The sequence below is a fragment of the Nicotiana sylvestris genome, chromosome 8 (genome assembly GCF_000393655.2).
Source record: "Nicotiana sylvestris chromosome 8, ASM39365v2, whole genome shotgun sequence".
NCBI lineage: Eukaryota > Viridiplantae > Streptophyta > Magnoliopsida > Solanales > Solanaceae > Nicotiana > Nicotiana sylvestris.
This window is the reverse complement of record NC_091064.1, coordinates 94316867-94388955: the sequence shown is the minus strand read 5'-3', so window position 1 is coordinate 94388955 and position 72089 is coordinate 94316867. Positions and strand designations below refer to the sequence as shown.

Below are 72089 nucleotides of genomic sequence, written 5' to 3'. Positions count from 1 at the left end.
GGACTCAACAGTCGTGACATCTTCTTTCTTCTTTTTCCCAAGTACACCCCCAGTGCCGCTTTGTATGGCCTGAGTGGTTGCCTTGATTGCTGAATAACTCATGCTTTTGTTGGACTTAAGCCCCTCCTCGACCATGTCTCCCATTTTTACAACCTCATTAAAAGACTTGCCAATTGCGGACACCAAATGACCAAAGTAAGTTGGCTCCAAAGCTTGTAAAAAGTAATCAACCATCTCGCTTTCTTTCATTGGGGGATCTACCCTTGTTTCTTGCTCCCTCCATCGGAAACCATATTCTCTAAAGCTTTCACTGTGCTTCTTCTCTAGTTTAGTCAAAGATAGTCGGTCTGGAATGATCTCAAGATTATACTGAAAGTGACAAGTGAATGCTTGTGCCAAATCATCCCATGTGTACCATCTTCCATGATCTTGGTGGGTGTACCACTCCAATGCTGATCCGCTCAAACTCTGACTGAAGTAGGCCATTAGCAATTCATCCTTTCCTCCGGCTCCCCTCATCTTACTTCAAAAACCTCTCAAATGAGCCACCGGATCACCGTGTCGATTGTACAAGTCAAATTTGGGCATTTTGAACCCTACCGGTAGTTGTACATTTGGGAATAAACACAGGTCTTTGTAAGCCACGCTTACCTGACCTCCTAGCCCTCTCATATCCCTTGAGGATTGTGCTATGCTTTTCATTTTTCTGCACATCTCCTCATGTTCGGAATTTTTGGCTGGTCTCTTAGCTTCTCTCGGGAGATCAGAACGTGGATCATAGGGGTAGGTTTCGGAAGCTTTGAAGGTGGGCTCTAGGGGATAATACTGGTTGTCCTGAGTTTGGAACACAGGTTCACTCGGGGATCTATGGAGTGCAGCTGGTAGAGATGCCACAAAGACATGGGTGACTGGCGGAGGAGGTTATGAAATTGATTTTGGTGGTGGAGCTTGTGGCATATGAGAAGTAGTGCCATGGTAGTGTTTATAAATGGGAAAACTTAGATCGGTGGCGGGATGATCCTGAGACTGAGCTAATGGTGGGGTAAAAGCCGGGTTGGCTGGGTAAGACGGCGGTGATTGCCCTTTGGACCAGTCTTGGTACATTTAGGTCATCTGTTGCTTAATTTTGAGCATCTCCTCTTTCATTTTATTGACGTCCAACTCCTCTACCTCAACACTAGTGTCGACATCCGGGATAGACATGATTTCTGGTATTGGTCCCTTTGATCTGGTTTGGTAATGATAATGTGCTAGTATCCTCTAAATAAACTAACTGCTTTAATTCTCTGGAAAACAACAAACTTGTTAGTTCTTAGAGTTTAACACATATGCAATTACGCGTTGGGATGCAATGCACCTAGGAAATTAACCATTTTCTATCATGCATTTGCTTCGGTTGCGTGCGTCATTCCGGCCTCTCATAATTGTGCCCCTTCTTTTAAGCTTCTTTTATTCTATCCTTCTTTATTTCCCCTTTTTCTTTTTAGTGGTGATCGAATCCTATAGAGATTGCCTACGTATCATGTCCCCGCATGAATCAGATCGCGCGTAGTTCTATCAGATAAGTGTGAAAGTAAATAAAATATTTTTGGGATTTTCAGCTTTTATAAAAACAGATGCTTTGATCACAAAGACTCAATACTAACAAATTTCAAAAGACTAACAGACTCTGATGCAAAGACAAAATACAGACTCTGAAATTAAGCTATCATACTTTAAAGAAATATAGACTTAAAATAGAGAGAAAATATAAACCCAACATGCCTTACAGACTCTGACAGAAAAGGAAATACAGACTCAAACTAAAAATCATGAGTACATCAATGCTCCTGGTGTCCATGGGACATCATTCGGTCTCGCCACGGGCCTATGTGCAAGATCCCTTTGAAGTCGGTCCAAGCTGTACATTATTTGTTTAACAAAGGTCATCACCGCTGCAAAGAATGTAGTGCGAGTCATATCCTCACAAATGTGGCACTTCATAATGATGTAGTCAGCGATGTTTCTAATTCTCTCTCTTATGACGCCCTTTTCTTGTAACAAACGCCCAATCTGTTGGGCCCTGGCCTCCAAAATTTGCTTGGCTGCATAGTTTTGTTCCTGAAGTTGTTGCAAGTCTATTTCTAACTGCGCCAATGTCGTGTAACAGTGTTCCCTTTCAACCTTGAAGTCTTTTGCCTGCTTGATCATTTTGTTTCTCGTGGCGATGACCCTTTTCTTCAACCCCGCGACCTCATCGTCGTACCTTTCTCTCAACTGCTTAACCAGGCATACCCGTTCATCTGCAATTTTAGCCAATTGTTTTTTATCCCCGACTAGTTCACTTTCTGCTTTGTTCAAATAGAAACTATAGTTACTCACTTTCTACCTTAAGTTAGCTACGAGCTTTTCATCTCTGTTACTTTGGACTAGATTTTCTGCTGCTACTTTTAGTTTCTGAATTTGGGCTCGAAGGGCCTCATTTTCTTTGGCTAGACTTTTCTTTTCACCCTCATCCGTCGCTGCTTGTAAGCCATTCTCAAATTGAAGGTCTTTGACTTGCTTCTCCAGCTTTCCTATCGCGGCCCTGTACTCGTTTTCTTTGGCCAACCAAGCCCATGGTTCTTGCGATTCCTCGACGAATTCCTGAATGTGCGGTTTTTTGGCCGATCTTTCTGATTCGGCCCTTGAAGTATTCTTCTTTCTATACCAGGCAAGGTAGGCGGGTGAGACCTCTCTTTTATATAGGTTCCGCACTCGGGTGCTTGCCGTCAAATATTGGCACTCATTCCAAATAGAACGAATTGTTTCATCGTGAAATTGGCCGTCGGAGCTAATCTCAACTACGTGGATACTGAGATCTTCATCTGGATGCATCACCTGACACCTTCCTAATTGTCTTATCACTCGGTAGGGAGCGTAAGGCTGAATACCTCGAAGACCCATTAGGAGGAAGTAAGGACATGTGGCGGGTATATACACAATTTCTTCAACAGGAAGCCAACCTAGTGTCCATTCTATTTGTCCCGTAGTGATGACGCGAAGGCGGGCTGTCCATTTTCCAAACCCCTCCGGTAACTTGAACCCTGAAACCTTTGTGTTGAATTCTTCAATGCATCTTTTCTCTGCGGATCTATAACTCATATACTGAGGGTGGTGGCACAAGTGTTCGATCATCCACATTTGTAGTAGCAAATTGCATCCCTCGAAGAAGTCTGCCCCAACTTTACAAGCTGTGAGAGCTCGGTATATCTCAGACACTATCATAGGGGCGAGAGTGCTTTTGGTGTTGGTAACCAGGACCTTGATGACTCCAGCCACCCGCAAATCGATATTCCCGTCTTTTCGGGGAAACACCACAAGGCCTAAGAATGCTACCATGAAAGCGAAACACCTATGCTCGTCCCATTTTGTTTGGTTCCCTTTACTGCAAACCCCGCTTTCCGGATCATTGAACCCTCCTACATGCCCGTCCTTCTGGTATATAAAACGTAGAGTGGAAAAACCCCCTTCCAACTCGGAATATAGGATTCCCTTGTTTATCTTTAGCAAATCCATGAATTTGTGAGAGTTAACGGCCCTTGGAGCGATCAGATACTTATGCCTCAAACCTGCAGTACTTTTCATATAACCTGCTATCTCTTCCAAGGTCGGGGTGAGTTCAAAATCCGAGAAGTAAAATACGTTATGGGCCGGGTCCCAGAACGTAACCAAAGCCTTTATGATGTCTCCTCTAGGTCTGATCTTTAATAACCCGGTGAGACCCCCCAAATGTAGATTGACCTTATCTTGCTCTGACTTGCCCAGATCTTCCCACCACATACGCAACTCCAAAGGGATCTTGCTAATAACTGCTATCGGCAAACTTTGACTTGTGCTCATTCTGCACATTTATTAGGGTGATTAAGCAAAAATCAAGACTCATTTGACTCGAAGACAAAATTGACACACTTTTTCTTTTCCCTTTTTTCCAAAAAATAAAATCCGGTTTTGCAAATACAGCCTTTCAGCACCTCGAAGACAGATTTTAAGGTTGTGTTTGCTAATCAGTGAAAACCTTGAAAAATGATCATAGGCAGTTGTTTTTTGTAAAAACAACCTTCCGGCGCCCTTTTAGGGCCATTCGGCTATTTCTGACAAGAATGGAATCACCCTAACTATTTTCAAATAAAAAGTAAAATTTTTGTTCTTTTGGATTATTTTTGCAAAAAGAAGTTGGACCCGATGGGGGTTGCCTACGTATCTCACACCCTGTGAAAATCAAACTAGCGTAGTTCGCGCAGATAAAACAAAACTATTTTTGAAAAACAAGCCCCTTTTTTTCTTCGTTTTTCATTTCATAAAACAAACTATTTTTGAGATCAAACCCCCCCTCCTTTTTCAAAAATTCGGCAGAGTTTTGGCACTATTTGGACATTCAGAATAGGCGATTAACTCTCTTTAACCCTCATACGGCTATTTCTCTTTCCAAACTCTTTTCTTTTATTCAAAAGCCGGTCAACATGCAAATCCGAAGCAAATAAATGCACAAGTAGCAAGTAAGATGAATCAGGATGGTCTTTTCACTTTTTATACACCTGTCCTAGACAGACCCAACCCCTGTGTTGAGTCTCCAAAGTCAAAATGCACGTGATGCAGACAAACATTCCTACTAGGGATCCGGCATGAGGTCTTGTTATACTAGGTTAAAAACCTGGGTTTATTTGTTCTAGACCTGGCTTACCCGAGCGGAAAAAAGATCTTTTGGCTTACCGATAACCAAAAGATCATCCGGCTTTGCAACTTGTCCGAACCTCATTCTATTTGGGATATGACACTAACAGAAAAAAGTCACGACCAGCGTGCACTCCTCGGGAGAGAGAAGAGAGGGGTTTCGTAGCCGTTTTATATATACAGTTCAGACAATATCAAAGCGGTAAAAAGCAACATTTAGCACATTAGGCTCAAACATGTAATAAAATCAAATAACAGATAAAACCAAATATAACAATTCATCTAAGCTCGAATTCTTGAACCCTGAACCAGAGATTCTGGGTTCGGTCCCCAGCAGAGTCACAAGAGCTGTCACAACCCCTTTTTACCTACACCCCCGGAAGGAGGGTATAAGGGAGTTTATCCAATTAAAGGACAATCGAAATAGGATTATTATTAAAGATTCAAAGTCGCTACTTGGGAGATTTATGGTGTCCCAAGACACCGGTTGAATCCCCAAACGAGGAAAATATTGACTCCGTTTAACAGTCCGCGAACCAAAAGTCTGGGTAAGGAATTCTGTTAACCCGGGAGAAGGTGTTAGGCATTCCTGGGTTCCGTGGTTCTAGTGCGGTCACTCAACTGTTATATTCGGCTTTAATTATCTGATTTTAAATAATTATGAACCTATGTGCAAATTTTAACTTTAACCGCTTTTATTCATTTTTAAGAGAATTGCAACGCCATCAAAACACGTCTCGAACCACGTCATATAAATGCACCTGTGATTCTTGACGTATTTCAACATCATTGAGATCTTGATTTGGGTCACATAAATGCGCACCCGAGTTTAGGAAAGTAATATTATTAAATGGCGTGCCTAAAGCAACTACGCATTTTTTAACTTTGCGAGGGCTGTGGAAATTTAACTAAATGGCATGCCTTGGTTTCTAAGGATTAAAATTAATTACACAAGGTCCATGGATTATTTAATAAAAATGGCGCACTTCAAGTTTTCTATAAAAAAAACTAACTAGCTTTGCGAGGGCCATTGATTATGGAAGGTCAATATGGATAAATGTATAAAGATTAGTTTTTGACATGTACATCAAATGGATTCTACCAACATGGATCCTGAATTCCAAAAATCCTTATACACTTTGTATTTTTTTTAAATCAAAATAAAAAGAAACTGATGATATCATGAAACAATTGTATAGCAATATTACATGAGCCAGAATATACAAATAACTTGTACAAGAACTAATACCCAATTCAACATTTGTTAGGTGCGTGAATAGTCGACTTAAATGATTATACTGCCAATTCACGCAATACACTTTCAATGCTTGAAATTAAAAAAAACTCATGTGCTATTGACACATACAACTTCAATTGACTTTTCGCTAGAATTCCAATTTTTATACACTACCTACCAGTTATACGAGAACTCATGTAAATCTTTGAATACAAAGGAGATCGCAGATAATCATGAGAAGCCTATCAAACATTCGTACATGGAAACAAGAATAGGAAAACAAACCATCGGACAATTTGAATCACTTAGCATGAGTACATGCTTGTCAATTTACAACTGTGACCAACTAGTGATTACAACTGCTAAATGATCAGTCCCCTGCAATGACTAAACTCCACAATGCCATACAAATACACTTCTATTCTGATTAGCATGACTCAATTTTAAAGAATTAACTGACAGCAGGATTCAATGAACTAAGATTCAATTCCAGCATCAAAACAAACCATATCATCATAAAAGTCCATACATTTCAGAAACTCATACGAGAGTAGGAAGCAAAATACTTATTTCCTTCGATAAATAAACCTTGGAACAATCTTAACTAGTACATATTTATCAATCCAAAAGATCCTGAGTTAGCTATATTCAACCAGGCTCAAATCCAGACATTAAATCAAAAACAAGCAACCAACCGGATATAATTAAAAAGGCTTCAACTAAAAGAGATACCCATCAAAACTATCATGTAATCTACAATATTCAGAAAGTTATTCTCTTGATCACATATTCAGGGGTGGAGGGGTGACGATCAAAACTACCTAAATGAAACAGAAACAAACAAGTAAACTAACACAACAAAAATCTTATTCAAAGCTCCATAAATCCATCTTTTATATATTCCAAGCCAAGCTTTACATTAGGTGAAAATAGAAGCGAATACCTAGAAAAGAGGGTAAACAATGAAGAAATGAGATTCAACAAGCTCAAACAATCAGCAGTACAACAGATAACCTCAGATTCAAACCAACAGGTGTCGAGATCGACCCCAGAAACCCGTATAGTATCTACTTGTTCAACCAACTTCACATCCCACTCAAAACGAAATCCATTCTACTTTAAACACTCGAATGAACTAAACTAGACTGGACATATTGAAAATTTGAGAAAGAAAAATCGAAACAAGAGAGATTAATGAAACAGTGAACTAGGATTCATTTCAGGAATTCGAAATCTAAGAAATTACAAAGATAACTTAATGAAACAATAGTTTTCTACAGCTGCCTGGTATTTTCAGAATTTCTCCTCTCAGTATTTTTAGAGTATCCGGATCTCCCTCCCTCCTATTTTAGAATATCCAATTGTTGTGTATATCTTAATGCTTATCTCTCTCTATCTCTGCCTCTCTCTCCTCCAATGTTCTCCTTTTCCTATAAAGTCAGTCCTTGCTTCTTATATATCAGTGAGTATCCCCCTTTTAAGGTGTATTCTATCCTTTTTCTTATGTTCCCCTCCCTTTCCAGACTGTATCCCCTTTTACACCTGTATTTCTAGTCTTTAATGATATCCCCCATGTTCTCTGATTCCCAGCTCCTACAAGGGCATTAAGCCAGCCACTTCCAGTCCCCTTTTCATTCTCAATTCATTCCACTACTTAGTGCTTATAATTAATTAAGTAGTGCATTTCCTAGACCCTACCACTATTGAGAAGCCCTCTAATTAATTATTGACAGGTTTCCCTGCCTTAATTACTCTCAAGGCTTCTGTTATTCATACCCCCTAAGTTCCAAAGTACTACAATTATAGTAAACAAAAGACTAAAACCTTTAACTAGATTGAAAAATCAAAATCGCTATTAAATTACTTAACGACATACATGAATATGCATCAAAGGTAATCGAATGGATAATTCACAATTTTAAACCTAATTCAAACCTAAGAAGAGAAGAAGACGGGGCAGAAGTGGAATAATAACAAGAAAAGAAAAGAAGTAGTGTTAGATACTCACCAACTAAACTCGAAGTTAGAATCTTATAACTTGATTCATACAAAACTAATACCAATTGCTTTTTTTCTGTCGAGAAAGAGCGAATGGCATCAATTTTGTAACGAATCAGCCTTCCCGAGTCGATGCATGCCACCAGTTTTGACAGTATCGAGTTGTGAGTTTTTAGAGCTTAAATTTGGATCTAATATTCGAGGAGTTCTAGAAAGATTCGAAGGAAACCATTCTGGGATTTGTAAAGAGGGGGTCAAGGTGGTCATATGGTATTAGTTTGGGGTTGATTGGGTAACCTAGGGTTCGGGTCCGATCTTCGATCTGAAATTCGAGGGATTTAACTAAGATTTGAAGGCAATGGTTCGGGGATTTGAGGTGATGGGGTGAAGGAGAATCAGTGGTGTTAATTTGGGGTTGTTTGGGCCACCGGAATCGCCGTGAGGCGATTTCCGGTGGGCGGAGGGCGGTGGTGTGAGGCGGTGAGAGACATGGGTGTCTCTGAAGAGACGAAGGAGACTGGGTAGGGGCTTTAGGGGGGGTGTTACACATATATATACAGGTTGTGGAATTGAATCCAAACCGTTGGATCAATTGAGATCAACGACGTGGATCAATCCACTTATGTAAAACGGAGTCATTTTGGCCGGTTGGGGGATTGGGTCGGTTAGTGGGGTGGACGGGTCGGGTTGCAAGGATAATACTGGACCGTTCGATCGAATGAAATAAATGGTTCAGATCAACAAACATGAAACAACGTCGTTTAATCGATGCTAGAGACAGACCGGGTTTGGGCTGGTTTTGGGCTGGATTGAGGTGGGTTTCCAGTGCATTTTATTTGGGCCACTTGAATTAAATTGAATTTGGCCCAAATTTGACTTCCTTCTCTTTCATTAATTCTTTTTCTTTTCTTTTCTTCTTTTTCTTTCAAAAATTAAACTTAAAAATCCTAAATTAAACTATAGAAGACCTAAATTAGCTTTAAAATATTAATTAACTTTAAATAACACCTATCACAAATAATTAAACACTTAAATTAAAAGAAAATCACACAATTTGACCAAAATACAAAAATATGTTTGTATTTTTTTTTTGAATTTTCATTTTTGTAAAACACCTAATTATTAATTAATTCTAAAAAATATAAAAATCAAATCTTAAATGCAAATGCTATATTTTTGTATTTTTGATGCATTAATAAAATTAAACATGGACACAAATACATGCGAACAATTAGGAAAATCACACAATAATTCCTAAATTAATACATAATCAAAGCCAAAACCTAATTTTGGGAATTATTTTGGAGTAATTCGTATGAGGCAAAAATCACGTGCTCACAATTATCTGTATATGGTCGAAATCAGGTATGCCTGATTTTTCGAGCTCGAGGGGTCGCCTTAAGCCCGAATTCAGGATAGATCGAGTTTGAGCTTGATGGACCAGGTTCGAGCTCGATGATAGAGTACAAGACTCGAAGAATTAAGTGTTCGAGGAATGTCAGGGCCTAATATGACTGGCCTCGAGATAATGCCGTTATGGATTTGTAATAGAATGAACAAGATTCCTGCCACGTCCCCAAGATCATAACGTAAATCTCGGAATAGATTTGTACGAATACTAGGCGGTTACAAAGCTGTCCCAATAAGATTCTTTACTGTAAATAGAAATGTACCTTATTTACGGTTCCCCTATTATATAAAGGGGACCCCAATCATTTGTAGACATTGTCCTTTTTTTTTAGCAAACAGGAATAATATATATTAATAACTAGTTGTTGCGTACATAGCCTTCATAATTTATGTCATTAAGTACACTTTGATTTCCTAAGCTTGCTAGGATATTACAAGCATCATAAGATAAAGACTTAATACAAACATATAGTTCTTTTTTGTCACTTTCTACTAGAGAGTTTACATAGCATGGTGGTAATACAAAAACTTGTTTTCCTTTCTGCCTTGCCTTCTTTGCCAAGTGATGTTCAATCCTATTCCCTTGCCTGAAGGTGTGCTGGACGATCACCTTCTGTTGGTGCATGAACAACCTGCATTTATCAATAATGTTATTATATAGCCTGTTCCCTTGATGTAGTTAATGAATAACCTCCATGAAGTCCGTCTCTATTTCCAACGGGAGCATTCCCCATCTTGTGCTGTTTTTAACCCCTCCATGAGTGCTTTTATTTCTGCATGTAGTGATCCATAAGCTAGGCTTAGCAAATCCAACTATCAAATTCCCATAGGTATCTCTGATTATTCCTCCAATGCCAGTTCTATCATTGTGATTTTTAAAACTAGCATCGATATTTAGTTTAAACCACCCTCTAGGTGGCTTGTTCCATTTAATCTGAATGGGAATTTTTGTACGAGTGTTAGGGCCTTTTTTAGTGAGGAAAATAAATTCAATTGCTTTTTGGATGATGTGGTTAATATTGATAGGAAAGTCTGTGTTATTTTGATTGTTATTATTTCTATTGATCCAAATCTGCCAAATGGCAAAAGGGAAAAAGAAATTCCAGTTTAGAAAGTTATTGGAGAGGGTGAAGGCTAAGCTTTTTATTTGAAGGAGCCAATGCTTAGTGGACTTATTTTCCAAATCATCCCACCCTAGTTTTTCCCAAAAATATTTAACCGCTTGACAGTGAAGAAAAATGTGGCTTATAGTCTCTTCTTCGGGCACTTACAGATAGGGCACAAAGGGTCAATATTCATGCCAATTTGTGAGAGGTATTTCCGGCATGGAAGTCTATTATGGAGACATTTCCACATGAAGAATTTAATTTTATTAGGGCAATTTAGGTTCCAGATCCATGAGAAATCAAGTTCATTGGGTAAAGGAGGTTCTATTAAGGCATAACACGATTTAGAGGTGAAAAAACCTTTTGTGGTTAAGGACATATGGGGATATCTTTGTTAGGTCCTTTCTTACGAATTTTTGTATTAAAGATATTATCTTTGATATTGTTAGGAAGGTCTAGGCTTATCTTATCAAAATACCAAGATTTTTTGTCCCAAATATCTCTTATTTTTATTGAAAGATCAATTGTGGATAGAGGATACGTTACTTCCCTTCTAAGGTTTCCCATATTAGTAATCCAGTTAGTTTCCCAAATATTCATGTTGTTGAGATAGTGAGGGGACCAAGTGATACCTTTAGAGCATATATCCCAGCCTTTTGGATACTTTTCCAGATGAAGGATTTTATATTATTGGTTTTGTTTAGACAGTAGGAGGATATGATTAGTCGGGCCCAAGGGGTTATAGAATTTGTTAGAAGTCTCCATGAAAGACTTGCTAATGTACATAAATTCTTTGATCTGGCACTGTGAATGCCTAAGCCGCCATTATTTTTTAGGTTGACACACAGTAGACCAATTTATAAGGTGAATTTTTATTTTTTTTCAATCGTGCTACCCCATATAAAGTCCCTCTGAGTTTTGTCAATCTTATTGAGGGTAATTTTTGGGAGAAGGGTGTACTGCATATAATGATTGGGAATAGAGTTAAGGCACGAGTTAGCTAGGGCAGCTCTGCCTGCCATACTAATGAATTTTAATTTCCACGAAGCTGGCTTAGATCTTATTTTGTCAATAATAAATTGGAAATCTCTAGGTCTTGGACAATTATTAAGAATTGGGAAACCTAGGTAAGTACCGAAATTATCACAAATCTTCATTCCTAGTGTATTAGTAGTAGATTTGATAAGGGAAGGGGTGCAACTTTTAGAAAAGACAATTTTTGATTTGGTGTTGTTACTACATTGCCCAGAAAGGCTACAAAAAAGGTCTAGGCCATTTTTAACAGCATGACATGATTTGTTATTTACCTTGGCCATTAGAGTAAGATCGTCAACAAAAAAAGGTGTGAAAACTTGGGTTGTTCTTCCCTAAGGTAATTGGATCCCAATTTCTAATGTCAACTTGGTGATTGATATATCTAGTTAGCACTTCTAGGCATAGAATGAAAATATAAGGTGAAATGGGATCACCTTGCCTGATGCCACTACTAGGCTCAAAGAACCTTGTGATAGATCCATTTATTAGAATAGATATACTACTTGTTGAGATGCAATTAAGTAAAATCTTAAAGAATTTAGGAGGGAAGTTGAAATATTTCAGAGTGTGGTGAACAAATGACCATTCCAAACGGTCAAAGGCCTTTTCTATGTCAATTTTTAGAATCATTTGGCCTTGTTTCCCCTTTATTTTTTTAAATTTTGAAACTATTTCTTGTATGATGACTGCATTATCATCAGCTCTTCTATTTTTCATAAAGCTAGCTTGGTAGGGGCTTATTAAAAGATCCAGGAAAGGCTTTAGTCTATTAGAAAGAACTTTTGTAAGAATTTTGTAGATGGTGTTACATAGACCAATTGGTCGAAAATTCCTAATATTATTGGCATTAGGAATTTTTGGTATAAGGCATAGGTAGGTCTTGTTGATCTCTTTTGGGACTACTTGTGTATTTAATATGTTGTGACAAAAATTTGTTATAGAGTGCCCTACGATTTTCCAATATTTCTGAAAAAAGAATGGATGTAGACCATCCGGTCCTGAGGCCTTAAAAGGTTTGAAAGTGTATATAGCCCTTTGTATTTCAATATCTAGTAAGGGTGCATCTAAGGATATAAGGTCTATCTTTGGATATGAGAAAGTGCTACCTAGAGGGGCATTCCACTTATTAGAAGAGTGAGAGGTTGTGAAGGAATTTGTAAAGTAGTTAAGGACATGAGACATAATATGGTCGTGATCATTAATCCAGTTTCTATTTTCATCTTTAAAGAAATTAATCTTGTTTCTTTTTTTTTTCTATTAGTAGAAGTGATATGGAAAAATCTAGTGTTTGCATCACCTTTGTTTAGCCATAAATCCTAGACCTTAATTTCCAGTAGTCTTCCTCGATTTTTAGGATATCATTATACTCCCTTTTTAAGTCTGGTTTTAATTGTTGAAGAAAAATACTAGTAGTTTAATTGATGAAATTTTGGATCCCTTGAAGTCTAGCCAGTAATTTTCTTTTTTTCCCCATTATGTTGCCAAAAGTACTATTCTTCCAAGGCTTGATTTTGTCTATAAAATTTTGACTGCCTTTCAAATAGTCATTCCTTAGCCAATTGTTTTCTACAATAGTTTGAAATTCTGGATGCTTGCACCAGAACGTTTCCAATCTAAAGGGTGCATTATGGTGTAACCTATTTTTAGGAATTAATTCAAGAAGTAAGGGGTTATGGTCCGAGTGTATTTTGGGTAGATGAATTATAGAGCTTTTTGGGAATAAATCTATCCAGTCTTCATTTCCTAAAATTTTGTCTAAACGTTCTATGATGAGACCCTTGTTTCTATGCCTAAGGTTCGACCATGTATACGTACACCCTTTGAAACCTAAATCTATTAGATTACAAGAATTTATTTTAGACCAAATAAAATTAGCTCTACTATCTTTGATAGGTCTACCACCAAATTTCTCATTAGAAGCTAAGATATCATTGAAGTCACCTCCAATTATCCAAGGTCCTTTGTAAGTTTTGCTAATGTGCTCTAAGTTATCCCACATCAAATTTCTATTATGAACATTAGTGCTAGCATAAATTGAAGAAAAGAGCCACTTTTCTCGGATAGGAATTACCTCTATTGTTGCATGGATTTCCTGGTTTCTACGAACTGCATTATGGACACTAACCATCTCGTGATTCCACATCATAACCATGCCACCTGACTGGCCCTCCGCTGGAACCTCTATTAATTCCGTAAAGCCAAAGTCATTGAGCAACTCTGCATGGTTCACCATTCTTGTTTCAAGAAGAGTTACTAAACAAGGTCTATGGGTATCAACCATCTCCCTGAAATTCCTTCTAAAGTTGTCATTGTTTCCTCCCCTTATATTCCATATAATGATGTTGGTTGGGCGATTCATGGCTTGATTAATGGTTGAGTTTGTTGGTTTCCCGTTCTCCCTGATCCCTCCTGGAAACACAGGATTCCTTCTAAGTGATGGCACTAGGATCATGGCTCTGTTGCCCACTATTGGATCCTGAGGTGGTCTGATATCTATCGAGCACTTGAAGAGTGCCAGTGGGCAACTGAGCACATGCCTCTTCTATTGCATCTCCCTGAAGAGAAATACCTTTTTCCCGTCTAGACATGAGAACTCTAGGACTCGCTCTAAGATTAGGTTGATGGGTTCTTCCTCCTCCTCCATTGATGCTTCTACTTGACCTGGTATTTGGTTTTTTTATTCCTGAGGAGGTGGAGCTTGTTGCTGCATGGGAGGGTGTGGTTGTTCTTGGGGAGCTGGGTTGATCTCCCATGGCAGAAAGATGGGGTTCAGGTGAGTGTACATTTTGCATTGGAAAGAAGGGCATATCCAGTAGAGCATTTTGTGGGTGAATTGGGTTGAACTGTGGAGGCATGTTCCATTGATGCATCATTGCATGAACCATTTAAGGGTTTAAGGAGGGCATCCGTTGTTGAAGGATGTTGTTCAACCACATTTGGTTTAGATAATTATTCATGGAAAGCCTTATTCCCTCTATTACTAGTTGTGCTAGGTATTGAGTGTTATGAAGTATCACAATCGCTTCTTGTCCATTGATTTGAACATTAAAGGAGATTGCATGGCCCGTTAGACCTAGTTCCATTGACGAGGCAGGTTGATAGTCCTGTTCCTGTGGGGGTACATACACAATTTGTGGGTTCTCGAGTGGTGGAAAGAGTGGAAGGTTCTCCATGGATTGAATTCTGTGTTGTCGTAGTATTTAGATAGGTTTGTTCCTTCTTCTTAGGGTTGAAGGAAGTCTTGGCATCTTTAATGGTGGATTGAGAGTTTAAGGAAGTGGTAGTAGGCGTGGGGTTTAGGCTACTGTCAGTAGGCAAGTGATTGGGGGTTAAGGGAAAGGTAGGTGATGATTACAAGACCTTTGGTTGCCTAATGCTTTGTTTTATACGGATATATTCCATGGATATAGTATCCGTCTCTTCCTCAAGGCCGTAGGACATTTGTCCATTGTCAATGGTATGAGTTGCCATTTGGATTGCATGCCCAGGAGTAGATATGTTTCCATATCTAAGGGAAAGATTTTGTTCAATTTTTTTGTCCAAAGAAGGATTATTACTGGAATTGTGGTTTTGTCTCTTAATAGTATTAGTAGGGTTATCATTAGTAAGAGGGTTATTCTCATCCATTTGTGTGTCATTTTGCATGGCCGTTTTTTTAATATTATTTTCGTTAGTGATATTAGTTGCCACGTCTGTATCCAACATGGCTGGGTCCTTGTGCTGAAGGGACAAGTGTTCACAAGTATTTAGATTAATATTTTTTAATTTGTTCTTAATTAGAAGATCAGTGGTATCTCCCAAAATTATTTGCTCTACTTCCAGAAGGGAAAAATGGTTTTCCATAGCCAAGGTGGTTTGATCTGTGTTTGTTATGACCGGATTCTTACTAGGGTGGGGATAGTTAGATGATTCTTTAGGTTTGTAGTGAAGTAATTGAGTATTTAAGAACTTACCTGTATTAGCATTGAAGAGATTTACAGAGATACCTGGGCTCTTGAAATAATTGGTTGGATTTGTGAGAACTGGACGAGTATTTCTTGCACCATGTTTTCTTCCTTTGCTAAATGAGACTGTTTTCCATCCTTCCTCTAGGTTTTCTTCTGTTTGAATAACTTGATCTTCGGATAAAGTTGTATTTTCTGGGGATTTTAGGACATAGCTACAGTGTTCCATTGTGTGACCAGATCTTCCACATTTTTTTTGCATAAAAATTTTTCTCCTTCGTAGTAAATATATTATTTATGAAGGACAATATAGAGAAAAGGTTGCACTAGTATTTCTAATGGGATTTCTACACAAATTCTTGCATAACGTCCCCTTAGAGTGGTTGATGTACAAACATCAATTTTTAATAAACGTCCAATTGCATTCCAATATTTTCTAGAATTTTTGAATCATAAAATTATGTTGGTAAATGGGGTAGCCTAATCCATACTGCTGAGGTGGTTAGTCTCTCTTTTGTAGCCATGAAATTTGGTTTCCATTTAGAAATTGACAGGAAGTGGCCATTGATGAACCAAGGTCCTTGGTTGATGGCTTTCTCCATATTCTCCCTTTTTCTAAATTTGATAATGTAGTAATCTTCTCCAAGATCTATAAGGGAAAGATCTTCTGTTGGATGCCAAAGTTCCTGAATTTTTTTTAAATATTGGTGTAACATTCGATTTCCAACCAATTTAACAATTATCGAGCATTTCCATGGCTCATAAATACGCTGCATGTCTTCTTCCATTAAAGGAATCTGCTTGATGCCTTGTGCAGTAGATCTTGATAAGTGCATGGACGTTTCATCTTATATGGAGATTTTTGTCAGGTCCATGTCAGTCTGTCCTAGGTTTGGGGCGAAGCTCATTGGGTCAGAAGCAACTAGCATGTCCTTGAATGAAGATTTGGCCATTAATTCATTTGAAGTAGTTTTGTCAAGTTTAATGTCTGGGGGTTTTGGTGGTATTGAGGATTGAGATTCATAGGGTTGAGGATCCATGGTGAGTTAGTTTAGAGAGAGAAATAAAGCCAAAGACTCCCAAAATGTAGACATTATCCATCATTGGTAAAGAATATACTCTCTCTTACTTTCTCGCTCATTGTTCATCAGAATTGTCTTTTAGCTTTCTTATCCTTGCTTTGTTGTTCTTGACTCATCTCGAGGCCACTTTGACTCGATGTCGATACTTCCTAGCAATACTGGTTTGATTTTTTACTTATTTCCTTCATTTATACGTTATACTTCTTGGTTATTAATTAGTATTGAACCAAATCACATATCTTTAAAATCACAAATCAAGTTTAATTTTTACTCGTATTTTCGAGGTAAACAATAGGATTATCAAATATTCCACTTGTTTTACTGTAAACTAAAATTTCAACAAAAAATTAATCTAATTAAACTAGAAAGAAATACTAAGCACATGGTTTTCGTAGATCACCTTCGGAGAAAAATCGAAACAGGATGGTTTTCCTCACTGAAAAACTAATTAAGAGAGGATATACCGTTTAACAATATTGCTATTTATGAAAATTTCAAAACATGATATTACTATTCAACTTTCTATAACTATCAATAATGCTAATTATAATGACCCAACCGGTCATTTTAAGTATTAACGCCCCGATCCCCTATTAATTGTTTTTTCCGTATTTATTTCTGCTATTTTGATTTGCCGGGATGTTCGGTTTAGAGTTTTGGAGAGTTATGGGATACTTAGTCCCTAAATGAGAGTTTATGTTTTGGAAATTTGATCGTGGTCGGAACAGTATGAAGACGGCCTCTGAATGGGATTCTAATGGTTCTGTTAGCTCCGTTGGGTGATTTCAAGCTTAGCAGCGTGTTCGGATTTGTGTTTTGGAGGTCCGTAGCTAATTTAGGCTTGAAATGTCGAAAGTCGAATTTTGAAGTTTCCGGTTCGATAGTGAGATTTTGATCCGAGGGTCGGAATGGAATTCCGAAAGTTGGAGTAGCTTCGTAGTGTTGAATGTGACGTGTGTGCAAAATTTTAGGTCATTCGGACAAGGTTTGATAGACTTTTTGATCGAAAGCGTAAATTTAGAATTTGGGAGTTCTTAGTCTTGAATCCGTGGTTGATTCGTCATTTCGATATTGTTTTAGGTGTTTTAAGGATTGGTAAAAGTTTGGACAGTGGTACTAGACTCATTTGTGCTTTTGGTTGAGGTCCCGGGGGCCTCGGGATGATTTCAAATGGTTGACGGAAGGATTTGAAATTTAGAGTTGCAGCTGAAGCTGTGACTGATGTCATAACTGCATCTGCGGTTGAGAGACCATAGGTGCGACTCCCGCAAATGGGGAATCAAGCCGCAAAAGCAGCCAAATGAGGAAGGGCGAGGAACCGCAGAAGCGGAAGATGTATCGCAACTGCGTGACCGCAAATGCGGATTCTGAGTCACAGGTGCAGTGAAGAGGTTTTAAGTGGAATTCACAGGAGCGGTCCCCTTGATCGCAGATGTAGAAGGTGGACCGCAGATGTGGATTTGCTAGGCAGAACATATAAATAGTTTCCTTCGCGAATTTGAGTTAATTTCACCTATTTTCAAACGAGAAGAAGCTTTGGGGAGCATTTTCAAGGGGGATTTTCAGAGGGATTCATTGAGGTAAGGTCTTTGGTCCCTAAACTCGTTATTGAGGTGATTTTTATCATTATAAAGCAGGAAAATTTAAGGAAAATCAATGTAATTTGGGGGTTAGGGCTTGATTAATCAGAGATCTTTGAGTGATGATTTGAGGGACCATTTGAGGTCCGATTTTGGTACTTTTAGTATGACTGAACTCGTGATAGTGTGAGGATTCTGAAAATGTAAATTTTAACCAATTCTGAGACGTGGGCTCGATGGGCGTTTTGGTCATTTTACCTAATTTCGCGTATTAGCTTAGCATTTCTTTGTAGAATCAGTTACTTGAAGTGTTATTTACATTATGCAATTGAATTGAATAGATTTGAGCCATTTGGAGTCGAGTACTCGTGGCAAGAACGTGGTTTCGAGTTGACATTGAGCCGGTTCGAGGTAAGTGGCTTACCTAACCTTGTGTGGGGGACCTTCCCCTTAAGATTTGGTATTATTAATAATTGAAATGCCTTGTACGTGAGGTGACGAGTGCGTACTTGTGCTAATTGTTGAAAATCCGGTTTTCATTAAGTAATTACTAGTATGTTTCCTTTCCTATTTATATTACTTGCAATTTAGGCATGTTGTTAGCTTAGGAAAGCATGTCTAATTGACTTAATTGCCTTACTTGTTCAAACTGCCTTATTTGGATTACGTGCAACATGCTAGGTTAGAAACACCTATTTTACCTTGGTAAGGAACTTGAATTGAACTGTGTATTCTTCTTGCTGATGCTGTGTGTTTACTTTGGGACTATGAGACGGTATCCCGAGAGATCCCCCTGTATGTTTACTTGGGACTACGAAACGGTATTCCGGGAGATCCCTTTGCATATTTACAATGGAACTACGAGATTACACCCGGTAGATTCCCCTTGTACCGAGTATTTATATTTAGGACTACGGATCGGTATTTCGGGAGATCCCCTCGCATTATGAGTTGGACTACGGGACAGTATCCCGGGAGATCCACTAGATATTTATATTTGGGACTACAGGACGGTATCCTGGGAGATCCCCGGTTGTTATCTTTGTGTTGAGTTGTATTTTCTTTCTATGTTTACTTTGCCTCTGTAGTAGTTGTGGCTATCCTTTATATCCTGTGTTACTTTTATTGTTGTACTGATTTATACTATTTTGTACTATACTATTAAACCTTATATTTCATTTCACCTCAGTAGGGCCCCAACCTTCCTCGTCACTACCCGACCGAGGTTAGGCTTGGCACTTACTGAGTACCGCTGTGGTGTACTCATGCCCTTTCTGCGTATGTTTTCATGTGCGGATCCGGGTACTTCTGCTCAAACTTATCACGCTTGAGACGAGGCGCTTGAAGAGACTCCGAGGTATATCTACCGCGTCCGCAGACCGAAGAGTCCCTCTCTACTCTCCCTTTTGTATTAGCCCTTCTGTATTTTGTTTCTTTGTTAGACATTCTGGAGTTAGATGCTTGTATACATTCAAAGGCTTGTGATCATGAGATTCTGGGTTTTGGGAAATGCATTAGTCTTTGAGAGTTGATATTGTGTATGTCGAGCGACACTTTTAAATGCTGTTTTATTTTACTATTTCGGGTTTTAATTGTTTTCTTTCGCAAATTGGTTTATCTTCCAGATTCTTTTAGGCTTACCTAGTCGTAGAGACTAGGTGCCATCACGATGGTTCACGGAGGGCGAACAGGGGTTTTGACAAGTTGGTATCAGAGCTCTAGGTTCATAGGAGTCATTAATCACAAGTTGGTTTATTAGAGTCTTGCTGATCAGTACGGAGACGTCTGTGCTTATCTACGAGAGGCTATGTAACTGTTAGGAAAATTCCACTTCATTTGATTTCCTTGTCGTACGAGATTTTGACATCACAATTCTAAACTTCTGTCTTCTATTCTCTCACAGATGGTGAGGACACGTGCTACCTGAGATGATCAGGCACTCGCACCCCCTACTACAGCCGTCAGAGGCCGGTGCCGGGGTAGAGGCCGAGGATGCGCACGTGATGCATCCAGAGCACCCGTGCGAGCTGTCGTCGAGGTACCACCAGCAGTTCCAACCGGAGTCCAGGCACCTGATTCGCCTACTGCTACTACTACTCCAGCTCTCCAGGAGACTTTTGGGCAGTTCATGAGCATGTACACCGCTTTGGATCAGGCTGGTTGCTCCCCCTTACTGCAGCCATATCTCAGGCCGGGGGAGGAACACAGACTTCTGCCGCCCGCACTCCTTAGCAGCGAGTGCATGTTGATCAGGTCCCAGAGATTATTCTTGTACAACCTGTAGCCCCAGGTTAGCCCGAGGATAGGGCATCGGCTTTAGAGGCTGAGCAGCAGAGACTTGAGAGGTTCAAGAAGTATGATCCTCCTGTATTTAGTGGGTTAGCCTCCAATGATGCCTTGGGATTTCTGGAGGAGTGTCACCGTATCCTCCGCACTATGGGTATATCAGGATCGAGTGGGGTTTCTTTCACTGCCTTCCAACTTCGAGGACCCGGATGGTCGTTTTAAGAATTAAAGCACCAATCCCCTATTAACTGCTTTCCCCATATTTATTTCTGCTATTTTGATTTGCCGGGATATCCGATTTTGTGTTTCGGAGAGTTTTGGGACACTTGGTCCCTAAATGAGATCTTAAGTTTTAGAAATTTGACCGTAGTTAGAACAATGTGAAGACGACCTTGGAATGGAATTTTGATGGTTCCGTTAGCTCCGTTGGGTGATTTCGGGATTAGGGGCGTGTTCGGATTTGTATTTTGGAGGTCCGTAGCTAATTTAGGCTTGAAATGCCGAAAGTCGAATTTTGAAGTTTCCAGTTCGATAGTGAGATTTTGATCCGAAGGCCGGGATGGAATTCCGAAAGTTGGAGTAGCTCCGTAGTATTGAATGTGATGTGTGTGCAAAATTTCAGGTCATTCGGACGAGGTTTGATAGACTTTTTGATCGAAAGCGTAAATTTAGAATTTGGGAGTTCTTAGGCTTGAATCCATGTTTGATTCGTCGTTTCGATGTTGTTTTAGGTGTTTTAAGAATTGGTATAAATTTGGACAGTGGTACTAGACTCGTTTGTGCTTTTGGTTGAGGTCCCGGGGGCCTCGGGATGATTTCGGATGGTTGACGGAAGGATTTAGAATTTGGAGTTGCAGCTGAAGCTATGACTGCTGTCATAACCGCATCTGCAGTTGAGAGGCCGTAGGTGCGACTCCCATAGATGTGGAATCAAGCCGCAAAAACGGCCAATTGAGGAAGGGCTAGGAACCGCAGAAGAGGAAGATGTATGGCAAAGAGGTTTTAAGTGGAATTCGCAGGAGCGGTCTCCTTGACCGCAGATGCGGACGGTGGACCACAGATGCGGATTTGCTGGGCAGAACATATAAATAGTTGCCTTCGCGAATTTGAGTTATTTTCACCTATTTTCAAATTGGAAGAAGCTTTGGGGAGCATTTTCAAGGGGGATTTTCAGAGGGATTCGTCGAGGTAAAGTCTTTGGTCCTTAAACTCATTATTGAGGTGGTTTTTATCATTATAAAGCATGAAAATTTAAGAAAAATCAGTAGTAATTTGGGGGTTAGGACTTAATTAATTAGAGACCTTTAAGTGATGATTTGAGGGATCGTTTGAGGTCCGATTTTGGTACTTTTGATATGGCTAAACTCGTGAGAGTGTGAGGATTCTTGAAATATAAATTTTACCCGATTCTGAGATATGGGCCCGAGGGGCGTTTTGATCATTTTACCTAATTTTGCGTATTAGCTTAGAATTGCTTTGTAGAATCAGTTACTTGAAGTGTTATTTACATTATGCAGTTGAATTGAATAGATTTGAGCCATTTGGAGTCAAGTACTCGTGGCAAGAACGTGATTTTGAATTGACTTTGAGCCGGTTCGAGGTAAGTGGCTTGCCTAATCTTGTGGGGGGGGGGGGACCTTCCCCTTAGGATTTGGTATTATTGATAATTTATATGACTTGTACGTGAGATGACGAGTGCGTACTTGTGCTAATTGTTGAAAATCCGGTTTTCATTAAGTAATTACTTAGTATGTTTCCTTTCCTATTCATATTACTTGCAATTTAGGCCTGTTGTTAGCTTAGGAAAGCATGTCTAATTGACTTAATTGCCATACTTGTCAAACTGCCTTATTTGGATTACGTGCAACATGCTAGGTTAGAAACACCTATTTTACCTTGGTATGGAACTTGAATTGAACTGTGTATTCTTCTTGCTGATGCTGTGTGTTTACTTTGGGACTATGAGACGGTATCCCGGGAGATCCCCCTGTATGTTTACTTTGGGACTACAGAACGGTATTTCGGTAGATCCCCCTGCACATTTACATTAGAACTACGGGACTGCACCCGGTAGATTCCCCTTGTACTAAGTATTTACATTTGGGACTACAGATCGGTATTCCGGGAGATCCCCTCGCATTTTGAGTTGGATTACGGGACGGTATTCCGGGAGATCCACATGATATTTACATTTGGGACTACAGGACGGTATCCTGGGAGATCCCCGGTTATTATCTTTGTGTTGAGTTGTATTTTCTTTCTATGTTTACTTTGCCTCTGTAGTAGTTGTTGTTGTTCTTTATATCCCATGTTACTTTTACTGTTGTACTTGTTTATACTGTTTTGTTCTACACTGTTGACCCTTATATTTTATTTAACCTCAGTAGGGCCCTGACCTTCCTCGTCACTACTCGACCGAGGTTAGGCTTGACACTTACTGAGTACCGGTGTGGTGTACTTATGCCATTTCTGTGCATGTTTTTCATGTGCAGATCCAGGTACTTCTACTCAGACTTATCACGCTTGAGGCGAGGCGCTTGAAGAGACTCCGAGGTATATCTATTGCGTCCGCAGATCGAAGAGTCCCTCTGTACTCTCCTTTTTGTATTAGCCCTTCTGTATTTTGTTTCTTTGTTAGACATTCTGGAGTTAGATGCTTGTAGACATTCAAAGGCTTGTGATCATGAGATTTCGCGTTTTGGGAAATGCATTAGTCTTTAAGAGTTGATATTGTGTATGTCGAGCGGCACTTTTAACGCTATTTATTTTACTATTTCGGTTTTTAATTGTTTTCTTCCGCATATTGGTTTATCTTCAGCATTTTTTTTGGCTTACCTAGTCGTATAGACTAGGTGCTGTCACGATGGTTCACGAAGAGCGAACCGGGGTCGTGACACTAATATAAACGAATCTCAGAAAACTTAAAATACGGGAGGATTCTAGTGAAGGTACATCAATGTTTTGTTTTCTCCTTTTATCATTATTGAGTTTATTATGTTCTACGCACAAACAAAATAAAAAGAATAAGGCAAAATACAAAATGGTCGGTCGATAAAATTAATTGCATTCGCTAGCTAAAAAGTATAAAAAATATGTATATAAGACACATATATATTTACAAAAATTATACATTTCGTCGACTATTATTTTTGGGAGCGATTAAAAATATATATTTCTAAAAAAATAATAATTGATAAATGCATTATATATATATATATATACACACACATATACATACACACACATAATCACCATAGATGATTTGTATATTTGGGCTATCACCTGTAATTATTTGGAGCCGCTGGGCGGACAACCCCCCCCCCCCCCCCAAATACTTTACACAATTAGATTATTTAAAAAGTAATTGTAGGCAGTGGCGGAACTAAGTAGAAGGAAGGAGGTTCAACCCTTTGTCGAAAAATTATAATGTGTAAATAGGGTTAAAATGAACTATTAGTTATATGAAAATTGTTGATTAGTCCCCCTAACAGGAAAAAAATTATTTTTTTAGTGTAGCGGTAAAGATGTTTCAAAAGTAAATTTTTGACTCTGCCGCTTGTGACAGCAAGTAATTTTTTTAAATGTTTTTTGACGTCATAAAAATGAAATAAAGTATCCAAAGCAAGGAAACACCGCTACTTGGGTGAATTAATTCCTCATCGATTTGACAATTGCCAGTTGAAAATCAGGATTAGGATGATATTAACAAAGACTTTTTAAAAATAATAATAATAATAATAAATTAATAATAATAATAATAAAGGAAGCGCGCAATAAATGAAGGAAACCTAATTGTTCCTTGAACCATTTATAACAAGGGGCCAACTGCCAACTCTCTCTTCAACTCATATACGTACGTTTTTTCTCATACATACGTACTCCCAATCTTTCCCCAACTCTCAACCGCATTCCGTTGGGCACTTCTGATCATTCTTTCGGCGTTTTCACATGCACCACCAAATTACTAATCAACTCTCTCGGCTGCTATATGCTGATTTCCTCTTAAATGCTGAGCCCCCGTAAACAAGAGTGTACCATTTTACTTCACTCGTTTTGACTGTCAAATTTTAAATCAATAATTAATTTTTTAGCCATTTAGGATGGTTAATTTTTCTAGCATCTTGTAATCATATAAACGTTTGTAAATTGTGCGTAATAAAATGATACAACATCTTGCTCATATCATGTGTCTTTTAAAGTTTTTGCTTACCCTTTTAAAAGATATTTAATAGTCTTAATTATAAGAATATAGTTATTTAGGAATGTTAATTTCTAGCAACTTGGCATCATATAAGCGGTGCTATAGTTACAATTTACAAAATTATGCGTAATAAAATGATACAACATCATGTTAATCATATCACGTGTCTTTTGAAGTTTTGTATGCCCTTAAAAGATGTTTAATAGTCTTAATTATAAGTGTATACGGTTAAAATCGGCCACACTCGATTTTACTGGTTTATCGAGACCAGTGTGATAAAGTGGAGTTCCAATCATTTGTAAGGACTTGGAATCTGACATTGTTCTCACGTATCAAAGCAATATAATACTTTCTCTTTAGCTCATATTCTTGTTCATCGACTTGTTATATTTTTAACTGTTCTTGCACCAATCAGTTTGAGGTTACTCAAGCTCGAGGGCTGAATTCCATTCAAACACTGGTTTGCTTTATCTTATCGTCAATTTCCATTAGTAATCTTCATATTCATCAATTGGTATTAGGTAAAATCACGTGTCCTTAAAACTACATTATAAGTTTAATTGTTATCCAATTTTTAGGGTAAACAGTTTGGCGCCCACCGTGGGGCTAAGGATAATACTGATTGCCTGTTATTGATTATCATAACACACACTGCTTTACGCTTGTTTTCGTAAGTGTCTTTGATTTCAGGAATCAATATGTCAAACTCTCAAGTAGCACCCACTCACACAGACAACGACCTTGGTCTTCATGGCTAGAACGAAAACATAGCAGCCTAAGGAAACGGAGTACCCCAGTCAACCCCAATGGAGTTCCGGTCGTGGACCCAATAGACGTTAGCTCCCATATTGCCATTAATGAGAATTTGGGCATCGATCCTGAAAATAGCATCCTTAGAGATGCTCGAACAACTGATCAGAATGCACAGAGCAGTGAAAAAGGCAGGATTAGCCTTCGAATGAGATTCGAAATGTTGCAGACTCAACAAGCTGCAATAGCACAACTCCAAAATCAAAATTGAGCACCAAGTAGGATCGAGCCTGAACCCTCACTAGAAGTTGTTCATAGAGCCGAACCACTTCCAGAGAGGCCAAATGAAAACGAATCGGGGACTGACCCCGCCATTATGAAGATTCTCGAAGAACTCACAAATGGATCGAATCGGGGGAGAAGAAGATTGAGAAAAACGACAAAAGGGTATAAGCGTACAACTCCCGACTTGATCCAATTCCGGGGGCACCACCGATATTGGAAGGACTAGATTCTAACAAGTTCGTGCAAAGACCCTTCCCCCTAGTGTGGATCCGAAGCTAATCCCCAAGAAGTTCCGTATGCCCGAGATTCCCAAGTATAATGGGACGACCGATCCAAATTAACACGTCACCTCATATATGAAAAGAAATGACTTGGAAGATGATGAAATTGGATCTGTACTGCTGAAGAAGTTAGAGGAGACTCTATCGAAGGGTGCCTTAATATGGTATCATAACTTACCCCTAATTCTATTGATTCGTTTGATATGCTTGCAGATTCTTTTGTTAAGGCACACGTCGGATCCAGTAAAGTTTCAACGAGTAAAGTTTCAAGATGCTCAGAAATTCGTATCTCGGTTCTAAGCAGAGAGAATGGATTTGTCTCCAGTCACCGATGACTGGACTGTTCAAGCTTTCACTCAAGGTCTCAACACTCGGAGTTCCATATCTTCACAACAGTTGAAGCAAAGTTTAATCGAGTACCCGACTGTCACTTGGGCCGATGTATATAATCGATATCAGTCTAAGATCAAGGTCGAGGATGATCAAATGGGACTCCTTCGGGGTCCGTTTATCTAGCAAGTCCATGGATATGATCAAAAGGGACATCGATCGAGAGCCAATGTCGAAAAGAGATCGGTATCAACCGTACAACATAGACCATAGAGGCAGTGGGTCTGGGCGAAGCTTCGCACGAGATGAGAGGAGAAATGATTGCGGTCAAAATTTACAGGGGCTTGATGCTGAGGAAGATCACGTTAAATATCCAAAATCCGAATGAAGGTATGACCCCATTCCAATTCTTTATATTTCTTTGACTAACACTTGCACGCTATCGACAAGGATCGACACTAAGCTTTGGATCTTAAAACACGCATTGCCCTTTTTCCCCTTATACCGGGCTTTGTCCCAAATAGGTTTTTCCGGCAAGGTTTTTAACGAGGCAACCATTGTTCGTGCTAACTTAGAGCAATTCAACAGTATTGAGGTTCCCTACAATAAGCCTCGAGTACTGGGTAGAATTACCCTCGAATGTCTACTTTGTTGCAAGGAATTACTTCGTGATAACGGGGTCTCGGTAGGAAAATGTTATAAGGGTCAAACGGTCAAATGAACCGTGCTCATATAGGTTACTCGAGCCCTAACATCAAATATGCACATATGTATAATCATCTATTGAGAGGAGTATTTTTCCTTGCCGATATCTCATGCCTTTAGAAAAATTTCCTACTTCATACTCTTGATCTATTGTGTAAACAGGCTTAAGGGTCGATCATGATGGAAGTTTGAACAACTAAACCTACGCTTGAGGACTACAGTCCGAAAAACAAAAGAAATCGAGTTACTAAATTTCAAGACCATAAGACCTTAAAGGCGACCCTCGATTTTACAGGCCACGGCCACCCCACTCGAGGACTGACACTTCGGGCAAGCTCGAGGTGAAATGGAAAATAAGCTCAAAGGGCAAGTTTCGAACTAAAGAGGCTACGGCCAAATTAACGCGGATCGGAGACGTCCGAAATCCGTATCAACTACAAAGGCCTAAGGGCTACTTCTACTTCGAGTTCGAGCAAATCCTCACTCGATCATAAAATCCCAATGGCTATCTTAACCCGAGTTCGAACAAACTCTCACTCGGGGACTACATGCAAATCCTAAGGGCTAACTTCACTTCGAGTTCGAGTAAGTCCTCACTTGATCATAAAAACCCAAGGGCTATCTTAACCCGAGTTCGAGCAAACTCTCACTTGGAGACTATCTATAAAGCCTAAGAGCTAACTTTACTACGGTTTCGAGCAAATCCTCACTCGACTATAAAGCCTAAGGGCTAACTTCACTTCGAGTTCAAGCAAGTCCTCACTAGATCATAAAAGCCCAAGGGCTATCTTAACCCGAGTTTGAATAAACTCTCACTCGAGGACTATCTATAAAGCCTAAGGGCTAACTGTACTTCGAGTTTGAGCAAATCCTCACTCGGCTATAAAGTCTAAGGGCTAACTTCACTTCGACTTCAAGCAAGTCCTTACTCGATCATAAAAGCCCAAAGGCTATCTTAACTCGAGTTCGAGCAAACTCTCACTCGGGGATTATCTATAAAGCCTAAGGGCTAACTTTACTTCGAGCAAATCCTTACTCGACTATAAAGCCTAAGGGCTAACTTCACTTCGAGTTCGAGCAAGTCCTCACTCGATCATAAAAGCCCAAGGGCTATCTTAATCCGAGTTCGAGCAAACCCTCACTCGGGGACTATCTATAAAGCCTAAGGGTTAACTTTACTTCGAGTTTGAGCAAATCCTCACTCAACTGTCAAGCTTAAGAGATACTCAAACTCTAGTTCAAATGGTTATTCAGAGTCGATTCAAACATTGGTTTGTTTTATCTTATTGACAATTTCCATTATTAATCTTCATATTCATCAATTGGTATTAGGTGAAATTACGTTTCCTTAAAACCACATTATAAGTTTAATTGTTATCCAGTTTTTAGGGTAAAAATAAAAATATTTTTTAAATTTAACTTTCTTTTAAACGCTTCCAACCGAGAGGTTATGAGTTCGAGTCTCCCCAAGAGCAAGGTGGGAAGTTCTTGGAGGGAAGGATGCCGGATGTCTATTTGGAAACAGTCTCTCTACCCTAGGGTAGGGTAAGGTCTGCGTACACACTACCCTCCCCAGACCCCACCAAGTGGGATTATACTGGGTTGTTGTTGTTGTTGTTTCTTTTAAACGCTTCACTTTATCATTGGAGCATAAAGGTGAAGTGGTAAAAAAAAGCACTTAATAAATGTTTCTTGTTTTTTTAAAACGTCAAATATTTCTAAATAAAATTGATTAATTTGTCAGAACGATATATAATTATGGAAAATTTTCTCCGCAGTATACTTTTAGCTGTATAAATGACCATTTGGTTAGCAATTACGGACACTTACAGTATTTTGTAAACCAGCCTAAAGTATATACTACGTTCTATTATTGTGCCAACTAAGTTTCAAGAGGTGGTGTTTAATGCTTCCAGATAAGTAGATAGAGGGAGTGGATGAAACTTCAATTCCTGCGGCAAAATTCTTGAGAAAAAAGCCCCAATAATTAATTTATTTTCATTTTATACTTTTGTAACAGAGATTCAACTGTATGTCAAGTCCGCTATATATACATACCAAGGAGTCTTAGAGTTTAACTTCAATACATAAAATAATATTTATAGTCATTTAAAAGGTAATTACAAATAATTATTCATGAAAAATAAAAGTAATAAATTAAAAAATAACCTAGCACAACAAGGATAAAAAATTCTTTATTGTTTAGACTGTCAGGCTGTCAATGTATATATATAAGTTAAATCAATAAATTAAATTAAATTAGTGTCTATAAAAATAATAGAATAGAGATTGAGTTTTTCGGAAACTATGGTGGTGGTAGTTGTAGAATTTTTTGCAACATACCACCGTACTGTTTGCTCATTCCTTTGCCTTGTCTATCTCTCTATATTACCTTAACCAGCCTAATTATTATTACCTCATCTTTCTTCTCTACTGTTTTGTTTATAAGAAGGAAAACTGTTATTGCTCATAATTAAAAGAAAAATGAGGCAGCAAGGTCATGAAGTATGTGGGGAGGGTGGTGTTTCTTCAAAGATGAAGCAGAAAGAAGAAGATAGCAAAAAGCCTGGAAAAGTTTCATTGTTGAAGCTGTTTTCTTTTGCTGACGTCTATGACTACTTCTTGATGTTTTTTGGATCCATTGGTGCTTGTGTACATGGTGCTTCTGTTCCTGTTTTCTTCATTTTCTTTGGGAAGTTGATAAATATTATTGGTCTCGCTTATCTTTTTCCTGCTGAAACTTCTCACAAAGTTGCCAAGGTATGCATAATTTTAACATTAATTACTCTATTTTCTATGAAGAAAATGCTAGATAATTTCTTAAATTAAGTATTCAAAAGTTAAATCCGATTGAATAGTTAAAGGTTTAATTATGTTCTTTTTGGATTGTTGTTTTGCAGTACGCATTGGATTTTGTGTACCTAAGTGTGGTGGTACTATTTTCATCATGGATAGGTTTGATCAACTTTTGTTTTCTTTTACATACATAAGGACATCTAAATTCTTCTCCTACTAATTAGTTATGTCATAAATATTTTCTTGTAAAAAAAGAGGTGGCTTGTTGGATGCACAGTGGAGAAAGGCAAGCAGCAAAGATGAGAATGGCATACTTGAAGTCCATGTTAAATCAAGATATAAGTTTTTTTGACACTGAAGCTTCCACTGGAGAAGTAATTTCTGCAATTACCAGTGATATTATTATTGTTCAAGATGCTATTTCTGAGAAGGTACCTACTTCCATTTCCCATCATTTTCAAATTCAAATTTTGTTTCTGGACTTATTAATTCACTGTTAAACTATGTTTTCAAAAATCCCTTTTTGGGAATTTATGAAAAAGAATACTATAGAGAAAGGAAAATAAATAAATAAATAAATAAATAAATAAATAAAAAAGAATTTCTATTGTTGGTTAGTAGTTGGGAGCTTCAGGTTACATCATGTTATTCATTACTATATGGAAGGAAAAGTTGGGACATAGGTCTTAAAAGTAGGGAAAGGCTTTAACTTTCCTGTAGCTGATCTGGAGAAAGAGTAAATGCAATTTGGTGGCATTAATTAGTTTTTGAGTTTGTTTCTATTTTTATAAATCAATATTAAATTTTGGAGTTACGGACCAGTAATGATTTTATGTTTTTCTCTGTTGACCAGCTGGATTTCCAAGCAGAATGTGATTAAAATTTATTCTTCTTTTATTTTAATATTTAATACTACTACTTTGGAATGTTTCTCAAATTGAATGTGATAGTCATCAATGCTCGAAGAACAATATATGTAATAGAAAAAGAACTCCATGTGACTCATGTTGGTCATATTAAGTATTGTATTAGTTCCCCATACATGCTATTGATGTATCCGCACCATTTACTTTTATGAAACAAATGGATCCCGATTTGAATCAGAACCGATGGTTAGTTAATTTACATACTCCAATATTTTCTATTAGAAATCCAAACCATATAGTCTGAGAAATTCTTCTTCTTAAAGTCAAAAGATAAGAATACTAGGGAAAAAAAGGGAAAGGAAAATAATATGAGGGTTTATGTCTTTTCCATTTTCTTATTTTTACGTAAGGTTATATCTAAGAAAAATATTCATATTCATTGTTTTCGTCAAAACATATTAAATTACTATGATTAAATAATAAATTGAAACTAAAGTAGGATGACTTTTAACTAAAATGCCCTCCCTGTCCAACTAAAAGTTGTTTGGTAATCTGTAAAAAAACTATCTATTTTGAGAAGTATTTTTGTTCAAAAATACTTTAGTTCAAAAATACTTTTCGAAAAAATACTTTCGGAAAATAGTAGTTTGTGTTTGGCCAATTTATTTTAGTAGTGTTTTTTGCAATATTTGATAAGCAAATTATATTTTGCCAATCTTTCTAAAATACTTTTGAGTATTAAATTACGCAAAGGACAGTAAATATTCAATTTATAACTAGAATTATTTGTTATTGAGAATAGAATTTGTAAAATATAAAATAAAAATATATATTAAAGATTTTAATCAATATAAATATAATTATCCAAAAAAATAATATTGGCAATATTACATTACTTATTGTTTACATGATGATTCAGACATATCAATATGCATCGTTCAATATAAATTGAAAATCAATTCCATAAATCTTATATAAAAGAGGAGATCTATTTATAGTAGAGACTATTTCAAACAAGAATAAAAAATGATGAAAAAAATAAGAAAAATAAAAAATGAATGGTAGAAACAAAAAAGGAAAAGAAAATTTAAATTAATGAGGATAATTTGAAAAATATAAAATTTTGATAAAGTTATTTTCGTTTTGAAAATATTAATTTTCTTTTTGAAAGAAGCTAGAATCTAAAGCTTATTCTCGAAAGTAGAAAAAATTGCTTCTCGTGGTGCTCAAAAGCACTTATCTATCTTGGCAAAACAATTTTTTTTTTTTTTTTTTACCAAAAAATGCTTTTGACTTGGTAGAAACTTAGCCAAATAAGCTCTAAATATGGAATATGGAATTAAAGTTTAAATTTGGCAAATATTAGGCTCGTTTTTTTTTATTTTTCTCAACTTAAATATCGAACTTTTGTTTATGGTTTGAGACGTGTGACATGATAAAAAGTAAAATATATTGGACAGGGGGAGATTGTAAATAAAAAACAAAATCTGGTTAAGAGTTCGTATAGTACTCAAAAACAAGAAAAACGAATTTGTTTTCTTTAATGTTCTATAGTTCATTGATGAGCATATTCGTTTTCTTTAATGTTCTATAGTTCATTGATGAGCATTGACTGTGAATACAAGCATTTTAATGAGCATTGTGGATATGAGTGGCGGTGCAGGTGGGAAATTTCATGCACTATGTCAGCCGTTTCTTTGCTGGTTTTACAATTGGGTTCATAAGGGTGTGGCAAATTAGCTTGGTGACTCTTTCAATTGTGCCTTTGATCGCTCTCGCCGGTGGTATTTATGCCTACATTGCTACTGGTCTCATCGCCCGAGTTCGCAAATCCTATATTAAAGCTGGAGAAATTGCTGAAGAGGTATGCGCTCCAACTGTCTGACAAAAGTCTTTTGCTTAGCATGTCAAACTGATAATGTCAATATGTACTCCAAGCTGCCCTGTATTTATGATGGTATATGACTGGACATATGTTTTAAGGTGGTAGAGTTGACTTAAATTATATATTAGTGATTGTGGAAGAAAAGTATTAAAATAATGGTTGAGGAGTTAGCTAAACAACAATAACATACCCAGCCCAGTGTATTCCCACAGTTTATCCTTGGGAGGATAGTGTGTACACAAACGTTACTCCTACCTTGTGGAGGTAACTTGTGGAAGTAGAGGGGTTGTTCCCGATAGACCATTGGCTCAAGAAAAGCAATTCTCAGCTGGTTGAGCAGTTAGCTAGATGGAGAAAATATCACATACTGTTTAAAATTTGAATAATTCAATGAATTTGAATTTTTGAAAGTTGAACAGAAATTGGTGGTGTCAAACCTTTGGAGGTTCCAAAATGAAAAGAGTGTCATATAAATTAGGACGGTAGAGTAATTTATTCAAGAAATGATCATACTTTACGCGTACTCATATAAATAGTACCCTAATTCCACTTTTTAAATCCCCTTGATTGTTGTTAGTGATCGTTTGCAATTATCAGGTTGTAGCTAATGTTAGAACAGTGCAAGCATTTACTGGAGAAGAAAAGGCCGTTAAATCGTATAAAGGTGCCTTGTTGAACACTTATAAGTATGGAAAGAAAGCTGGATTGGCAAAGGGCATGGGTTTGGGCACCTTGCATTGTGTCCTTTTCCTTTCTTGGTCATTGCTTGTGTGGTTCACTAGCATTATCGTGCACAAGAATATTGCAAATGGAGGAGATTCTTTCACCACCATGCTCAATGTTGTCATTGCTGGCCTGTAAGTTCTTTGCTTTTCATGCCTTTTCATACTCAATTTCGAAATGCTTCCACAACATTATCTTAAACAGCTAAACTATTACAAGTATTAGCAGAGACTAGTGCCCTCTTTTCTTGAGAGTACGGTGCTTCTCTGAATCTCATCACTACTTACATATGATATATAACGACTAATCACTTTCATGCCAGTGTAGACATTCTTGATAGATTGAGCTGTCGTGTTAAAGTAATGCTAATTTATAATGCTTGTATGTTGATAAAATTGATCTTTGTACGATAGCTTCAAATTTTTGTAGTTGTTGGATGTGAAGAACACCAAGTGCAGTTTTCGTCTCCCAAGCTAAACTTTTCTGCATTAAACAGAAGATATCAGATTAGTTGTGGCTTGCTGATAAGGCAGGCTATTGTGTTAGGCTCAACCATTTGCACTGAATTGAAACAGCATAGTTTTGCTGTTTTGTAATGCGAGAATCTCAATGACCTGATTTGTGTTTAAAGAAGTTTGTTTGTTCAAGATATCTCTATTGGTTACAGGATAGATATACGTCCATTTATCCTTTTGACGTTTCAAAATTTGGAGCAATTCGCAAGGTTACCCTATATAGGCAATGCTCTAACAAAAACAAAGTGAGAAAACAGATGCCTCTGACATGGTGTCTCATCCTTATTGATCTAGTCACTTGTTACTTCTATAATTGGTCAAACTTCTTCCGTAGTTTATAGAGGTCTTTTTGTGTCTATGCCACTTGGAAAGTTTTCCAGTGCATATATCTTGGTTTCAGACTTTTAATCGTCATAAAGTAGGTGCTCCGCTAGCTGCCCAGCTTTTGTAGTGTTTATGAGGAATAATGGCTTCAATAAAGCTTTAACTGCTTCTCAGGTCACTGGGGCAGGCAGCGCCAGATATTACAGCATTCCTCAGGGCTAAGTCAGCTGCCTATCCTATTTTTGAGATGATTGAACGAGATACTATCAGTAAAACCAGTTTCAAGAGTGGTCAGCAGCTGAGCAAAGTAGATGGGCACATCCAATTTAGAGATGTATGTTTTAGCTATCCATCTCGTCCCGATGTGGCAATCTTTGACAAGATCTCTCTTGATATTCCATCAGGGAAGATTGTAGCTCTTGTGGGAGGAAGTGGATCAGGGAAAAGTACAGTTATATCTTTGATTGAACGCTTCTATGAACCGCTCTCGGGACATTTACTATTGGATGGAACTGATATTAGGCACCTGGACTTGAAGTGGATGAGACAGCAAATAGGGCTGGTAAATCAAGAACCCGCCCTTTTCGCTACAACCATTAGAGAGAACATTCTCTACGGAAAAGGTGATGCTAGCCTAGAAGATATTGCACGTGCGGCCAAACTTTCAGAAGCAATGACTTTCATCAACAACCTCCCGGATAGGTTCGAAACTCAGGTACATTCTGTCCTTTACATGTACTAGGTGATGTCACACTATAGCAAAGAGAATAAAATGGGTGCTTCTATTTTTTTTTATTTTTTTTATTTATTACTTAATAAGTACTTGCTTATGATTGTGCCTTAAATGTTCTCACATAGCTAATTTCAGTGTTTGTGTGGCTGTCTAATAGCAAATAGCAACTACAGCATGGGGTGCTTCGCAAAACTTTCTGCGTCTTTACACGCAAAACTTCCCAAAACTTTTTCTTCTTTCTTCTCACTGTATCAGGGTTTGAGTTTTGAGATATGAGTCTATCTTGCTCAGATCCTTCAAAATCCTTGCCAAACCCATGTCGATCCGACACAATTCGGATGTGGGTGTGGGACTGGATTTGGTCACTAACTTGGGTGTTTTGACTGCACCTATGGCCAAGAAGTATAGGTTGATTGAATTTCCGGTTATTGTTCCAAAAATGACTTTTCCTTCATTGTTGTATTCATGGTAGTATTGTTTGGATATTGAGTTCCTCCTCTAAAAATTGGATTTCTTCGCTTTGTCTTTGTAACTATTTCGGCTACTCTCAGCCAACAAACAAGCTAAATGGTCTTTTGGAGATTTCTGGCACTATACCTCTTTCCAATAGAAGGGTGTAGGCCAAAGAAGTCTTGGGGAGAGGTGATTAGGCGGGACATGGCGCTACTTGAGCTAACCGAGGACATGACTCTAGATAGAAGGGTGTGGAGGTCGAAGATTAGGGTAGAAGGTTAGTAGGTAGTCGTGCATCTCCCTTTGTCTTCTCTAGCTTGATAGTATTAGCGCTAGTATGGTACCCTTTTTTCCTTAGTTTGTTATATTCGCATGTCTCGTTTCGTTGTTACTTGCCATTGGTAATTCCGTAGTTTGCTAGCAGTACTTCGTTCATACTCTCGTTTGCTGCCTTGGAATTAGTTTTCTAAATATGTTATCTTGCTACTACTTGTTATCAGTACCCCTTTCATATTGCTATCTCCGATCTAGTTTTCTAATTATTGTTTTGCTATTGCTTGCTACCAGGGCTTCTCTCACCTTCTTTAGCCGAGGGTTTATCGGAAATAGTCCCTCTACCCTTCCAGGGTAGGGGTAAGGCTGCGTACATCCTACCCTCCCAGACCACACTGGGTTGTTGTTGTTGTTGTTGTTGTTATACCTCTTTCCAATAGCTGAGAATAGATTCTTTTTCCTGCGTGTTACAAGGACTTTCTTTCACAATGCATTACCAGCGGTGTTTTGGGAGAAGAATTCTGGTGCTGCTTTTCTTTTCGTTAAGTGTTCAGTATTCGGAGGCACTATTTAGGCAATTATTAACTATTCTATTGGTTTATTAGTATCACCTTCTTTCTAAAAAAGAACAAACTCAAGTCACTTCACTGTCTCCAGTTGGAATGTTTGTCTTGGAAATCGAGAATTATTGAAAATATTTTGTATATTCCTATCAAATATGCCAACGAAAAGGATATTTTAAAAATTGTGCAGAATATTCTTATTGATTATGACATAATTAAGAATCCCAAGGATTAAGAAACTTTCTTAGCTCAAAACTCCTACTTAAGGAAAAAAATTTCAACTAAAGTTTTTGTGTCTTCACTTTTTTCAGAGAAAATATTCAAGAAAGGCTTCATAAGACTGACTGACTGTTATCTTTAATAAAACATAATAGATATCTGAAGCTGTGTCATTTACAGGTTGGCGAAAGGGGGGTGCAGTTATCTGGGGGACAGAAGCAAAGAATTGCAATTTCTCGTGCTATAGTGAAGAATCCATCAATTCTTCTATTAGATGAAGCTACGAGTGCACTTGATGCTGAGTCTGAAAAAAGTGTACAAGATGCTCTTGATCGTGTGATGGTGGGAAGAACAACTGTAATTGTTGCTCATCGCCTTTCTACCATTAGAAATGCTGATATTATAGCTGTTGTAAACACTGGCAAGATAGTAGAAACTGGAAGTCATGAGGAGCTTATTTCGAAACCAGATGGTGCCTATGCATCACTTGTTCAACTTCAACAAGCAGCTCCTTTGCATCGCCATCCTTCTCAAGGGCCTACCATGGGACGACCACTTAGGTACAAGATTTACCTGCTGATACATTGTCTTCCTAATATATCCAAATATCATGATATCCTCTTTATTGTTGCATTACATTGTCGTACTTTTGACGACTAGTGCTACTGTTCTGGTGATACTTGGAAATTTTCTGCTAATGTAGGCTCAAACAAATTATAAAAGGTGGTAGTTCTTGCTTGTAAGCTGTGAGACCTGATCTTTCAATTATTTTTATGGTTAATTTGCTTGATCTTTTTTCTACAGCATAAGGTATTCACGCGAAAGCAGCATAAGGTATTCCCGCGAGTTATCCCGAACAACAACACGTAGTCATGGAGCTAGCTTTCGATCTGAAAAATCTGCTAGCGGTATTGGCGCTGATGGTGTAGAGGACGTTTACTCACCAAATATTTCCGCGAGGAGATTGTATTCCATGATTCGTCCTGACTGGTATTATGGGGTTATTGGAACTATCTGTGCATTTATTGCTGGAGCTCAGATGCCTCTATTTGCCTTAGGGGTGTCACAAGCCCTTGTGTCTTACTACATGGATTGGGACACAACACGCCATGAAGTGAAGAGAATTTGTTTCCTGTTTTGTGGTGGTGCAGTATTAACCGTCGTTGTTCACGCCATTGCACATACTTGCTTTGGAATCATAGGAGAGCGTCTTACACTTCGCGTGAGAGAAATGATGTTCTCTGGTAATCATATAATAATCAATGTTTTTCTTGTATGAGACGTTGCTTTTCGTGTAAATATGTAGACCTGCAATTGCATAAGTTTGTCGCGTAGTAAAACTTTGGTTCATCGCGTTGATATTATTCATCATATTTAATTTTAGAATATAATTCACTCATCTCTGTTTTTTTTAGTATCATTCCTTTAATCGACAGGTTGCTTATTTATATCTTTAAAGGACTTCCAAATGTAGGAATTTTGTCTTGATTAATGATTTCATATAAATTTGAATCATACCTTTGCTACATCTTGTTGAAACCTCGTGTTGATATCTGCTTTCTTTGTAACTGCCCTTCTTTTTGTCTGTCCTCTATTCAAATAAAAAGTCCCCAACATTTTTCTATATTTGGTTGCAGCTATGCTAAGAAATGAGATAGGATGGTTTGATGAGATGAACAACTCAAGTTCTACACTTGCATCACGATTGGAAAGTGATGCTACTCTATTGCGAACTGTAGTGGTTGATCGCTCTACCATTCTCCTACAGAATGTAGGTTTGGTGGTCACTTCCTTCATCATTGCATTCATCTTGAATTGGAGGCTCACCCTTATTGTCATGGCTATGTATCCACTTATCGTTAGTGGTCACATCAGTGAGGTTCAATCTTTTCCCTTCATCAGCATGTGTCATTATATCTTTCATATCATTCTGTTGATAGGTATTGTTATTCTTGCAGAAACTCTTTATGCAAGGCTTTGGTGGTGACTTGAGCAAAGCCTATCTTAGAGCAAATATGTTTGCCGGTGAGGCTGTAAGTAACATCAGAACTGTTGCAGCATTCTGCGCTGAGGAGAAGGTAACTGATCACTATGCTCGTGAACTTGTTGAACCTGCAAAGCTGTCATTTAGCAGGGGTCAGATTGCCGGTATCTTTTATGGAGTCTCTCAGTTTTTCATCTTCTCCTCTTATGCCCTTGCCTTATGGTATGTTGCTCAAGTTTTTACTTATCTTAATTATTGTTGGGGTTTCCTTTGGGTGGGAATGCAGCTTGTAGTTCAGAGTGAAGTGCTTTGCATACTTGCACCATTACATACTGCAACGATTTTGGGATCTGGATAAATTTATCACCTTCTTTCACATATTTACAAACCATCTAGAAGAGAAAGAAGTACTAGTTTAGTGAAGTAGATAGCCAGTCCCATACATTATAACAGTTGTTTATTTTACTTAGTTCACAACCTTGTACCAATATGGTTTTCCCTTGAGCTCGCAGTAGTTTAACATGTACAACAACAACAACAATAAACCCAGTGTAATCCCATAAGTGGGGTCTGGGAAGGGTAATGTGTACGCACCTTACCCCTACCTTACGAAGATGAGCTCCCAATAGTTTAACATGTATTCTTCCTAAACTTTGTATAGGTATGGTTCTGTTTTGATGGGGAGGGAAATAGCCGGCTTCAAATCTGTTATGAAATCGTTTATGGTTTTGATTGTAACCGCTCTGGCTATGGGAGAGACCCTTGCAATGGCGCCAGATCTTATAAAAGGAAACCAAATGGTAGCATCAGTATTTGAGGTGCTTGATCGAAGGACAGAAATTTTAAGTGACACTGGAGAGGAGATAACTAGGGTTGAGGGCTCAATTGAGTTTAAGGATGTTGAGTTCTGCTATCCTGCAAGACCCGATGTTCACATTTTCAAAGACTTCAATATGAGAGTGCATGCAGGAAAGAGTATGGCGATAGTAGGGCAGAGTGGTTCTGGTAAAAGCTCAGTACTGTCTCTCATTTTACGGTTCTATGATCCAGTATCAGGGAAAGTGATCATTGATGGTAAGTTTATACCTATATTGTTTTGAACTAGAAACGTTCCAACTTTCAGCTGAGATTGTCTTAATCATATTGGTGATGGGAATTTACACAGGCAAAGACATCAAGAAGCTAAAGCTCAAGTCTGTAAGAAAGCACATTAGCCTGGTCCAACAAGAACCAGCACTTTTTGCCACATCAATCTATGAGAACATCCTTTATGGAAAAGAGGGAGCATCTGAGGCAGAAGTGATTCAAGCAGCTAAGCTTGCTAATGCACATAATTTCATTAGTGCACTACCCCATGGCTACTCGACTCAAGTTGGGGAGCGAGGAGTTCAACTATCTGGCGGACAGAAGCAAAGGGTAGCCATTGCCCGAGCTGTTCTAAAGAACCCTGAAATGTTGCTGTTAGACGAAGCTACAAGTGCTCTTGACGTGGAATCTGAGCGTATAGTTCAACACGCATTAGACAGGTTGATGAAAAACAGGACTACTGTCATTGTGGCACATCGATTATCCACCATAAAAAATGCAGATCAGATATCTGTTTTACAAGATGGGAAAATAGTGGAGCAAGGAACTCACTCTGCACTGGTAGAGAACAAGGATGGAGCCTACTATAAGCTAATCAACTTACAGCAACACCAACATCTACAGCAATAGCATAACCAACATACTTGGAGATATTTTATCATACAAAACTCAATGTGTACAATTCTTTCCCTCATCATGTTTAAAATAGTTGCATTATTTTCTGTTTGATCTATCGTAAATAATATATGGCTCAGCTTCTTTGGCTATTGTGATCCTTAGTATTCAGGTGTTAAGACTATTTTTTAAATGTTCTTCCCCTGGAATATCTTTACCTTTCTTGAAGGCTCCATGTTTATTTCGCTAGTTTGAGGGCGGGGATCATGTTGAAAACTTTAGGGCGTATAATTGGTTAACCACTTTCTGATTAACAAGAAAAAGAAAAAAAAAATAAATTTACAATAATCTCACCAGTGGAGTCTTGGAAGGGAAAAAACAAATTTAATTAAAATCAAAAGTTACTTGCACTTACTAAGGAAAATTCTCCAATGGTTCGAAAATAGGGTTAAATGAATCTGCTTTTCTTGCTTGTAAAATATTGTAAAACTACAGAAGTGCAAAGATTACCCCATCGTTCTCTTTTCTTTGTTTGTGTTTTTTTTCCAAATAGCAAAATTTATTTATAGCAAAATTTGTTTTTTTCCAAACTTATATCACCCGGTAGCCACAAAATGACCCCATATAAGTCATAGCCTAAAAACAATAATAAGGGCTAGTAACTGAAAAACCAAAGCACCGGAGAAGTCTCCTGTTGATACACCGCTTAAGCCTCCGGCTGATTCAACATCAAAGCCAGCTGAAGAACCAGATCAGCCTCCTGCTGAAACTACTCATAAGCCTCAAGCTGGTTCAACATCAAAGCTAGCCGAAGCACCAGAGGAGCAGCCTAAGGAAGAGGAGCATGTTGACGCTGGAGCCACCACAGCTTCCATGGATCATGACGATGCATCTGTATAAGCAAATCTTTGTCGCCAAAAGTTATAAACATCGTCACTGTAGTCAATTACTAAGTTAGGATTCCTAGGGAAAGAGAAGCCTGAGTTGGATGGGGCTCGATAGAAACTTATTCTTGCGGATTCTTCCTTCCCTTATGTTGTTGAAAGCACGAATAGCACAAAGGACTTTTACTAGTGACTCCAGACAGTCAGTGATTAGACTTGTAAAAAATTTAGATCTGCCCATGTAACCTGAACACTAATTCTTATATTTTTGTATCATCATCAGCCGATACTACTCTATTCTTCTTGCTACATGAGTTTTACTTGCGTCTAGATTGAAGCTGCCGATTTCGGGTTTGACATACAAAAAGAAAAGGAGGTTAAGGTAAAAGGCAGATAATCAACGAACGAAGATGAAGACAAGTAGTAAATAAGTAAACAAAACAAACAAGTTTGATCTTTGTCCACATATACACAATAGCCTTTGTACATTTTACTTCTCTCGTTTTTTTTTTTCTTTTTCAATAGAATTACTTTATTCTTTTTGTGAGGTGGACCTATAGATTTTGTTCATTACCATTCTTTGATTTTTGTTTTAATAGAAATGTCAGCAACTTCTTAGTTATAAACTTCTATACAAAATAGTCTATACACGTTGGATAGATAAGGTTAGGTAAAAGAATAATATATACACTTTTATACATCAGACAACAGTCTATACACGTTAGATAGATAAAAGTACTCGGGATACAAAATATATACAAAATAGAGCGTCACTATACAAAATAGACTGTCACTATAGAAAAAAATATACAAAATAGTCTGTCACTATACAATTTATATACAATAGACTGTCAGTATACAAAATATATACAATAGACTGTCACTATACAAAATATATACAAAATAAATTGTTATTATAAAAATAATATACTAAATAGACTGTCACTATACAAAATAGACTGTCACTATACAAAATATTATACTAAATAGACTACACTATACAATTTATATACAAGAGACTGTCATTATACAAAAAATATACAAAATAGACTGTCACTATACAAAATATATACTAAATTTTTGTTTTAATAGAAATGTCAGCAACTTCTTAATTATAAACTTCTATACAAAATAGTCTATACACATTGGATAGATAAGGTTAGGTAAAAGAATAATATATACACTTTTATACATCAGACAACAGTCTATACACGTTGGATAGATAAAAGTACTCGGGACGGTTATAACATATTCCCCAATCATGTCAATCGTGTCTTGGACGCAATTACCCGTCAATTGGCCACCTAGGTGAAAGTCATTACCCTAGTGCCTTTTAGAATATTTGAACAACTTGTAGCATTTTACTCTTAGCTTAATCTATTTGCAATTATAATTTGTAGTTTGATAATAGTAGAATTATAAAATAAAACCCAAAAATGAATAGAAGTGCAATTTGGAACCAATACGCAATCCCAACCTAAATAGATACTCAACTCCCTTTCTAGCTCTCTGTGGAAATCAATCCCGACCCAAAAATGGGTAAAAGCTATTGCGACCCTCTCCGGCTACTTATTAGTGGTGCGGAGTAGGTTGCGATCACTTTTTGGCGCCATTGCCGGGGAGCTAACGGTTTTGGCTATCTATTTAGTTAGTTTTGTGTATTGTTCTTCTTTCTTTCTTTGTTACTTACTTGTTTGTGTCACTACTCAGGTACCAATATGGATTTGAATAATGCTAATGACCCTCTTGGAAACGTGATTGCGGGGGAGGAGGTAGATGATGCTGAGCAAGATGAGGTGCCTCTTGTACCTCAAGGACAACGTAGAGGCCGCAATGCCAATGCTAATCCAAATGACAATATTCCTGACCCTCCTCTGCCACCTCCAAGAGTGGCTCCCAGAGTACTTTCGAACCAGGGTTATGTAAGTGCTATTGTCCCACCCAGAATCCGGGCGTACAACTTTCAGATAACCAATGTGATATTGACCTTACTTGAGCAGTGTGGATACTTCACGGGCGCTGTGGATCAAAATTCCTACAAACATCTCAAGGGGTTCGTGGTGCTGGGGGAGAAAATAGACGAATGTGTCCGAGGATGCTCTTAGGTTGAGACTTTTCCCATTCTCACTTCGGGGGAAGGCATTAGATTGGCTCGAGAAACTCCCCAACCATTCCATCACAACTTGGGATGAGTTGGTGGATAAATTCATTTCTAAATTCTTTTCACCCGGCCATATGGCGACACTTCGAGATGAGATATTGGCTTTCAAGCAAGAGCCCACGGAACCTTTGCATGATATTTGGGAGCGGTATAGAACGATGGTGAAGGAATTCCCCAATAATGATATGACCGATGCTATGATCCAACAAACTTTCTACCGGGGCATCAGTACAACAAATCAATGCATAGTGAGCCAATTTTCCGGGGGCAACGTTATGAAGCTGTCATATGATGAGGCATGTGATGTACTTGATGAGATGACGGACACTTCTTCTGCATGGCAAAGTAGAGCTAATGTACCTCAAGGCGACCCTACAGTTATTCATTTGCACAAGGAATTACATGACCATGGACAAGCTATAGCGGAGTTGACAACTACTATGATTCAATTGGCTAAGGCACAGTTACAACAAGTCCAAAATTCTCGCCAAGTGAATGCCATGGAGGGTGTTAATATACTTGTCAACAAGAAAAGGCAAAGAAGGCAACAAAACCAAGGGAATTCTGAGAAATTTGATGATGCATGTGATGGTTTTCAAAATGATGGTTATGATGACCAAAGTGAAGAGGTTCAATATGTAAACAATTATCAAGGCCAACGGGGCAACTATTCCAACCAACAACAGTGGCGACCTCAAGGCAATTGGGGCAACCAACAACAAAACAGTGGTAATTGGGGGAACAACAACCAAAACAACAACTGGGACAATCAGAACAACAATCAAGGCAACCAAGGGAATTGGAATGGTAATAACAATAATTGGGGTGGCAATAATAATCAAGGAGGATAGAACAATGGAAACCAAGGAAACTGGGGGCAAGGCTTTCAAAGGCCCCCAATGTACCAACAACCGAACAATCCACCACCATTTCTATCTCAAGGTCCTAGTTCTTCGAGTAATGATATGGGTCGAATTGAAATGATGTTCGAGCAGATGATGAAGAGGAATGCGGATTCTGATGCACAGTTAGCTTCTCACAATACCTCTATCCGAAAGTTGGAGGTGTATTTAGGCCAAATCTCTCAGTCATTGAATACTCGCTCGAAGGGTGCTCTACCAAGTTATACGGTAGTAAACCCAAAGGGTGGGAACAATCATGTTATGGAGGTTACAACAAGAAGTGGGAGAGGCGGTGATGTGAATGCCTCTAAGCAAAAACAAGTCGTAGATGATGAAGTTGAGTTGTAAGATGACGAAGTCATTTTGGTAGGTGAAGATGTGGTTGATGAAAATGTGAACAATGAAGTGAGGATTGATATTCAAAAAGTCGAGGTGAAAACTCAAAATGATGTGAACCCGTCTAGGGAACACATAATTGACATGCCGGAGCCGGTTGTGACAAAAGCCAAGGCTCCTTTGCCAAGGCCACCTCCACCTTATCCTCAAAGCCTCGCGAAGCAGAAGAATGATAATCAGTTTAAAAAGTTCATTGACATGATGAAGAGCTTATCTATTAATGTGCCTTTGGTGGAGGCACTTGAACAAATATCGGGTTATGCAAAATTCATGAAAGACTTGGTTGCAAAGAAGCGTTTTATGGATTGTGAAACTATAAAGATGACTCACCAAGTTAGTGCTATAGTGCATTCAATGGCCCCGAAGCTTGAAGATCCCGGTGCTTTCACCATTCCTTGCACTATTGGGAGTGTAGATTTTGCCAAGGCTCTATGTGACTTGGGAGCTAGTATCAATTTGATGCCCTACTCGGTTTTCAAAACTTTGGGTATCAGGCAACCTAGGCCAACCTCAATGAGACTTCAAATGGCGGATCGATCGATGAAGTGACCTTTGGGCATTATTGATGACGTGCTTATCCGAGTGGACAAATTCATATTGCCGACCGACTTTGTGATTCTGGATTGTGAGGTGGACTATGAGGTTCCTATTATCTTGGGAAGGCCTTTCCTTGCAACGGGGAAGGCATTGGTTGATGTTGAAGCGGGTGAGCTCACTTTCCGAGTGGGAGATGAAAAGGTCGTCTTCATGTGTACAAATCTATGAAGCAGCCCAATAGTACCGAGGTGTGCTCTTTTGTTGACATCATCACAATAGTGATAATTGATGACACCAGTGCAATGATCAATGTGGAGGACCCATTGGAAGCTGTATTGTTAAATCTTGATGTCAATGAGGATGCAAGCCGAGTGGAGTGCGAGAATGCTTTACATGGAATGGGCTCTTATTCTTATGAGCCTAGAAAATTGTCTTTGGATGTTGAAAACCGGAAAACTCCATCAACAAAACCATCAATTGAGGAGCCACCGGTGTTGGAGTTGAAACCACTTCCTCCATACCTCAGGTATGAGTTCTTGGGCTCAAATTCTACTTTACTAGTTATTCTTTCTTCTTGCCTTACTAACATGCAGGTTGAGGCCACTTTGGCGGTGCTTCAAAAGCAGAAAAGGGTAGTTGGATGGACTTTGGCTGACATTCGGGGAATAAGCCCCACATTCTATATGCACAAAATTATATTGGAGGATGATGCAAAGCCTTCCTTAGAGCATCAAAGAAGATTGAACAAGGCAATACAAGAAATGGTGAAGAAAGAAGTGATCAAGTGGTTGGATGCCGGTGTTGTGTACCCCATTTCCGATAGCTCATGGACTTCTCCGGTGCAATGTGTACCGAAAAAGGGTGGTATGACTGTGGCAAAAAATGAAAACAATGAACTTATTTCCACTCGGACAGTTACCAGATGAAGGGTATGTATGGACTACCGGAAGCTAAACAAGGTGACCCGAAAGGATCATTTCCCATTTTCATTCCTTGACCAAATGCTTGATCGTCTTGCGGGGCATGCTTTTTATTGCTTTTTGGATGGATACTCGGGGTATAATCAAATCTTGATTGCTCTGGAAGATCAGGAAAAGACCACATTCACTTGTCCGTATGGCACATTTGCTTTCTCTAGGATGCTATTCGGTTTGTGTAATGCTCCGGCGACCTTCCTACGATGCATGATGGCTATTTTCACCGACATGGTGGAAGATATCTTTGAGGTCTTCATGGATGATTTCAGTGTGGTTGGTGATTCCTTTGAAGAGTGTTTGAGAAATTTGGATAGAGTATTAGCCCGATGTGAAGACACCAATCTCGTGCTTAATTGGGAAAAATGCTACTTCATGGTGGAGGAAGGCATAGTGTTGGGCCACAAGATTTCAAAGCATGGAATTGAAGTTGACAAAGCCAAGATAGAGTTGATTTCAAGGCTTCCTCCCCCCATTTCCGTCAAGGGGGTGAGGAGTTTTCTTGGGCACGCGGGTTTCTACCGGAGGTTTATAAAAGATTTTTGAAAGGTGGTAAACCCCTTGTGCAAGCTACTAGAAAAGGATGCAAAGTTTGTGTTCGATGAGGGATGTATGCAAGCATTTGAGCTTCTTAAGCTTAAGTTGACCACTACCCCAATCATTACCGTACCAAATTGGAGCTTGCCTTTCGAGCTCATGTGTGATGCAAGTGACATTGCGGTTGGGGCTATCTTGGGTCAAAAGGTTAACAAGATGTTTCATCTGGTGTACTACACAATCAAGACCATGAATGAGGCTCAAAGAAACTACACGGTTACCGAAAAAGAGTTGTTGGCTATAGTATTTGCAATGGAAAGGTTTTGGTCATATCTTATAAGGGCCAAGGTCATAGTGCACACCGATCATGCCACCCTTAGGTACTTGATGACAAAGAAAGACTCCAAGGCAAGATTGATGCGATGGGTGTTACTACTTCAAGAGTTTGATCTAGAAATTGTGGACCGGAAAGGTAGTGAGAACCAAGTGGCTGACCACTTGTCCCATTTGGAAGAGGAGGGGAGGCCTTGTGATGGCCTTGAGATCAATGATTCATTTCCCGACGAACAACTCCTTGCGGTGTCAATGAATGATATGCCATGGTTTGCCGATGTTGCCAATTACCTTGTGACTAGAGTAATCCCATGTGAGCTCTCTTCTAACCAAAGGAAGAAGCTCAAGAGGGATAGTTTGGATTTCTATTGGGATGAGCCATACTTGTTCAAGATTTGCACGGATGGAGTGATTCGTAGATGTGTCTCGGAGGAAGAACAATTGAGTATCTTAGAGGCTTGTCATTCTTCAACCTATGGTGGCCATCACGGTGGGGTGAGGACCGTCTCGAAAGTTCTTAGTTGTGGATTCTATTGGCCAACCTTGTTCAAAGATGCGGGTGATTTTGTGAAGAGGTATGACGATTGCCAAAGAGCGGGTGGAATTTCAAAAAGGGATGAGATGCCTCTCAATACCATTCTTGAAGTGGATATCTTTGATGTTTGGGGAATCGATTTCATGGGTCCATTTGTTAGCTCTTGTGGGAATACTTACATTCTCATGGCGGTTGACTATGTCTCAAAATTGGTTGAAGCTGTGGCTTTGCCTAACAATGAAGCCCGAAGTGTTGTTGCATTTCTTAAGAAGAGCATTTTCACAAGGTTTGGCACTCCCCGTGTGATTATTAGTGATGGGGGATCTCATTTTTACAATAAAGCTTTCGACACGTTGCTTTCTAAGTATGGTGTCAATCACAAAGTTTCTACCCCCTATCACCCTCAAGCAAGTGGTCAAGTGGAAGTCTCTAACCGGGAAATCAAAAGCATATTGTCAAAGACGGTCAATGCAAATAGGGCTGATTGGTCAAAGAAGTTGGATGACGCTCTATAGGCTTATCGGAGGGATTACAAAACTCCAATTGGTATGTCTCTGTATCGGTTGGTGTTTGGAAAAGCTTGCCATCTTCCGGTTGAGTTAGAGCACAAGGCCATGTGGGCTTTGAGGAAGTTGAATCTTGAATGGGATGTTGCAGCCAATCTTCGTGTAGAGCAGCTCAATGAACTCGATGAATTTAGATTCCATGCCTACTCCAGTTCGCCCTTGTATAAGGACAAGATGGAGTACCTTCATGACAAATATGCTCGTGAAAAGGAGTTCAAAGTAGGTGATTTGGTTCTCTTGTTCAACTCCCGGTTACGTCTGTTTTCGGGAAAGCTCAAATCCAAATGGAGTGGACCATTTGAAGTTGTGTTTGTGACCCCTTTTGGTGCTCTTGATTTGAAAAATAAAAATGGTGAAGTCTTCAGAGTTAACGGGCACCGGGTCAAGCAATATCCTAGGAAAATTGATGACAGCCACGTGGTGGCACTTCTTCACTTCAAATGATGTGATGGTAACCTGCGTCGTGCCGCGACGGTAAATTAGGCGCTTCTTGGGAGGCAACCCATGTGTTTTTTTTCTTGTTTTCTTTGATTTTCTTTGTAGTATAGGACTGATTTTTGGACTAACTAATATGCTCAAATTACACTTTAATAAATAGTGTAAGACGGTCGGCGTCAAATATAATAACCCAACAAGGTTGGGGTCGAATCCCACAGGGAATAGGTGTGAAAAGGTTACTCTTATAGTATGTTGCTCGATTAAAGTCGTATCTCTATTCTGTTAACAATAACAAGAGAATGGTTTTATAGTAACAAGAGTATGAATTGAGTTTGGTTGGAAGTATCAACTAATTGGAATATTTATAGAGTAATTAATTGGATTAAAAAAACCAAGGTTGTGTCCCCTTTAATGGAGTGTAATACTTATCGGTGTTAATATGATATATTTCTAATGGAAGGTTCTTTTGATATGCAAATGATGTCTAAGTGACTACCCAATATTTCCCAATAGTTGAGTAGTATTTTCTCTTTATAATTTTCCCAAATATAAAAGAGTTGCAATTTAGAACCATCAATATATGCCAAGTAAACCCCACTTATTCCTAAGCGATAGCCTTGAGTCATTGATATTTACTTCTACCAAATTCTAACCCACTTTCCCAAGCAAAGCAAGAATTTAATGGCACTTGTTAATGTTTGCAACCACCAACAATAAATGAAGAATGAGAAGTAAACAAATATCAACCAGCCATTATATATATATTCAATGTTAAACACCCATTAGCATAACACCCATTTAGGGTCCATAACCTTAGTATTTAAAGTTAGCTACTCATACTACAATACAAAAATCAAAGAGTATTTAATGTCTTAAAAGATTACAAAATAGAGAATCTTCACCCAAAAGCTTCCAAAAGTGAGGTATATTAATGTTTTGGAATGTGGTTCAAAGACTAGACAAGATGAGCCCACAAAGACATCATAAAACTATTTATATTGGACTCAAAATCGGGACAGAAAACGGACAAAAATGCCCTTTCAGGTCTGATATGCGATCGCATTCTTGTTGCAGAGCACATATGCGGTCCGCATCTTGAACATCCTCATCGCTGACTGGAACCCTAGTTTACAAGTCTTCTTCGCATTCCAATTATGCGGATCGCATGCAAAAATGCGATCGCATCTTCGTCCTTCAGTGACCTTTATGGTTGGTTTGCGGTTCACTCTGCGGCTCACATGTTGGTTCTGCGGTCGCATAATGGACCGCATTCTTGACTTGAGATTTAACCCAGATCTCTGCTTTTGTCTGCGATTTGACGTGCATTCTGCGGCTCGCATGTCTGATCTGCGATCGCATAGTGTATCGCAGACCAACATTTTTGCTACATTTTGCTCTTTTCTTGTCTTTTTGCTTCCATTTCCATGTTCTTGGGTTCTCAGTCCTTATGTACTGTAGAAACAACAAAAATACATAAGTAACAGAGATAATTGCATTAAAACAAGCTAAAATCTAAGCAATTAGTATTGAAATGTGCCGAATTTGTCCGGCACATTAACACCCCCAACTTAAACTCTTGCTTGTCCTCAAGCAACTAAAACAAACTTAGCCTATTCTAGACTTTATTACAAAACATGAAACGATAATGACTACGGGTGGTGTTCATTGCTAGTACTTCAAGCATGCATCTATAATTGTTTTACCCTTCCTGAACTGATTGTATATACAAGGAAAACTAATCAACTTGTGAACCTTGAGCCTCAGACATTGCGACAAAATGTTACCCTCAGCTGAGTGCAATTGCATTTGACTCAAAAGCTCAACTTTTGTTTAACTCCACAGTTCATGTACCCTCACTAGAAAGAAGGTCCCAAAATCACAATATTTACAAGGACAACAAAAAGGGACAATTTACAAATACACTCACTCTCATAAAGAACTTCAAGTGTTACAACATTTCATACCATAAGCTTGCCCTTATTTTAATTCACCGCTTATTCAAGAATGTTCGGTTGGAGGTTTCATAAGGACTTTTTAAGCTTGTAATGTAGGTTTCGGGAAGGGTTGGATAGACATTTGGGTACAAGTGACTTCACCCTCCTTGAACACTACTCACAATTTTCCATTTTTTTTTACTTTGCTTCTTTTCAAACCCTCATAGCCTCATTTGCGTCTAGTTTCCAATATAGAACCACCTTACATACCTCTTCTAATTTTATTCAAGGCTCCATACTTTATATACATACACATATTTTCTCTCTCTTTTTTATTTTTTTTTATTTTTTTTACACAAATCTTTCTCTTGTTTTTTTCTCTTTTGGAGCTTGAATAATCTAAAACAAACACTTTTGAGGCATGTGGTCCTAACTCAACGTACAACCTTACCAATCTCCACTGCGACACCACCCCCAACTTAGGCTTTTAGCCTCGTTCTCAATGTTCAAGGAGGGACGGGTTCAAGAGAGGGGATTATTTTACAAAAAAAAGGAGAGGTTTGTAATGAGTTGGCCAAAGAAAAGGCTTAAAGGCTCAAATTGAGTACTAGTGATATTATTTATGTACAGGTCGGCTTGAAAGGCTACAGAGGTCTAGCAAATAAGACAAAGAATGCCTAAGATCATCCCTCCAACCAAACATACTATCATTAGCGTTGAAAAACCAACCGGGCAAGTTCTAGATGATAGAAGTAAACACGAGAGTTATATACACACCAAGAACTCACACACACATGGTACACGAACTGTTTCATTCACATATTTGACGCTTTCGAGTTAACACTTGGAAACTCAAGGCTTTTATCATAGACACATATATAACTCTAGGCCGCCATAGAGTCACAGAGCGAGCCTCAAGTTCACAAAGTTGATCACAAAGACTAATTCCCTTAAGAAAATTGTCAATCCATCCATCATCGGGAAAAGTCGACAAAAACAATATTTTTTTTATATGTGGAAGGGTATATGCTATGTACAGACACACATGCTTGATACTAGGCAATTACACCAAACCGGTCGAAATGATTCATTCTACGATCCTGGTTCTACTATTACACCCTTGGAAAAGAACCGGGAGAGGTACCGAAGTCTTTTATATGGACAACGGTATCATATTTACACAACGCTATTCTGAGCACAAAACAAACACTAATATTAACATCATCACGAATTTCATAACACAACTCATGTACCGAAGTCATACTAATATATACAGAACACAAAATACACATAAGTACAAGAGTCTGATTGTAACATAAAGATATGCATATGTACAACAGTTTCCAATATCACAAAAATATCTACAATGCTACCCTCCACCCCCAACTAAAAGCATGCATTGTCCCCAATGCATAAAAACAGAGAGATGAGTTTGAGGGGGGCTCCCTGAGGCACACTAAGTGCTATGGGAGTCAGTAGCTGGCTGAGTATTGGAGGGGTCACCCTCGGATGTGGAAGTTGGGACCGATGTGAGCTCGGTCTGAGGAGTGACCTCTCCTGATGGAGTAATGCTCTCAGTCTGGTCCAATGCAGGAGTTGGAGCTGGAGCTGGAGCTGGTGCTGGAGCCTGTGAGCTGCTACTCACGCCCACTGATGGCGGGGTGACTAATGGAGCTATAGGCTGGCCATGTCTACTAGAGACCGCTGGATCGCTGTCTGCATATCTACTAGTTCCACTTCTGCAATAGCAGCCTCCTCAATAATAGCATCCTCGATAGAGGCATCCGCAATCTGCTTTCCTTTATCCTGAGGGCCATCATCGCTTGAATATCCAGAACTTTCCTCATCCTCACTCCTATCTTCCTCCTCATCTTCTGACTTATCAGAACCTCCAAACTCCTCCCAGAATGGATCACAATATGAGATAGAGGGGCTTTAGGCTGGGAAGCTCCGACAATAGGAGGGGCAGTATCAGTCATCAATGCAGTGAAGTCAAGACCTAAGTCCGGAGGTGCTGTGCCTGTCACCTGATCACCATCTGTGGGAAGGAGGGATGATAGATCGAACTCCAAGTTCTGCATCTTTTGGAGCTCAGTCTTTATAGAAGAAACCTCCTTCTTGAGTCCAGGAAACCCACTAACTTTACCTCGCTCTATCTTCTCCACCCTCAACTCAAGTTGCCGTAGACGATCCTCATATTTTGACTGTTGCTGTTGGAGGGCCGTCACTGAGGATTGCATGGGCGTCAGGGCTTGTTTGATTAGATTTGGCAATGTCTTCAAAAGCTGATCTACTTTGGCATTGGCATGCTGAGCCAGTAGACCAAGCTTCGAGACAACAAGAATGGTGATAGCAGGCTGGACAGTGGTGGACTGAGAAGCAGTCTCAGAAGTGGAAGTGGGGGCCACTGTAACCTGAGGAGTCACTGGTGTCTGGGAGTCACTGTGCTCTAGATCAATCGGATCTTGGACCTGAACCTATGATGGGGTAGCAGCAATAGTGATACGAGAGATATCCATGATACGTGTGATATCAATATCCCTCGTTTCCTTTCCAGTTTTATCAGTTGGCAGGATGGGAACTTTCACAGCTTTACACAGAGCTGTGATCAGGCAAGGGAAAGGAAGTGAAGTTGCATGCTGCATTGCTCAGATCCCTATTCTTGAAATATCAATGCTCCCACATCTATCTTGATACCAGTCATGATGCAAGCAATCAGAAGGGCCTTCTCGATGGCTATTTCAGTTTCATTTTGAGTTGGTACCAACCGAGAAGTGACAAAACTGAGCCAGTAGCGACCCTCTCTCGTGAGATCTTCCTTATATATCTTGTGCTGAGGATCGACCCAAGCGGGAGTCCCTTTTGCTATTACTGAGGCAATCCATCCACATTCATTCTCCTTATTTTTGAATTTTTTAGTGTACTCAGCTATGCTTGCTCTCCATCCTTTGACGTAGAACTCATTAAGGGACTCAATGTTGCAGAAAATAGTCTTTCCCCGGACAAGCACTTGGTCGGTGAAAAATTTGTTGCGTTTGTGGTATTTTGTCCTGCAGGCCCCATATGATGCATAGAATTCCCTTACAAGGGTCTCATTGTACTCCGTGGGTGGCTCAGTGAAGTTCTCCCATCTCCGTGTTTTTATGTTTTCCAAGATATGGGGGTATTTGTCTTTGAGCCCGTTCAAGCTCAATTGTTTCTCGCCCAGGATTTTGCGCTTTGTGAGCCCTTTTCTAAATACCTCCCTGGACCCATCAACCCCAAATCGGAGCTGGAAATCTTTACCTCGTTTCCTTCTCTCTTCAGCATCTATATTGATTGATGGCCTGAGCTCCTCCGCCTCAGACTGGTAGGGGCTCGGCATGTTGTCCTCTATCCGCGATAGCTTACTAGTGGAAGCCCGCTTTGATGAGTGTCTCTTTTGACCCATATCTACACAATGGTGAAGAGTGAGTGACATCATTAATAATATGGAGAAGATACAGACGAATGAAAAGAAAGAAAGAAAATGCGATCTGGTCTGCGATCGCAAAACCATAATGTGGACCGCAGACTTGTCGCAGATCTTGTAGTCTCAACTGGTGGTCTCATTCTACGGTGAGTTATGCGGTCGCATAACCACTATGCGGACCGCATAACCATCGCAGAATTGACATGGCTATATGGTTCAAAACTGAAATCTCTGTATCACTCTGTGGTGAATTTGCGGTCCGCATGTCAAATCTGCGATCGCAAAGACACCGCATTTCATCATTTTCTTCAGAATATTTAGGGTTTAGTTGTGCGGCCAAAATGCGGACCGCATTTTCACAATGCGGGCCACAAATGCCTTCTTCTACACAGGTCACCCAAGCTTTCAACAATGGCGGTGCTATTTCATTCTATCCCGTACCCCAAATTATTTTTAACCCAAAAGCATCTACACTATAGACAAGCAACTACACAAGCATCTAAACACATTTTTGCACAGGATTTAAACGAAAAATCTCTAAACCCACAGTGGAAATCAAAGATAAAACGAGGGAGAAACGGGTACATACCAGCAGAGTTTGATGATTGGGACAATGAGTGTGACAAATGGAGTCCTTTGGTTGCACACAATTTGAGCTTGATTTGGTTCAAAGTCCGTTTGTGTTCTTCCCCCTTTTTTTGTTTTGTTTTAAGTGAGTGAGAGACGAGAGGGTTATGCGGACTTACCTTGTCGATTCTGCAATGGATAGGACACCGCAAAACACAAAGTACGACCGCATGTGTGTTATGCGATGAGGTTAAGGACCAAGCTGAAGGGAGGCAAATGCGGTGCAAAATGCGGTCGCATAAATTAAATGCGGACCGCATAATGCACCACCTCACCGCATTTTCAACCACAATTTTAACCCAAATCTCTGCTTAGGTTTGCGGTCAGAGTTCGGCCCGCATAGCTAAAATGCGATCGCATTTGTGCAGCAGAATTCACCTAGTGGTTTCTCTTCCACTTTTTATGCATTCGTACCAATTGTTGTGATGTTTTGAACCCCCTGCACTCTGACACACACTTTAAATTGCTCAAATAAATCTATCTATCAAAAACTAAAAATTCATAGAACAAAAGAGTGTTACCACACATGGGTTGCCTCCCATGAAGCGCTTGATTTAACGTCGCGGCACGACGAAGTTGATGTTCCTTTGGTTTCACTCAATGGTTGGGCATGGACCATCTTTGAGAGCCAGCTGCTCCACCAAATATTTTTCTCCATCAGTGCCCAAGTAGTGCTTGATGCGTTGGCCATTTACCTTGAATGTCTGGGACCCATCTGTTGATTCTAATTCCACCGCTCCATAAGGAGAGGCATTGACCACTTTGAATGGACCGGACCATTTTGATTTAATCTTGCCCGGAAACAATTTGAGCCTTGAGTTAAAGAGCAAGACCAAATCACCCGTCTTGAACTCTCTTTTCAAGATCTTCTTGTCATGGACAAACTTCATCCGTTCTTTGTACACAGCTGCACTTTCATAAGCATGGAACCGGAATTCCTCCATTTTATTGAGTTGTGTTAACCTCAAATTTGCAGCTTCAGCCCAATCTAAGTTCAGCCTTTTCAACGCCCACATAACTTTGTGTTCCAATTCCACGGGTAGATGACATGCTTTACCAAAGACTAGCCGATAAGGAGAAGTACCAATAGGGGTGTTGTAGGCCATGCGGTATGCCCACAATGCATCATCTAGCTTCCTTGACCAGTCGCTCCTATTTGCATTCACAGTTTTTGCTAGAATGCTCTTGATCTCCCTGTTGGAAACCTCAACTTGACCACTTGACTGCGGATGATAAGGTGTGGCCACCTTGTGCTTTACACCATACTTCTCAAGCAGCCCCGAGAATGCCTTGTTACAAAAATGAGATCCACCGTCACTAAGGATGGCTCTAGGAGTGCTAAACCGAGTGAATATGTTTTTCTTCAAGAAGGAGGTCACACTCCTTGCCTCATTGTTTGGTAAGGCAACTGCTTCAACCCATTTGGACATGTAGTCCACAACTACCAAGATGTATTTCATCCCGCAAGAACATACAAAGGGGCCCATGAAGTCGATTCCCCACACGTCAAAGATCTCTATCTCCATCACAAAGTGCATTGGCATTTCATGCCTCTTGGAGATTGAACCTTGTCGTTGACATTGGTCACAAGCCTTGACCATTTGATTGGAATCATGGTAGATGGAAGGCCAATAATACCCACATTCAAGAACTTTATCCGCCGTCCGATTTCCTCCATGATGACCCCCAACCGGTGAGTCATGGCATGCCTTGAGAATTGACATAACCTCTTCTTCGGGAACACACCTTCTGATAATATTATCAACACAAACACGGAACAAGTATTGTTCCTCCCAATAGTATTGCCGGCAATATCTCAAAAACTTCTTTCTTTGATAAGATTCCAATCCATCCGAGATAAGGCCACTAACCAAGTAGTTAGCAATATCGGCATACCAAGGAGCAAAAGTGCTAGATAATGCCAATATGTGCTCATCAGGGAATGCATCGTTGATTTCAAGATCTCCCTGTGGTCTCCCTGCTTACTCAAGCCTTGACAAATGATCCGCCACTTGATTTTGAGTTCCCTTGCGATCTTTGACTTCGAAGTCAAATTCTTGCAACAAAAAGACCCATTAAATTAATCGAGGCTTTGCATCCTTCTTTGCCATGAGATATCGAAGAGCCACATGATCAGTGATACCACCACCTTGGACCCTAACAAATAAGCCCGGAATTTTTCAAAAGCATACACAATAGCAAGAAGCTCTTGCTCAGTTACCGTTTAGTCCATTTGTACCCCATTGAGAGTTTTACTTGCATAGTACACCGGGTGGAGAACTTTGTTGTGACGTTGGCCAAGCATTTCTCCAATGGATACACCACTGGCGTCACACATGAGCTTGAAAGGAAGTGACCAATCGGGCATGACAATAATTGGTGCTGTGGTGAGCCTTTGCTTTAATTCCTCAAAAGCTTAAAGACAGTTCTCATCAAACACAAACTTGGCATCCTTTTCGAGGAGTTTGCACATGGGGTTAGCAATCTTGGAGAAGTCCTTGATGAAGCGCCTGTAAAACCCGGCATGCCCTAGAAAACTTCTAACACCTTTCACGGAGGTCGGTGGAGGAAGCTTAGAAATAATCTCAATCTTTGCCCGGTCGACTTCAATACCATGCTTTGAAATTTTGTGCCCAAGCACAATGCCTTTGTCAACCATGAAGTGACACTTCTCCCAATTTAGCACAAGGTTGGTCCCTTCGCATCGCTTAAGCACTTGTCTAAGATTGTTAAGACAGTGCTCAAACGAATCACCAACCACCGAGAAATCATCCATGAAGACTTCAAGAAAGTACTCAACCATGTCAGAGAAGATGGACATCATACACCTTTGGAAAGTGGCCGGAGCATTGCACAAGCCAAATGGCATCCGGCTAAAAGCAAAAGTGCCATACGGGCAAGTGAACGTAGTTTTCTCTTGATCTTCCAAAGTGATGTTGATTTGATTGTAGCCGGAGTAACCATCAAGGAAACAATAAAATGACCTCCCCGCTAGACAATCAAGCATTTGATCAATAAAAGGCATAGGGAAGTGGTCCTTGCAAGTAGCACTGTTAAGTTTCCGATAGTCCATACAAACTCGCCATCCGGTCACAATTCGCATTGGAATGAGCTCATTCTTCTCATTTTCGATCACGGTCATGCCACCTTTTTTGGCACACATTGTACTGGGCTCACCCACAAACTGTCGGAAATGGGGTAAACTACCCCGGCATCCAACCACTTGATAATCTCCTTCTTTACTACCTCTTGCACTGACGGGTTCAACCGCCTTTGATGTTCCACACTTGGCTTTGTTTCGCTCTCCAATTGGATTTTATGTTCACAAATTCCCACGGGGATTCCATGAATGTCTGTAATGGTCCATCCAATGGCTTGCCTATGTTCTTTCAAGACTTCCAACAATTGGTTTACCTGCACATCATTTAGCAAAGACGAAATGATTACGGGTAAAGTATCATTAGAGACAAGAAATTTATACCTTAAGTGCGGCGGGAGAGGCTTGAGCTCTAGTTGTGGTGGCTCAATGATTGATGGCTTGGCGGGAGGTGTGGCCCTATTCTCCAAGTCAAGAGAAAGCTTTGCCGGAGTGTAAGTATAAGATCCAAGACCCTCCAATGCATTTACCGACTCCATGTACCCATCCATATCCTCACCATCAAAGTTTACCAAGATAGCCGCCAATGCCTCACCAAGGCATTGTTCTTCCATTTTCAATTTGACGGCATCTTCAACCTCATCAACCACATCTATCACTGAAATGCTCTCATACTCATGGGGTAATTTCATACCCTTGCTCGCTTGAAATGTGACTTCTTCATCATTCACTCGGAACTTAATTTCATTTCGCTCTGAATCCATGAGTGCTCTTCCCGTGGCTAGGAATGGTCTCCCCAAGATGATAGGGATCTCTTTATCAACATCACAGTCAAGAATTACAAAGTCAGCGGGAAAATGGAATTTTCCAACTTTCACAATCACATCATCAACAATTCCTACCGGTCGCTTAATAGATCGATCGGCCATTTGTAACCTCATGCTTGTTGGCCTCGGCATCCCTAATCCCGCTTGCTTGTAGATGGCAAGTGGCATCAAGTTGATGCTATCCCCATTGTCACAAAGGGCTTTTGCAAAGTCACGCTTCCCGATAGTGCATGGAATAGTAAATGCTCCCGGGTCCTCTTTCTTTTGGACAGGGCTTGTGGCAATAATAGAGCTAACCCGGTGAGGTATGTTGACCACCTCATTCTTTATGGTCCTCTTTTTGGTGATCAAATCCTTCAAATATTTAGCAAACCCCGGCATTTCTTGAAAAGCCTCCAAGAATGGAATGTTCACCGACAATTGCTTTAGAATATCATAGAATTTCTCAAGCTTGCTATCATCAACCCTTCTAATAAGTCTTTGAGGAAAAGGCGGAGGAGGTCTAGGAATAGGAGGTGGAGCTTTTGATGTCTCCTTCTCCTTTTCCTTCACCGCTTCTTGGTTCACTTCTTGCACCTTCTCTTTTTCCGGCACCCTTTCAACTTCAACAACCCCTTGCTCTTCTGCTTCAACTTCTTGTTCGGCTTCTTCCCCAACAACCTCTTGCTCAATGTCACCTTGTAAAACCTTCCCACTTCTAGTAGTTATTGCCATGACGTGAGAAGTTGAGCCACTTCCACCACTCTTTGGGTTCGCAATGGTATCACTAGGAAGTTGCCCTTTTTGCTTTGGATTTTGCTCTCTTGAAAGGTCTCTTATCTGCATCTCTAACTTTTGGATAGATGCGGTGTGAGAGCCAACAACTTTGGTCATGTTTCTCATGGACGCGTCAGACTTTTCTTGGTTTTGAAATACTCTTTCAAGCATGCTTTCTAACTTTGACTCACTTGACGACCCTTGATTTGCATAATGACCTTTTGGGGGAACATACGGGTTGGAGCTCCGGTTTGCAAAGTTGTTGTTGTTGTTACAATTTCCTTGATGCGAGTTACCTTGATCATTTCTCCATTGTTGGTTGCCTTGCCCTTGCGGGTTTGGCCTCTACTGGCTTTGTTGCCCTTGACCATGGTAGGGTTGCCTTTAATACCCTCCTTGAGGGTTGTTGATATAATTTGCTTCCTCAAAATTTTCATCTAAGATGGGTTGGACATCTTCCACTGCATTCACTTTCTTGTCTGATTCTCGGTAAACATCTTTGTCAGCACATTTACATTTGTTGCAAGCCTGACAATCACTTGATCCCTCTCTTGATTTTCCTTGATTAAGTTGCTCAAGGAAGGAGAGCCATATGAGATTCCTCCGGTAGTATCCTCTGAATGCCATGCTTGGTTGTGCTTTGCCATTTTGTCCAGGATTTGTGTCACTCTTGCAAATGATTTGTCCTTGAAAGATCCGTCAGCTGCATTCTTGGCGATGGCTTGGTTCATGGGATCCAAACCCATATAAAAATTTTCCAACAACATGGAATCCAGAAAACCATGGTTTGGAGACCTCACCAAGTATAATTTGAAGCTATCCCATGCCTCATGCAACTGCTCTCCCTGTATCTGCTTGAAGAAGAAAATCTTATCCCGCAACTCAGACTTTTTGCTCTACGGGAACCACTTGGACAAAAATGCCCGAACAAGTTTGGGCCAAGAATGGATAGAGTTGGGCGGCAGATTCTGTAGCCGTTTCCTCGCATCCCCAGCTAGAGAATACTTGAAGAATCTCAACCTCAGGGCATCGTCAAGACATTGTTTTGTTTGTGCATTGCACACACACCTAAGAAATTCCTAAGGTGTTATGTTGGATCATCATCTGTGGAGTTTCTGAAAAATCCTTCTACCTTGAGCATCAGAATTAGACCGTGTTCCACTTTAAATGTTGCATCTCCAACAGCTGGCGGTACAATGGCGTTAGTATCCTCAATGTACTCCTCGATGTCTGCAAAAGGATTCTCTCCCATTTCTGTCTCCGCATCATCACCATATTCAGACATGTTTTCCTATCAACACCAAGCAAAGCAAGCAAAGTGTGATGGAATAGAAATAGATGTTAAGTAAAGTACACACTAAATAGTAATTTCAAAACCGTATTCCCCGGCAACGGTGCCAAAATTTGATACGCTCAAATTACACTTTAATAAATAGTGTAAGGCGGTCAGTGTCAAATATAGTAACCCAACAAGGTTGGGGTCGAATCCCACAGGGAATAGGTGTGAAAAGGTTACTCTTATAGTGTGTTTCTCGACTAAAGTCGTATCTCTATTCGGTTAACAATAACAAGAGAATGGTTTTATAGTAACAAGAGTATGAATTGAGTTTGGTTGGAAGTATCAACTAATTGGAATATTTATAGAGTAATTAATTGGATTAAAGAAACCAAGGTTGTTTCCCCTTTAATGGAGTGTAATGCTTATCGGTTTTAATATGATATATTTCTAATGGAAGGTTCTTTGATATGCAAATGATGTCTAAGTGACTACCCAATATTTCCCAATAGTTGAGTAGTATTTCCTCTTTATAATTTTCCCAAATATAAAAGAGTTGCAATTTAGAACCATCAATATATGCCAAGTAAAACCCACTTATTCCTAAGCGATTCTATTAAACAAGGTTTAAAGCCTTGAGTCATTGATATTTACTTCTACCAAATTCTAACCCACTTTCCCAAGCAAAGCAAGAATTTAATGACACTTGTTAATGTTTGCAACCACCAACAATAAATAAAGAATGAGAAGTTAACAAATATCAACCAACCATTATATATATATTCAATGTTAAACACCCATTAGCATAATACCCATTTAGGGTCCACAACCTTAGTATTTAAAGTTAGCTACTCATACTACAATACAAAAACCAAAGAGTATTTAATGTCATAAAAGCTTACAAAGTAAAGAATCTTCACCCAAAAGCTTCCAAAAGTGAGTAATATTAATGTCTTGGAATGTGGTTCAAAGACTAGAGAAGATGAGCCCACAAAGACATCATAAAACTATTTATAGTGGACTCAAAATCGGGACAGAAAACGGACAAAAATGCCCTTTCAGGTCTGATATGCGATCGCATTCTTGTCGCAGAGCACGTATGCAGTCCGCATCTTGAACATCCTCATCGCAGACTAGAACCCTAGTTTACAGGTCTTCTTCGCATTCTAATTATGCGGATCGCATTGCAAAAATGCGATCGCATCTTCGTCCTTCAGTGACCTTCATGGTTGGTTTGCGGTTCACTCTGGGGCTTGCATGTTGGTTCTGTGGTCGCATAATGGATCGCATTCTTGACTTGAGATTTAACCCAGATCTCTGCTTTTGTCTGCGATTTGACGTGCATTCTGTGGCTCGCATGTCTGATCTACGATCACATAGGGTATCGCAGACCAACATTTTTGCTACATTTTGCTCTTTTCTTGTCTTTTTGATTCCATTTCCATGTTCTTAGGTTCTCAGTCCTTATGTACTGTAGAAATAACAAAACTACATAAGTAACGGAAGTAATTGCATTAAAACAAGCTAAAATCTAAGCAATTAGTATTGAAATGTGCCGAAATTTTCCGGCACATCACTAACTGGTTGTGAGATGTTATAGGGTTGTGTTGATGAAGTGTAAGACAAGGTGGAAATATGCACAGGTCTCTAAAGTTGCCAGTGCGACCGCACTACATTTTGTGCGGTCCGCACTGGTGAAGGGTGAATCGAGACCTCTCTTGCCAGTGCGGCCACACTATATTTTGTGCGGCCCGCACTGGTGAAGGGTGAATCGAGACCTCTCTGAAGTTTGTCAGTGCGGCCGCACTACGTTTTGTGCGGTCCGCACTGGACCTTTGCGGCCGCAGTCCATTCTGTGCGGCCCGCAGAGCATTGCCTTCTCAGGTTTGAACATAACTGTGCAGTGCGGACCGCGGTCCATTTTGTGCGGTCCGCACTGGTTGGTGAGAATGGGCCCCAAGTGCTTTTCTATAAATAGACCCTGAGGGCTCCCTTTTACACTTTTCGCAAATTTGAAATCTCAGAGAGTATAATCACTGTTCACTACTCTTACTTGCTCGTAATTACTTGTTGGAACTTATTTGCTTCAATTCATCTCATAATCTGGTACCATAATCTTATTTTTACTTGTTTAATTTTGCCAATTTCATTTAATTTTCATTTTCTTAGCTGCTATTTCTTCTTCCTTTCATTTTTTCTTAACTGCTAAGTTAGGTTAGTTTAAATTTTGATTCATGTGGAATTAGTTAGGTTAATGGATTGGGTAATCAATTAGCAACACCTATTAGGTGCAAAAATTGGACTTAAAAGAAAAATTTCATTAACCCTAGCTTAGTGCCACATCTGGGCACTCAGTGCGGACCGCAGTCGTTTTAGTGTGGTCCGCAGTACCATTTTATGCGGACCGCACTGAAGAACTTCTAGGAAGATGAACTTTGGGCAATGCGGCCACACTCTATTTTGTGCGATCCGCACTGGCCCCTGTGCGGCCGCACTACTGTTTTGTGCGATCCGCACTGTCACGATATAGAGGGTGGGTATTCTGAACCCCACCCCTATGCGGACCGTAATCAATTTTGTGTGGTCCGCACTAACCCCTGTGCGGCCGCACTCCATTTTGTGCGGTTCGCACTGGGCCGTTTTCTGCAACTGTCTGCAATTCTTCATGCCTGATCTGCAACTCATTCTGTAACACTGCTTTCAACTACTGCAATGATATTAACGAGTTCATTTGATTATGCTTGCAGGCTATGGTTAAACAAGGAGGAAAAGGCTCGAAACAACCCGGTAGAGGTGAATCCTCCCGGGGTGGGAAATAGAAAATGGTCAAACTCACTCCCCAAGCTAGGCAAAACATCAAGAACATTAGGAAGGCTATAAAAACGGCTAATAGATCCATTGACATGTCGGGGAGTGAGTACGAGCCCTCTCAGGAGATCTATTCGGACTCAGTCCCAGAATACATCCCGTATCCCGAGAGGGCCAGACATAGAGACACTCCTCCCTCTTCCCCCGCTGCCCAAGCATCAGTGAACATTTCTTCTGGGTCATCTGAGGGCTCAGGTGAAGGTAGTGGGGAATACTCCACCTCTCCCACAGCTTCATTATCCGGGGAGGGTGCATGAGGAGGTGAGGAGGATATATTGGGAGAAGAGGGAGTAACTGAAGGTGGTGATCCTCAAGTGGGAGGCATTGCTAGAACTAGGAAACCCGAAGCTTGGGAAGATAGATTTGTCAGTGAGGTAGCATACCATAAGTTTCGGGAGTGGTGGCCGGTGAGAAAATTGATTCCAGAGAGGAACTTCATAGATAGAGACCTACTACCCCATAACCCCGACGTGTAGAGACAATTTAGAACTAGAGTGGGTTGGGAGCACTTCCTAGATGCTTGTGTGGACTCCAACGAACACTTGGTCAAGGAGTTTTATTGCAATGTAGAACACATCAAAAAGGGCTCCAAAGTGACCAAGGTTTGGAACCTCAAGGTGTTATTTGATGGGAAGTCGATTAATGAATATCTGGGCTTCAATGAGGAAGATGAGACTCTGTATATGGAGAAGATGGAGATGGGCAAGGAAGTCCGTCCATGGCAAGCACAGTACCTGGAAATCCCAGGTACCGTCCCCGATTGGTTGACTACTGGGGTCAAAATATTGAGGAGGACCTTGAACTTTGAAGCGAGGGGATGGGAGACTTTTGTTTGCAGCCGGTTGGACCCGACCACTCATGACAACACCCTTACTCCCCACTGGGCTGTGTTGGTTGCTTCGATTATGGTGGGGTACCCCATAGATATGGGGAATGTGATGTCCCAGATTATCACTATTGTGGGCGCGGAGCATGATTAGAACTATCCTTTCCCCAGTTTCCTCACAATGTACTTTCGGAACCTAAATGTGGACATAAGGCCCTATGACACCAAGGTCAAGGCGACAACCCCATTTTCCTGGTATAGCATGAAGGGGGATGACAACCCCAAGAGCAAGAACTACAAAGTACCAACTACTGCTTCAACTGGCCAGTCTGAGGAGCCGGTTGAGGTAGTGGCTTTTGCTGAGCATACCTCCACATCTCTAGATATCCCTCCCGGTCCATCCACATCAGCAGGCTCGGAGATCCCATCTACCCGGGCCTATCCTATTACTACCCACCGTCTGAGCTAGGCACTTTTGAGTATCAACAACTAGATGCAGACTGCCTCATCCAAGTTGTCCATTTTGACTACCATTGTAGAGGCTCAGTCGGTTCCCCCATCTCTACAGGTGCCACAGTCGATAGAGGATGCGCTCAAGGAGATACTTGACAACCAGAAGAAGATCCTCGATACTCAGGCTGTGCTCTCAAAGGTAGTCGATTCACATAGCAAGGCTCTCAAGGAGCTTGCTAAGGAGCATAAGAAACTGCGGAAGACACGGGCCTCCAAAGAGTCCGTATAGGTGCTATGGGCAGATGTTGATAGACTAAAGGAAGACCAACTGCCTTTAGACTTGTTGCTTGATGACGTAGTGCCAGCAGCTCACCCACAGCCGGAGCAGACATAGAGGCCTCCGAAGAGGAGGAGGAGGATTCCTAGATCTGATGATGCTATCATCCAGTTGGCGGACCCACCGGAGACTTCCTCCAGCCAGCCACAGGATGTACCAGTTCCAGAGCCTGTCGAGGTCCAGGCCTAAGACCCAGTAGTAGAGGAGTAGACCACCGGGAACCAGTTTGAGGTTCCCGAGCACACAGAGGACTCAGGGACCACCCATGATCCTATGCAGACAGACATGGCTTAGGGAGTCTTCTATATCCTTTTCTCTATTTTTTTGGTGCTTATTTAGACTAGTTGGCATTGGGGACAATGCTAGCTTTCATTTGAGGGGTAGACCCTACTATTCATTTGATGGATGACTGTATATATATTGATACATTTTTATGCTTTCTTGATTTTTCATCTTTGGTCTGTATATAATTTGATATTTAGTTATATTTATTGCACTTTTATTTTACTTTGGGTCTGTATATAAAGTTATATCACATTGTATATATTCATCCCATCCGTTGTATATTCAAATCCCCTCTTGTATATATTCATTCTGTTTTCCCCAATTTTTTCGTTTTTAGCTTCTTATTTATGTTTGTAGTTTTTTGTTTTGTTTTGGACGTTTTCAATAAGCCTTTGGTTTTATTAATGCCATGGTTCTTTCCAAAGGTGGAGTGTTGTGTGAACCGGATGGCTCTTCCCAATGATGGATGGCGTGACAACCTTCTTAAGGGTTTGAGTCCATTTTTCTTTTTGTTTTTAGTAGTTTGTAGTTAAGAATACCTCAAGCAAAGCTTCACTTGGGCCTAGCACATTTGCTTTTTATCTCATGATCAAAAAAAAGTTGTTGTGTTTAGGATGGTGAAAGTCGTGACCTTGAGACTCTTGTGTTGACCAATAATCATCAAGTGGTTTTTCGGGACCATTGTGTGCTCAAATCGTATCTAAGGTCGTTGTGGGCCCCCGACTCTATGTCTTTAGCAATCCCTTAGATTGTGTGGTGAGTAATTAAATTGCAAGTCCAAGTCCCGAGCCATTGGTCTAGAACTTGTCCTGAATGTTTGTTGAGATGAAATCCTAAGTGAAATTTAACTTGAGATGTGATTATAGGCTCTCGTTGATCCAAATTATAGTTTGAACAATTCCATAGCCTACCAATGATATGATCTCTAGTTACCCCTTTTGAGCCTTAGACCTTTTTCTTTCAAGAACCATGATACAAGCCAATATCGGTTTTAAAAGATACCCTCTCTTGGTACCCGATCTTTCCTTTAGCGCATGACAAAAGTATAAGTTTGGGGGGAGAGAAGAAGATGGCAACAAAGTGGTAAAAAGGAACGAAAATGAAAAAAAAAATAAAAGGGAAAGGCAATGAAAAAGAAAGAAAAGCAAAAAGACAAAAAAAAATGTTCAAAGTGAAAAAGAATAAAAAGGGATTCAAGAAAAAACAAAGAATGAAAAGTATGGAAAGTTGAGAAAGGAGAAAAAGGGTTGAAATGCATGAGATAGAGTGACAATATGTCTCTCTAACCCCTTAGAAAGAAGTGAAATGATTCAAAGAGTCAAGAGAATATTTGTCAAATGAATCAAAAAAAGTGCTTAAATGAAGATGGAACCTACTGTGAGCACGTGATTTTTGCCCAAAGCAAATTATTCCCAGAAATTCAAACAAAACAATTTCTTTATTATTTTACAATTTTGTGAATTTTGGTGTCATTTTCCGTTAATTGTTGCATTGTGTCTGTGCATTTTAATTCATATAAAAAATACAAAAATATGCATTTGCATTTAGGATTTAATTCCATATTTTTAGTATTAATTAGGGGTTAGTTTGTTTTAGAACAAAATATGAAGAAAATAACAAAAATAGTTCACTTTTTGCATTTTTAATTGTTTAATTGTGAATTCGTCCCAAAATGTTTTTAAAATAATTTTAGAAATCAATTAGTGAGATATATTAGGACTTTATTTTAATTGTTGCAATTTTATAAAATCAGAAGAATATACAAAAAATAGATAAAAGAAACAAATGAAAAAAAAAGAAAATAAAAAGAAAGAGAGAAAGGGCTGCCCACGATTTGGGCCATGCCCAATTCATTTCACCCGGGCCCAACATTTTTCTTCCTTCCCACGCCCAAGCCCAATCCAACACAGACCAGGTCCGGATCTTCAAAAAATCCAAACAGCGTCGTTTCCCTTCCCCATTTGATCTGAGCCGTCCGTTCATCATAATCCTATGGTCCACAATCATTTCCCTATCTCCTTATAAATGTCTGAAGCCAAGACAAACCCTAGAGAGAGACAGCTTCTTCCTCGTACTATCTCTAAGCCCCGCCGGCGAACACAACCTATGCCATTGACCACCAAAATTTCACCGTAAATTCTCCTTCCCCTCCTCTTTCCAACCCCATGGTCATCTCCCTCGAATCTTTCCCTATCTCCTCGAATCTTCGATGGAAGATTCTCCGGCCACGACGAGACCTACCCCAAATAACCCCAAATTAACACCATGTGACCGCCTGGGCCTCCTCTACCCAACCTCCAGGGCCTTGTCTCTCGAATCTGCCTGGAAAAGCTCGAATATCAAATCGAAGGTTTTCGACCAAACCCTAAGTCAAGATCTCCATGATTTCGGACCCTAACAATCCTAACCAGGTGTTTTCTTATGAAAACATATGGTTAGGGATGTTACAGGTCAGAAATATCGGGGGATTTGGAGGAAAAGGTTACTGGCTGGATCTTAGTGAGTCCTTTTCTGTTTTTTTGTGTTTTGTTATTTAGTTTTGTTTTGCATGTAATTAAAGAAGGTTTACAAGTTAATTTCCGTTTCTTGCTTAGTTTTAATTGTTTCCGAATCCTTTCTACTTTTTAGTTATCGACGGCGTTTAGTTAAAATCAGTTGATTCCTGTTCGTTATCTGTTATTTGGGTTCATATATTCAATGGTGGGATTGCTAGTTGTTAATTGCAAATGCTTGATTAGTTTTTCTTCATTGCTTTCATTAGTTTATAACTTTGGTTCAGTTAAGAATATCAGGCAGAGTTTAATGTTCAGGTCAAGCTTAGTTAAGTTGTAAAAATTAGTATAGTATAGGGTTAGTTTAGGGATTTCAATAATATAGAATCCCCTAGGAACTTCTAGATAGGGGGCTGCTAAGTAATTTGTAAAGAATAGTAGTGTTTACTTGGGTAACACGTTAGAAAATAAGGGACTAATTAAATAAATAGGTAAGGGACTGACATTGAAAAATCTGAGGGCTGCCCTCAGCTCTGCCTATAAAAGGCATGCCAAAATGCCTTAAGGAGGAGGATTTTTTTGAGCCCCAGTATTCCAAAAATGTCCCAGTCCAGATCTGAAACTAAAACTTCAGATTCAAATTTTCTCCTAAGTTCTTAGTGTTAAAAGAAATGCAATAAAAAAAAATCATCAGCAAGAGTATTGTTACATTGAGCTTTTGGCTCAATCTCGAAAATTTCAATAGTTGCTCTTGGTCTCATGGCTTGATCCTAATGTGCTGAAGTTCTTCTGAGGTCTATTAGTTCAATTTGAGTTAATTCAAGTTCAGTTTCGATTCATTTGGGTGCATTCAGTTGATTTGTGGTCTATAGCTCATTTTAATCTGATTTCGAGTTCACTCTGGGTTGTGATTTCATTTTTTCTGGGCTGTGCATTTGTGTTTGGTTGATCAACCGTTGGTTTGCTGCATTTGAGTTGCTGCTGACTAACCATTCCTCTGTTCTATTTCATAAAACAGGTACTCACCATGAAACTCAGTACTATGTAGATTGTGAATCTCATTTCATAAAACTGAAGCTTCAGCTATAGACATGCAGTTTGTGAATCTCATTATATTTTTACAGTTTTATGTGATTTGGTTGCTGTACGATACAATCAATTTGAATGTATAGCTGGACTGGCAGAACTGTGTTATTGAGATCGCTGGACTGTTGATTTGTAGTTACTTAGATTTAGCTTTGTTTAGCTTAGCGATTTTCTGTTAAAAATGCAAAAGCATAAACAGTTCGAGTTTGCGGTGAAGCTTGAAGTGGTATGTTGTCATGTTGAGTTCTATTCTAATTGCTAAACATGTGTCCTAAATAATTTCGTAATGCAGTGGCTTTGACAATTATGAGTCAGTAGTCAGAGTTAGTATTTCATTTTAGTCTTAGTTGTTTTTCTCGTCAGTTGGTTCATAAATTGGTTTAAAGACAACACAAATTAGGATACATAACATTTGTCTTGTAATTGCCAGCGTGAGCAAATTTATCAGTACGTTTGTTCATTTTTAGAATCAGAACGACATAATTACTCCCTTGAACAATTTGAGAATCAGTATCTAATTGATCTAGGTAAATGCATATTTACTTCTTTTGTCCGAAGAGTGGAGCCCATTCACGAGAATTTGGGCTTGATTGATTTTGGCTAACTCTAGGCCCAATGCCCGTGACTGCGGGAAATTTCGGTCGGTGTAACACTTTCAAAATGCTGTTTTATTAATACTAATAATTGGCTAGGACCTTTTCTTGATTAGTGGAGACCAATAAAGAATATAAATTCTAATAGCTTTAGGGTCTGCCTTTTAAAATAAAATGAGACGAGCCTCGCTGGACAAAACACATAAACTGTGGGGCCCTCAATAAATGGCTATAATAAGACTACGTAGAATACGGGAGGGCCGTTTAGCGAAATTCACGGCTTTTTCCCAAAAAAATAATATGCGTTTGACTCTTTAGGCACGATTTTAATAAAATTACCTTCTTAAACCCGGGTGTGCATTGATGCGACTCAAATCCAAATCTCAACGGAGTCAAAAATGTGTTAACAACCACAAGTGCATTGATGGCAACGTGGTTCGAGACGCATTTTCGCGACGTTGCAATTCTTTTAAAATAATGATAAAAGCGGTTTGTAAATAAAAGACACATAAGCTAGCATGTATTAAAATCAGATACAACAATTAAGCGACCGTGCTAGAACCACGGAACCTGGAATGCCTAACACCTTCTCCCGGGTTAACAGAATTCCTTATCCGGATTTCTGGTTCGCGGACTGTTAATAAAGTCATATCTTTCCTCGGTTCGGGATGCAACCGGTGACTTGGGACACCATTAATCTCCCAAGTGGCGAATCTGAATAATAATAATGAATCCCGTTCTGATTGTCCTTTAATTGGGAAAAACTCCTTTTACGCCTTTGTGGGTGTAGGTGAAAAAGGAGGTGTGACAGCTCTGGCGACTCTGCTGGGGACTTTTACCCAGAACTTCGGTTCAGGGTTTAAGAATTCGAGCTTAGAATAATTGTTGTGTTGGCTTTATCTGATCTCCTTACATGTTTTATGCTAAATGTGCTAAATGCTTTACCGCTTTGATATTATCTGAACTGTATATAAACTGTGCCGAAACCCTTCTCTTCTCACCTCCGGGGATGTGCTTACTGGTTGAGACTCCCTATTCTGTTAGTGTCATACCCTGAAATAAAAAAGAGGCTCAGATAAGTTGCAAAGCCGGACGATCTCGCGGGTCCCCGGTACGCTGCCCCCTCCTCGACTCGAGTTGTCCGCTCGGGTGCACTGTTTAGAACACATACCCAGGTTTTGAACCTAGAATAACTTGACTTCATGCCGGATCCCTAGTAGGAGCGCTTAATTGCATCATGCTGCATTTGACTTAGGGGACTCAACACAGGGGTTGGGTCCGTCTAGGGCTAGCAACCTGAAATGAAAAGACCATCCTGATGCATCCTACTTGTACATATATTTGTTCCGAATCGGCATGTTGACCGGCTTTTGAATCTCAGGAATGTTGGAAAATTGAAAAAAAAAAGGAAAAGAGAAAAAGAGAGAAATAGCAATTAGGGAGTTAATTGATTATTTTAGAAAAACCAATGACCAAATACTGTCGAAACTCGGCCGAAATTTTGAGAAAATGGAAAAAGGAAAATGATTTATTTTTAATAGTTTTTTTTTACTAAAAAGAAAAGGAAAAATAGAAAAAGAGTCTTTTATTTTGGAAAGTTGTTTGTTGAAAAAGAAAAGAAAAAGAGTCTTAGTTTTAGTTTGGAAAAAAAAATATAGGTTGTTTATTGTTTGTTGAAAATGAAAAAGAAAAGGAGAGTCGTTATTTTGTCTTGTTTTCAAAAAAATAGAAAAGGAAAAATAGTTTGTCTTGCCATGGAAAATGAAAAGAAAGAGCCTTGTTTTCAAAAATATAGTTAGTTTCTTGGCCCGAACTACGTAGGTTTGATTCTTACAGGGCGTGAGATACGTAGGCAACCCTCGTCGGGTCCAACCTCTCCTTTGCAAAAAATAGCAAAATAAAAAATAAAAAATAAGTATATCAAATTTTTAATTTGTCATAAATAAGTTAGGTGATGCCGGTTTTGTCAAAAATAGCCGAATGTTCCCTAAAGGGACGCCAGAAGGCTGACTTTGCAAAGACAACCATTTTTGGTCATTTTGATTTTTGACTGGTTGACTCTCACAGCTTTAAAATCTTCGTTCTTGGGAGTGCTGAAAGGCCGTGTTTGAAAACCGAGTTTGTCATTTTAAGTTTGGAAAACGGAAATAATTAATTTTGTTTTGAGTCAAATAAAAGTTTTTGCTTAAATCACCTTAATAAATGTGCAGGATGAGCACGATACAAAATGAACCTTTCTCAATAATGACTAAAATCCCTTTCGAGTTGCGGCTATGGTGGAACGATTTAGGCAAAGCAGGACAAGACGAAGTCAAAAAATATCTAAAAGGTCTTACGGGTTTGTTGGAAATCAAGCCTCGGGGTGATATTATAAGAGCGTTGGTCACTTGCTGGGACCTGGCGCACAATGTCTTCCACTTCTCAGATTTTGAGCTCACCCCAACTTTGGAGGAAATATCCAGGTACATTGGAAATGCTGAGGTTCCGTTAAGAGGAAAATATCTGGTTGCTCCTAGAGCCATCACGGTGCATCGATTTTTAGATTCATTAAAGATACCCAAGACAGTCCGTAATCCAGGTTTGGCAAACGGTTTCTGTACTCTGCGCTTCATATATGACAGGTACGACCACATGGGAGGGTTTAACAAGACGGACATCAAGCTATGCAGTAAATATAACCGTCAAAAATGGGATGAGCACAGACGGGTGGCTTTCATGATAACCTTTTTGGGCCTCCTGGTGTTCCTAAGGAAAGATGAGAATATTGATATAAAAGTAGCCGGGGTCGTCAGTACCTTGCTTACTCAAGATGAAAGCACTCTTGCGCCTATGATCGTGTCTGACATTTTTCGAGCTCTCACTGCCTGCAAAGTCGGAGGCAACTATTTTGAGGGGTGTAACTTGTTGCTACAAATGTGGATGACCAAACATCTATGCCGCTGTTCCCAGCTCTTAAGTTAT

The 72089-nt window shown here is 39.5% G+C and overlaps 2 protein-coding genes across 2 annotated transcripts; one reads left to right on the top strand and one right to left on the bottom strand.

Moving 5' to 3' along the window:
- The first annotated feature begins 29220 nt into the window (after nucleotides 1-29220).
- Nucleotides 29221-40107, top strand: LOC104216527 (ABC transporter B family member 2-like). The gene is made up of 12 exons (XM_009766592.2): nucleotides 29221-29682; nucleotides 29823-29877; nucleotides 29974-30149; nucleotides 32248-32448; nucleotides 33067-33326; nucleotides 34206-34746; nucleotides 36453-36832; nucleotides 37077-37516; nucleotides 37910-38151; nucleotides 38231-38478; nucleotides 38918-39330; nucleotides 39422-40107. The coding sequence occupies exons 1-12, from the start codon at nucleotides 29407-29409 to the stop codon at nucleotides 39970-39972; spliced, it is 3783 nt and encodes a 1260-aa protein (XP_009764894.1). The 5' UTR covers nucleotides 29221-29406; the 3' UTR covers nucleotides 39973-40107.
- A 17263-nt stretch (nucleotides 40108-57370) lies between these two features.
- LOC138875397 (uncharacterized) lies at nucleotides 57371-59029 on the bottom strand. Its single transcript, XM_070154223.1, has one exon. The coding sequence runs from the start codon at nucleotides 59027-59029 to the stop codon at nucleotides 57371-57373; it is 1659 nt and encodes a 552-aa protein (XP_070010324.1).
- Between the last annotated feature and the right edge of the window lie 13060 nt (nucleotides 59030-72089).

Coding starts and splice junctions, on each gene's coding strand:
- LOC104216527 (XM_009766592.2), top strand. CDS start 29,407: ATGAGGCAGCAAGGTCATGAAGTATGTGGGGAGGGTGGTGTTTCTTCA. Junction 30,150..32,247: donor AAGATGCTATTTCTGAGAAG/GTACCTACTTCC, acceptor GTGGCGGTGCAG/GTGGGAAATTTCATGCACTA. Junction 38,152..38,230: donor TTAGTGGTCACATCAGTGAG/GTTCAATCTTTT, acceptor TTATTCTTGCAG/AAACTCTTTATGCAAGGCTT.
- LOC138875397 (XM_070154223.1), bottom strand. CDS start 59,029: ATGACCAAAGTTGTTGGCTCTCACACCGCATCTATCCAAAAGTTAGAG.